We start from the raw sequence: 67,700 nt of genomic DNA on the forward strand, positions 1-67,700 counted from the left end.
AGCAGGAAGAAGCAGGAAGAAGCAGGAAGAAGCAGGAAGAAGCAGGAAGAAGCAGGAAGATATCAGAACCTAGAGGAAAAAGCATCTGGGGCCAGAATGAGTAAGCAAGTTCATCTCCGGGCCTTCATTTTTCTTTTCTATAAAAACAGGGGCAATCTTGTTCACCTTACCACAATGATGAAACAACGCATGGGCTCACGATAATAATATTTGTTCCGGAGGGGATCCAGGTTTTGCGGGGGCCGAGGCTTATTCAGTTAGGAGGAGCCTTTTAAAGAAGAATGGAAACTTACAAACACAAAATGAAATATGAAAGGGAATAGTTACTTAGGAGAAAGAAGTCACATTAAATTACAATTTTAAAAAATTGGACAAATACTATAAACAACACAAAAAACCAGAAAAGTAACGTATTTTTACTAATTAACTTACATGCTTTTATAATACTTTTTTCTACATTTTGGGGGGGGGCGCTGTGTATACTTTGACAGACTTTCCGTATGACAATGATTTTGTAATAGCATTTTCTGTAGAGAGAGTATAAAGCTGTTTCTGTCTCTTCCCCAGCATGGTTGATCAAAGCTTGTGTTTTATGACTGGTAGTTTGGAGTAGATGTCAAAAAGAAACAAATTCTCCATTTGCAATTTTACGTTGCAATATGGTGAAGAATTTTCAATGGACTTATTCTGACTTGCTTCTCCTCCACAACCCCATACTTCTGCAGCCGGAACACATTCATTTCACAACGTGGTTTTTAGTTCTACAATGTTCCGCCATGATGCCTGGGTTGCATTACAAGACACCTTTTACTGTTCTCATCACTTAAGAAATGCCAAGAAGCTCTGTGCCAGAAATGGGGGCAAAAACCAAATTATATATATATATATATATATATATATATAATATATATATATATATATATATATATATATATATTATTTATTTATTTATTTATTTGAAAGAGAGAGAGAGTGAGGGGTGGGGCAAAGGGAGAGGGACAGAGAGAATCTTAAGAAGACTTGCCGTAAGTGCAGAACCCTACACGGGGCTCGATCTTATGACTCTGAGATCATGACCTGAACTGACACCAAGAGTCGGCTGCTCAACTGACTGAGCCAACAAGGCGCCCCCCAAATAATATACTTTTAATTCTAGAGCCCAATATCACAGTAAGAGAAGTGGTTCAGAGAGTTCAGAGGAGTCTCAGGAACCAAGACCATCAGGGGCACCCGCCCACATGACCCCATCGCCTGCGTCAGGGCCTTAACAAACCCGCTGTGGCTGAGTACTCCATCATCAGTGATGCTTGGCAACTCCACCTTTTAGTTCTGAGTTTCATTTTTTGACTTTCCTCCTCTCCCTTTGCAGGAGACGTGGCCTTTTGGGAGCTACCAATGTCCTCCTGGCCTTCATGTTTAGATTTCTATTATTTTTAATTGCACTCGGTTTTTCATTCTCTCTCTGTAGAAGGTCAATGCAACCTAAGGCACCACTGGATCCCGTTGTCTTTATATACATAGGTTCTGTACCCCTCTACCTGCACGCCCCACTGCTGTTTCAAAGCCCAAAGCATTGCAGCTTGGGCTTCCCCAACATCAGAACATTCTCCCAAGTGAACGTCAGTGAAAAATTATAGCCATTGGGTTGCCCCCTTGCTGTAGGGACCCTCTGTGTTCTGTGTATGTACCGTCTGGGATGGAACACCACCCCCCCGCATCGATCACTGATCAGGTCCCCAGACCACATCTTCTTGCCTGCTTTCCTGGGCCATTCTCAGTACCACCATGTCAGGTTGGTCCTCGGGTAAGCAGCCGCTGGCGCGGAGTTGGGAGTACTGGAGGTTTATTGAGGGTAATTCCTGTAGAAACTACAAGGGGAGGAAGCAGGAATGGGCAGGGAAAGACTCCACCCCACAGTGCAAATCTGAAACCTGCAGAAGGACACAGGGAAGGGGAATAGGCAGATAGAGACACAGACTGAAATGCCTACCTGAAGTCTTATCTGACCCTATCGGAAGCTGTGGCATGAGGATGGCCCATTAGAAGACCCCACTGGGCGGCAGTGTCCAGCCGCTAAGACCCTGGCATGCTTCTTCATTAGCTGAAGGCTGCCCAGGAGGAGCATGGCCTTGGCTCAAACACGGACAGATTCTGAAGGCTCGATGGTGAGGGGAATCTCAGTAACTGGACTCCCCGCAGCAGACTGGCATGCTCTTCATGAAGGGACTTCTGAGAGGCGACCTCCATGGTTGCCACACCTGGAGTGGAGTCTAGAAGAGGCTGAAGCTCCGGGTGCACTTGTCTCTTTGGCCCTGTAGACTCCTTACCCTTAGGGTAGGAATGAAGCCAGTGGGACCCCCCAAAAGTGCCAGGTTACATTGCTCTTGCCCTGGACAAAGGATGTCACTGTGTGGACGCAGCACAACTTCTCCTTGGCTAAAGCTCCCAAACATCCACAGCCGGGAGAGCACCACCCAAAGTGGATAGAATGTGGTGGAAAGGAAGTCTGAGCAGAAGGGCACAGTGGTCTTAACTGACGGAAGTTTTAAAACATTTTAAAATTTGCATGTTTTATAAAAACACATGAATCCATGAAACCATGGCTTGAGTCCCTACCAAAGTCTTGGAAGGGGTCCTTGAAAGCAAGGGACCCTGAAGAGTAAACCTCATTAGCTTCATGGTAAATCCATCCCTGCCTTAACTACTATCATTTCCATTCTGGAAAGTCCTGGTAACTTGAGGTTCTTCTTTTTCAAGATGGCAGCCGAGGCTTCCTGCCCCAGGGACGAGATGCCACAGGCGAAGGCAGACAGCCAAGATGACAATTCTTGGTTTTGAGTTTTTAATTATGGCCATGGTAGAGATAAAAAAAAAATTTTTTTTTTAAGAGAAAAGGCTTTGGGGTGGCCAAAATCTTGGCTTTTGAGCTTCAAAGTCCTAATCCTTGAACGATTTAGAGGATAAAGTTTATGCCTGTATAGTTGGAAACAGAAACATACCTGGTTACACAGAGCCATTTTCCAGCACCTTGAAGTATTTGTTGCTTAAAAATCCCACAGCCTGGAGCCAGTGGTGGAGAAGGAGGACGTCAGCCGAAGGGAGGAGAGAAGGAGAAGCAAGAGGGTTGGGTGGATACTGCCATGTGATTCCAAGAAAAGGATCCTAGACCAGACCCCTAGGGGAAAGGGGCACAACAGAAACTCCAGATCCATTTGGGGATTTGGCTCCAAAGAGGACGGTAGCCTTGCTTCCAGAGATGAGCCCTGAGGTGGCGAGTCTCTGAGGGTTTCTCCACAGGTCCAGGTGACAGAGGTAGAATAGAGAAAGCTGCATGCTGGCAGGACGGAGACAGCCCCTAGGGACCCCACCACCACCAGCAGAACCACAGGACAACAGCCGAATGTTTCAGAGCTTTCCAGAAGCTCTTTCCAGAAGGGGTGAACGAGAATAGGACCTAGAGAGATCTCATAGCTGGGACAGGCCCTTGTGCAGCTGACCGAATTACAAGAGACCGGATGGGAACAAGGGTGCCTCGCGACAAGTCCGTGGGGAAGCAGGGAGGGCAGCAATTATTGGCTGGGCCCTCTGGGAGTCACGTGGATGGACACGGAGCCCCTGGGGAAGGTGTCTCAGGGGCTAGACTGTGCTGGGGTCCCGAACTGGCTGGAGACACCACGAACTCCTCGAAATAAGGTTTCTGCCACCCATCAGAAGAACAGAAGTTCCACATAGAAACTGGATTAGAGAAAGACAGAATTTTGACTTTACGCACATGAGTGGGCGACCGGAGGTTTCATATCCAGCACACAGGATCAGAGCAAGGATGACATGAGACTGTCATAGACGTCCCCTGGTACAGTTTCTGCCACATACTTAGGGCACAGCAGATCATGGCAGGACGTTTCCCACCCACCCCTACGCCCCCCAGATTTGCTCTGTACTCCTCCACTGGGTCTTGGCTGTGGGAAGCTGACCTCATGGGCTGGAACACAACACGGGGCGTATTTGCCCCCTGGCTTCCATTTGGGTTTGGCCCACAGGAGGCGCCAACAGAAAATGGGAGGAAAGAACATGGGGGTGTTCATTCCCCGGCTTTGGCAAGGGCTCCTGCCTGGTGGCCCTCTCCCAGGGGCATGGCTCTCACCAAAGTTCCAGTAAGTGCTCCTTCTCTTCGCCCCTGAAGGCCTGTGGGTGGAAAGGGCTTCCCCACTCTTGCTGGCCCTGGGACGCTTCGCTCTCCCCCTCTGCTTTCCCTCAACCCTGTGCACACCTTTGTAAATAGTCCCTTCCTTTTGCTCCTGTGAATCACCTCTTTGGAGAGTGCTGTTTCCTGCCGGGGCCCCGAATGTTGCAGCTCTTGTTAGAATCCCTTTCAGTTTGAGATTCAGGTCTGGTATTCCTGTGTGATCCAATGGAGTCAGCAATCCTTTCTGAGCCTCGGTTCCTTCATCTGTTAAATGAGAATATAATACCCCAGCCTTTCCTCCTTCCAAGGGATATTATGAGAAATGAGAATATAGGTGAAAATACTCAGGGAAAGGTAAATAGTAACTATTAACAGAATGATTAAAAGTGATAATAGGGGGGGTCGCCTGGGTGGCTCAGTTGGTGCAGTGTCCGACTCTTGGTTTCGGCTCAGGCCATGATCTCAGGGGCTGTGGGATCGACCCCCGAGTCAGGCTCTGCGCTCAGCGGGGAGTCTGCTTGAGATTCTCTCCCTCTGCCCCTCCCAACTCTCTCTCTCTCCAATAAATAAAATAAATCTTTAAAAGACTAATTTTAAAAAGCGATAGTAGTAGTAAGTTTCCTGCCCGTAGCTCTCCCCCGGCCCATCTCTTCTCTCCAGCACCAAAGCAGTGACTCCGTCTTGGGTGCCGGCAAAGCTGCTGTCCTTTGTTGTGAAGTCCTGTGCCTGTGGAAAGGTGACACTTTGTGACCAGATCCAGCCACCACTCTCAGAGCCACTGCCACCATGTTGATGAATGACCGCAGTGGGCCCAGGGCTCGGTGCCCCCTCTGAGCTCCGTCCCCCGCCCTCGCCTCCCCCGGCTGTGTTCGCTGGGAGCTAGTCCGGCCCCCACCCTCGCTGAAGCCCCATGGGCACCAGGGTCCCTCCCGTGGGAGCAGAGAGGGCCAGGCAGGATGCAGTGAGAGCCGGCGGGAATTCAGACTGCTCCGAGCTCCCTCCGTCAGAAAGAGAATTGCCGGCGGCGTCTTCACGGCCAGGTGGGCTGCGAGGGCCCCAGAGCTGAGTGCCAGGCCTGCTGGGGATGCTCTCCATGTCCTGTGCCCATTTCAAAACAAGAGCATGTTCCTTGGCTTCTCCCGCCCTTCCCTCCAAGCTCTTCTCCATCCGGTGTTTTCACTGTCCTTTTCTACAAAGCTCGTCCCCTTTACTCGGCCTGACCAGGCAGGGACACCAGGATCAACAAGGCCAATGGTGGCCTCCGTGTGATCAAGAGATCTCAGACCCAAGTTGTTTAGAATCAGAAGTCAATACCTCTGGAGCTATAGAGAGAACGATCACAAAGCAGTTTAGGACTGTGTTCTGCTGCATTAAGCAGAAACCTGCCGAGAGTGGATTGATTCAAAGAGGTTTATTATTTTCTTTCTCCTTTTTCTACTTGTAAAAAGATCTAGGGGCAGGTAGCCCTGGACTGTTACAGCTACTCAAAAGGTGTTCTTGGGGCGCCTAGGTGGCTCAGTCGGTTAAGCATCTGCCTTTGGCTCGGGTCATGATCCTGGAGTCCGGGAATAGAGCCAGGCCTCAGGCTTCCTGCTCACTGGGGAGTCTGCTTTTTCCTCTCCCTCTGCCCCTCCCCCTCTGCATGTGCACTGTCTCTCTCAAATAAAAAAAAAAATATATATATATGTATATATATATATATATTATTATTATTTGGTGTTCTGATGGCAGCTCACTTCCAGGTAGCCACCCCATTTGCATCTGAGACAGAAAGAAGAGGGCGGGGCCAAGGACAGAGAGCTGAATGAAGATCCCATCAGGTCTACTTCTCAAAATTTGACCCCAAACTCTCAGCCAGGACATCCCTAGCACATGTGGGTTACATGGGCGTCTAGGGTCTAGCCTGGGAATCGAAGCATCATTAATTACATGGTGCCCATGGGAAAGTCTGTTCTGATCTCCAACGCTGTGATCCAGTTGAACTGTTGGACATGGACCAAAGTTACACTGGGAAATGCCTGGGTCAACTGTAATCAGATGTGTCAAATCCGGCAATGAGGCTGGGCTTGGAAAGCTGGAGGGGGTGGGGTGGGAGAGGGACAGGAAGGGAGAGAAACGTAGGCGTCATAGCAGTATGACAAGACTGGGAAAAGGCGGGGGGCTGCAGCATGCGTGGCTACGTGCTGTCCCTCTCACCAGACAGCTCAGAGGGGAAGGCTTCCCGAGCTCATGTCTGTCAAGAGACTCCTCACTGAGCATCCCTTTCTCTGGCTCTATTTAGTGGAAAACAGTGTCTGTGGCCCACTCCCTGGGCCTTCTCCTCAGAAGCAGCTATGGGGGCAGGAGTGTGAGACTGAGGCCTTCCGGAGGCTTCCAGATTTAAACCAATCCCACAGGCATGCGACAGAATTGCCTATAGAGAATTGTATTATAGCCAACTGCCAGGGGATATATTTATCTGTGCCTGAGGTTCTCATCTCTTTTTAAAGAAAAAGCCACACATTTGGCTAAAAGACAAAGTGGAAAAAATGTACTCTTGAGCAAATATTCAGGATGGTTGCTCAGAATATTTGAAATGATGAACTATGTGGAAAAAAAAAAGTGCCTGTGACAAATTGTTAGCAGGCTATATTTGGGGGTCCAAATCCAGGGCCCCCGCCAACTGAGTTCACCCAGCCTGGGTGTTTTTCCATGTCTATTTATAACTATCCACACATTCACACACAAAAAATGCAGTGGACATTTGACTTCATTTCTAGATGACTAAAATGCTCTAAATGTATCAGATTACAGCACGTGAGAACCTGTGGCATGGCCTGCGATTAGCCTTACTTACTGGAGAAGGATTAATCAATGTGCAGAAAACAACGAAACAGGATCCTTTGGGAATTTGGAAGTATGAAAACAACTTCTGCTTTATTTCCTTTGTAAAAATATAATTGACTTCCACAAAACTTGATTGCGCTCCAACCGTGTGAATGGCTAACTTGAGACCTGCATATAAGGAAGGGCACAGTCTCTAGTCCCAAGGAATTTTCTGGGGAGGTACAGATACTGGAATAAAATACATTCAAGGGATGATCGGTGCCTTCACGGAACCGTGGGCAAAGATACTGGGCACAGAGAAGAGGGAGTGAATGTAATGAGCAGGGGACGTCTCCCAGCAACCATTCCTTCTGCTCCCTTTAGGAAGACACACGGTTCCCGGCAAGTATGGCTGATGTGGAACACATGACCTGGCTGGGCCAATCAGAGTTCTCCATCCCCCTAGGCACAGTGATTGGCTCGGGAGCGGCGGTGCTCTCTAAGCTGGACCAATCAGAGTGAAGATCAAGACTTGCGGGGAAAGCGACTAGAAAGACTCCCCTCTTTTTGTTGGATTTGAACGAAGAAGTTCCCAGGTGCTGCTGAAAGCTGTTTTGTGCCCGTGAGGTGAGTCAGCCTTCAGACGGGGTTGACTGCAGAAGGTGAAGGAAGAGACAAAAATAAACTAGTCCCTGAATCACCAGAATATTGTTTACCTAACACCATTTTTATTCTTGATTTTTCAGTCACAGGAGGCGATAAATTCCTCCCATTGTTAACGTCAGTTTGAGTTGGGTGGTTTTGAACTTCCAGTTAAAAGATCCTTAACTAATATAGGATGAATTAGGATGTACTTCGTGAGGGGGGCATATAATAACCTAAAACTTGGGAGATGAGTAGGACTGGGACCGGCGAGGTGGGAGAGGACAGGGATGTTTCCAGCGGCTGAAATGTTGCATGTGGCTGAAGGATGAGCCCTGTTCCAACTAAGCTGACCCTGGAAAACTGGGCTGGCTCAGGTCATGATGAGTAGTGAAGGACACACTAAGGAATTTCCTCTTAATGTGGTAGGCAGTGTTTGTGTGGGTGCGATAGGAGGTCTTTCCCTGTAACCCTTCCCAGGTACCGGAGTTCATTCATTATATTAGCATTTGCTGTTCGGAGGGCTGGGGGTCAAATTTTATAGCAAATGTAAGACAGAACGGAGAATGTTCCAGTGACAAATCAAAGACTGTATTAGTTTTCTAGGGCTGTCATAACAAATTATCACAAACTGGGAAGCTTAAAACAACAACAATTTAATTCTCTCGCAGTCTAGAAGCTGGAAGTCCAAAATCAAGATGTCGCCAGCGTCAGACTCCCTCAGAAGGCTCTAGGGGAGGATCCTTCCTTGCCTCCTCCAGCTTCCAGCGGCCCTGATAACACCTGTTGTGGTAGTTTTACTCCGGTCTCTGCTTCTGCCTTCACATGGCCTTCTTCCTGCCATCTTTCTGTCCTCTCCTCTTCTTCTAAGGGCACCAGTCATTGGATTTAGAGCCCGCCTGAAATCCAGGATAATTTCATCTTGAGATACTTAACTAATTACCTCTATAAAGACCCTCTTTCCAAATAAGGTCTCATTCTGAGGGTCCAACTGGCACGAATTGGGGGGGGACACCACTCAACCCACCACACTGACCAAAACCCGAAGCCAACTTATGCTCCATCATTCATGCCACTTAAACCACGGGTCCCCGTCCTGATGGCTGTGCTGGGGCCAATGATGCACATTGCTGGACCCTCAGGTCTCCTGTGAGCCCGCCCAGGTGTGCCCCCTTCATAATTAGAAGAATTTACTGAGAACTCATGATGTAAGATTACAACACTAAAAGCTTCCTCTTCGAGTGTAGGTACCCCTGTTGGCTTCTGACAGGGCAAGGTTGTACTTAAACAACAAGTACGAGTGAAGAAAATAACAGCAAAGGAGGGGCTTGGCAGGAAGGCCTTATAAGCCCGCTGTACAGATGCGGCTCAAATAAGCAAGGTGACTTGCTCAGAGGGGAAGGGACAGTGCCAAGCTGCAAGACACTCCTTCGAACTCCAAACTCGCGTCTGTAACCTCTTTTACTACTTTCTTGGCTCAGGACAAAAGTAAAAGACAGCGGGAAAGTTTAGTGAATTACCTTGACTCTTGCTATCCTGATGGTCAAGTCAAGGGAGAGAAAGGGAAAGCCACTGAGCAGTATATTTGAAAGCCTGAGCTCCCTCTCTGAATTGACAAATTTTTACTGTCAGGTATTTTAGTGACATTGTGCTGGGAGGCGCAAGGCCATAGGAGATGGATCTGATGCTGTCAGGACATTTTGTTTCTGGGTTGATCCATAGCCTAACAGTAGTGGGGGGCAGTGAACAGGAAAGACTTTTATGGGGGGCATCATTCAATTTCTAAATATAAAAAAAATTAGCGACTCAACTTTTGACAGGGACCCAGGAGAGGGACTTTGGATAGAGTCATTATAGACTGTTCTCTGAATCCAATAGGCTAAAGTGGTTTTATGGCTCAAAAGGCTAAGCCAATTGGGACATGATTTCTTAGGGTTTTGGAAGCAAACCCGAATATATTGTCCTTCTCCCTTGCATTTGCACCTGGCATTGTGCGCATTTCTGGTGGTCTGATGTCAAGAAAACTACTGTAATTCCTCATTTGTTTAACTGATAGGGGATACGACCTCCATATGAGTGAATTTTCCAGGTAATTGAAGATGAACCCGTTGAGAACGAAAACATTTGAATTGTCACCCTTTGGGGAGGACGTTTTCCAAATGGTAGCACACATCCTGGCACCTTCTCAGACAAGGCAATGAGAGGATGACTCGGGGTCACTAGTAGGAATGTCACTTCTCATTCTGCAACGTACAGCGATGCAGCAGGACAGCATAGCGGACAGTCTGGGCTCTTAATCGGGCTTGTCCCAGCTTTGAATCCCCGCTGTGCCACCCACCAGCTGTGCGATCTTATAGAAGTGACCTAAACTCTCAGCCATTTTCCTCTTACATAGGGTGGAAATAATAATTCTCCCCTCCTGGGAATGAGATTGTGTACGTACATAATATACAAAAAGCTTTTAGGAGCATATTGACAAATAGAACGCACTCCTATCATTAGCATTATCAGCGATGCACAAAAAAGGCAGCTATTCTTACTGCCCCTACGCTGACTAAGCCATCTGTCTGCTTTGTGTTTCTTTCGGTTTTCCTGCAGCAGCGAGGTGATCTGATTACTTCCTCACTGCCAGACCTCCCCCTGCTGAGGGTGCTTGTCCCCGGCCACCTTCCTCATACTTCCTCATTCCATTCATTCATTAACATCCACTGGTGACAAAATACAAAGTGGGAAATGAATGCCAAGCAAGATTCCAGATACAGGGTTTTGGGAACTGAAGGAGAGGGGATGAAGACACAAAGAACGGGTGAGTGTGAAGGAATTGCTACGAAGGGCAAAAGAGCAAGAGGAGGATGACAGAGTACATTCCATCAGCCTGAGAGACCCCTCCCCAAGCGCGCCCCTAGTTTTCCGTTGTCATCAAATAGCAGCATAGAACACCATAGAGTTCGCTTTTGGCACGAGCGAAAGGGCTGAAAGAATCCCAGAGGTCCTCCAGGGTCATGTCCTTCAGGATGCAGTTACGTAAACTTTGATGCCTCAAACTCAGCAGATCCCAAATGCTAACTGTATCACATTCACAGCCAAAACAGCCTGTCCTCCTTACACGCCCATGTTGTCTGTCGGCAGTACATGCAGTAACACTGCTGAAAATCTGCGGGATGCTGGGAATCTAGCCCCACGCTTGCCCCCCACCACCAGTTATGCCAGACCTTCTTCTCTCTGGTCACTCCTCTGTCCCTGTCCATCTCCATTCCTCACCTCTGGTCAGGGGTCCTTTGATCCTTTACCTACAACTTGGCTCGTTCCTGGGGTGCCTGGGTGCTCAGCTGGTGAAGAGTTGACTCTTGATTTTGGCTCAGGTCATGATCTCAGGGTGGTGGGATGAAGCCCTATGTTGGGCTCTGCGCTTAGCACAGAGTCTGCTTATTCCTCTCCTTCTGCTCCGCCTCCCTCCTCAAATAAATAAATAAAATCTTTAAAACAAAACAAAACAACCAACTTGGCTCATTCCTGCTAGTTAATACAATGTCCTAGATCCTTTCGGGAGGAGGGATCCAGAAGACGGGACCCTCTGTATCAAAGCTGCAGAGAAGAATGTCTGGGAAAGGTCGATATAATCGGCAATAAGAGGCCACTTTTTTTGGTTGCGATCTACTTTGGTAGTTCTAGTCTAAAGTGCAGTTGAATCAGCACTATACTGAAATATCCACATATGCAGCGACAGAGACTTGCCCTCAGCATGAGCGTCAGTTCAAAGGATGAGTGAGTCTCCAGCCCATACCCTTTATTTTGCAGAAATGGAAATTGGGCCCAAAGAACTAAGTGTCTTGCCCAGGAGAGTGACACAGCAGAGTCTAGAATCTCAGGGTCCCTGAGTCCACCTAATGTTTTTTTCCCACTAAATCAGTGGTTCTCAGCATGGATTCATATTAGAATCACCTGGAGGGCTTTTTAAAAAAATACCTGTGCCTGGCTTTCCCCCAGAGATTCTGATGTAAAAGGCCTCGGATAGAGCTCAAACCTCTTTTTTTTTTTTTTTTTCTTTATTTTTAACCTCAGTGGAGAACAACTGGACAAGAGCTAGGCTCACCCTTTTCCTGGTTGAGCCTTTTACCCTCTGATTCATCTCCTTGAAGGGAAGTAAAGGAAATAATGACATTTCAATTCAAATGAAAGCAGCATGGAGTTGGTGAAGCAGAAAACATTCGAAGCAAAATGACATTAGAGATAAAATAGTCCAGTGGTTTTTAAAAAACTTTAGCTGTGGATACCTTTCTCCAAGTGAATTCTTCAGAGCTGGCCCCCTCCTTCAGCAGTTGAGGCTGGAACTCATTGGCTTGCTATGGACATGCGGGCACCAGGATGGGCACTGGGGACAGTCAGTAGAGGCCAGGAAGTCCCCCGGTCGCAGGGACGAGTCAGGTACAGTTGGCAATGCTCTTCAGGGTCAGCACGCGAGTGTCCCTGCTCACCTGTCTGGGAAGCCAGAGATCCTCGGGAAGAAAGCAGGGCCTGGGAAGTATGGCTCTTCCATTCTTGTGTGTTGGAGGTGGTAAAATGCACTGTTGACTTTTTTTTTTTAAGATTTATTTATTTATTTGAAAGAGAGAGAGGGAGCGCATGCAAGAGAGCACAGGGGTGGGGAGGGGCAGAGGAGAGGGAGAGAGAGAGCATCTCACAGACTCCCCGTTGAGCCCGGAGCCCCATGACGCGGGGCTCAATCCCACGAACCCAAGATCATGACCTCAGCTGAAATCAAGAGTAGGATGCTCAGCTGACTGAGCCACCCAGGCTCCGTGCACTGTTGATTTCATCACAGCTTTGTGGGGCCCAAACCAGTATATGCTCATGTCCACAATTTAAGAAAACTTAATGGATAGTAGCAAACATTTCTCTGTACAGTTAATTACATGCTACTGCCCTTTTTATTGTAGAGTTAACATCTTATTTAAGCACATCTCAACTTTTTCTGTGTACAGTAGAAGTTTTTATTTAAGCACATCCCGACTCTGGAGATTTTTATGAACTGCTGTTGGCAGGGATTCACAGCACCCAGATAACATGTGACCTTCATAACCTAAACTTGATGACAACCTTCAGAACTGACCAGTGTATCGAGATTATATATCTGCATTTCCTCTTAGGTTAAACTAGTTTAATTTTTCCTCTCAATGGAATGACCTATTACTGGAATTAAAACAATTTTCTTGGAAATCAGTCAGAAGCTTATGATAGATGGTTGTTTTAGAATCTGAGAAAAAGTTATCTTCCTAAGCTAAGCAAGGTTAGCTAAAAACAAAAACAAAAACAAAAAACTTAGCTTAGAAAAATCTAATACATCCAGAGATTCAGTGATTTCGGTTGCATTTTACTGCTTTGGTATATGACAGGTAATCTTTGGCATATAAATAGTTTCTGTCTCCACACTGCAGGGCAGTGTAACATTCCAAAGACATTTTTTAAAATTTAAATTCAATTAATTAACATATAGTGTATTATTAGTTTCAGAGGTAGAGTTCAGTGATTCATCAGTCTTATATAACACCCAGTGCTCATCACATCACGTGCCCTCCTTAATGCCCGTCCCCCAGTGACCCCAGCCCCCCCAACCCCCCCAGCCCCCTCCCCTCCAGCAACCCTCAGTTTGTTTCCAGAGATTAAGAGTCTCTTATGGTTTGTTGCCCCAAAGACACTTTCGATGAGAGTTTGGGATCCACATTGAAGACTCTGCAATGTGGGATGGCATCAACACAGAGAACTCAGCTGCAGATGACGGGCTGTGGGAATATGTCCTGGGAAGGACTGAACGTGCACACAGGCAGGTGAAGGCCATCAGGCCACTAGTAGCCACCACCTGGGCCCGGATATTCCAACCATGTGCTTTCATTTTTGGCGTTACTTGCAAGGTGCATCCTCTCAGAGTTGTAAATTATGTAAGAAAATATTAGGGAAATACGGAACTTGAAGGAGTCAAGGGAAGGAGCTTGGGTTTTCTGCAATTTGGGCAGGTGGGGGTGCAGAGTCATTACCTTTGAGGTATGTCCTTAGTCTGTGGCCACAGCTTGCCTGGAACTGAGGACATGTCAGATCGAGTGACATTTTATGTGTTGTGGGGCTGAGGGATGAACAGTTTTTCAATGCAGTTTTCTACCGAGTGTGTTGTTGGTTTTTAAGATCCTGAGTAGGAAGTCTAGGAAATCACAAAATTGAAAAGGAAATGATGAAGCCCCACTGTACAGACTTGCTTTTGGAGGACTGCACAATCCCATCACCCTTGAGCAAAAATCTCCTCCTGCCCTTTGATGCAGGGGAGAGAGAGCACCATCTCCAAGACCCAACACGGGGAGAGCAAGATGAGCTGTTGCCCCTTTCTTTCTGACTAGAATGGGTTGGATGGGGAATATGACTTATTTCCACTTTCAGGGGTTGGCCCGAGGGACTGGAGTCTGAAAGTACGCAGAGTCTTTTTAATCGCAAGAAGGACCAGCTTAATGAAAGCAGGGTGGCCATTGTGAAATTAGACGCAAGATTTGAGAATTAGTTCTGACCTAGTGGTACAGTCATAAATAAACTATTAATAGTATGACTTCCATTTTGTTCAGTAACTTTATATCTCTGAACAGGAAGGTCACAGTGTTTTGCTCTCCAGTTGCATGGAGTAAAGTTCTGGGGTTCTCTCCATAAACCCAAAGGGGATACCATGTGATGATGAGAGCTAGCTTTTTGGGCTTTTCCAGGCAGAATTTTCAATAGTGTGTTTCTTGGGCATTCTTAACCATCACTTAGAGCCACCACCTTGGCCATTTTGTGGGGACATCCAAATCTATACATGAAAAGGAAGTGGTCCCAGGGTTGAGATAAAATCCTGCATTATATGAGCTGCATCAACCCAATCTGACCACTTGACATTTTGAGTCTAAAGACTCTTTCAATTTCTCAGGCTCTGGCAGGAACAAGAGAACATCTTGGGTGTTTCTAAAATTCAATGACCTCTTTAATTCATTCCACTTGAAGGAATAGTTAAATTTCTGGACCTCAGTTTTTCAAGGCTTTCCAGAATGGACATGGGCCATCAGCTCCCCCTACAGGTCTGAGTCTTTCTTGCCAGGAAATTCTTGGAGGTCCACCATGAAATTGGATTCTGGAGAGAATCTAAATCGGGTCTCACAGATGGTCTCACGCTTCAGCTGCTGATAATTGACCCACCTCTCTGCTGGGAGATGCACGTTCTGGGAAAGCACCTAGGTCTGATCTTACAAGTACATAAAATGCCGCAGGAAAACACAGAGCCAAACAGGAATTCCAGGGCCCTGTTAGTGGGTTCCCTGCACAACACGAATTTCTTAATACTCTATTCTCTCTCTCCTTTGTAAGCACCATGGCCTTTTGGTAGATTTATTACAGATAAAATTCCCTCTATAAGAACCACGTGTTGGGCGCCTGGGTGGCTTAGTCGTTAAGCGTCTGCCTTCGGCTTAGGTCATGATCCCAGGGTCCTGGGATCGAGCCCCACATCGGGCTCCCTGCTCTGTGGGAAGCCTGCTTCTCCCTCTCCCACTCCCCCTGCTTGTGTTCCTGCTCTCGCTATGTCTCTCTCTGTCAAATAAATAAATAAAATCTTTAATAAAAAAAAAAAACCACGTGCTAAGAAGTGACATGCATGCTCGTGGTGTGTGAATTCTACACATTGTTTCTCAAAAAGTTTTGGATTGTCCCAAATTTTATATGCTAGTTTTTTATTCATTCATTCATTCATTCATTCATTCAACAAATATTGTGGTAGGCACTGTGATATGTGACTGATACATGATAGATCTTGTTTTAGGCACCCTGGATAAAGAAAAGACCAAGAGAGACTAAGGTCCTATGTTCAGGGGGCTTAAGTACCAGGGAGTAAGACACATAATAAGCAAGCACATGAACAAATGTATAATATGATTTCATGGGGAGGTGGTGCAATAAAGGAAAATAAAGCAGGCTAAAAGATTGGAAAGACTGGTAGGGTATACTCTTTTTGAGAGAGTTGGTCAAGGTCGGTTCAATCAGAAAGTTGGGTGGTGGGACAACAATCCATGCCAACATGTGGGTGAAGAGGGTGTCAGGAGAGCAAAAGCATGTGCAAGTGTCCTGGGGCAGAAATGAGCTTGTGTGTTCCAGGAACAGCAGGAAGGCCCTTGTGCCTAGAACAGAGAGAGTTTAAGGAGACAGTGATAGCAGATGAGATCCAAGAAGTAGGCAAGGTCCTTTATGGAGAATCTTCTAGAGTATGGCAGGGAGTTTGGCTTTTATTATGAGATGAGCAGCCATTGGAGCTCTTTGAGGAGGGGAATGATGTGATCTGCTTTGTGGCTTTAAAGCTTCACTGTGTGGAGAAAAGATTCAAGGAGCATGCATGTGGAATCTAGTCAGGTGGCCATTGCAGAACCCCAAGTGAGAGGTGATGGTGGCTTGGTGGAGTCATCGAAGGGGTAAGAAGTAGACAAATTCTGCATGTATTTTGAGGGTCGAGCCATGGGACTCGCCGGTAAACTGGATGGAGGAAACAAGAAAAAGAAAGAAATCAGTAGGACTCCCGGGTGTTTGGCCCCGGGGACCTGGGCAATTAACTGGGACTGGGTAGACTGGGGGAGGAACGAGTCTGAGTGGGTGGGTAGAATCGGGAGTTCTGGTTGGACAAGTGAAGTTGCAGAAACTTCACCATCTGGAGCCGGGGAGCAGGCAGCTGGATCTGTGAGTCTGGAGCACGCGTGTGACGCAGGAATAACCCAGGGAAAGTATTTATGGAAAGAGGAGGTCCACTCCGTGAGATGTTGTGACATTGCCTTGTGGGTCTGCTCCTTTCCTGGGTCTCGGTTTCCTCATTTGTCAAATGATGGGTTGGGGGCCTCTCAGGGTCTTTTCCACTCAACAAGTACAAAATAGAACATTACCATTTAAATTCACGGGGCAGCAGGAGAAGGCTGAGCCTGCTGTCATTGGGACTTAAGACCAAAGTGAGGTGTGAGAGCCAAAGAAGACTGGCAGCTTATCTTAAGAATTGGAACTGGAAACGTATCTTTGCGAAGGAACCGTAGCTGCTGCCTGTTTCGAAAATAGGGGTGTTGGGGAAGGAAACACTTCAACAGCAGAGGATGAACTTGCTCAAGGCAAAACGGCATGACACGGCATTGGGGGTAAACCGGATCTTGGGGGAAGGGCACTGGTCAGTACCGTCCCTCTTATCACCATGACCCATAGATAGCACTGGTGTCGGCTGGGAGCATTGCAAATCGAGAAAGAACATGTCCATAGAGGACTTTGTTTTGTCTTTTGCTTTACTCTTTTTGATACTGTTCTAAATTGCCCGGAGAATTTTTCAGTTTATTTTGTTTTGTCTCTCATTTTTTTCGGAAGTAGCCCTTAATGGAAAAAGACAAGAAGCATTTGTATCTTGCCTTCCGGAGTTATCAAGCACTCCCACACCTCTTGCCACCTCATGGGATCAGCAGAACAGCCCTAGGGGCTGGGAAGGTCATTACCTAATCCTGTTTCAGAGATGGAGGAAGCGAGCGGCCGAGGGGGGCCAAGAGGTAAAGCAGCAGACAAGATAGGGGATGAACTCATTCTCAAATCCAGGTTTTCCGAATCCTCAACTCTTTCCTCTTTCCATCACTCCATCCAACGTTCCAAACCAAGAGGCCTGGACAGATTACTTGGCCAAATTCTCCGACACTGCTGTGACACAGTAGATTCTTTAGGTGCTTTAGTTTTTGATTGGAATGTAATTTTAAATGACCTTGGTTTAGTTTTTCATGTTGCTTTGTTAAGCTTCCCTTGTATTGCTAAAGAGCGAGGCCCGTGACCCATCAGAGAGCATGTTTCCAAAGCACTTCAAACAGAACCATTAGGCTGTGTGCCACCTTCAGAAGTACTGGCTTTCTCTTTCATGGTGATCCTCGGCAAGAGGGAAGACGATCGCGGTAGTCATCACTAGTAGAGGGATGACTAAAGTCTAAGTTCATGCAGTTCAGTGTGGAGGAGGCGTGGAATGAGGCGGCCAGGGGACTCGGGTCCAGAAGAGCCTTGCAATTGGTTGCAGTTAGTATTGCCACCTAAAAAAATTATCCATCCCCCCTCCCCCCAACAAACAAAGATGAAAATGACTATTCCACTACTCTCACAGATTCTGTGGCCCAGTGCTTAGACAAGGCAGAGGGACAGTGGCCTGGTGAAGTCTGAGCAGATTTCAGGGCTGGAGGTGACTCAGCAGCTGGGGCTAGAAGCCCTAGAGACATTTTACTCATGGGTTTAGTGGTTGATTGGCCATTGGTGGAACCTCAGCTGGAGCAATCGATTGGAAGATCATCGCGTGGTCTTTCCAAGTACTTGGGCTTCCTCACAGTGTGGAGACTTCTTACACGGAGACTCATGGCTCCAAAAGCGAGTGTCCCAGAAAGCAAGGAAGATACCGCAGTGCCTTTTTAAATTAACCTCAGAAGTCATGCATCGTCACTTTTGCACATTCTGTTGGTTACAGGCAAGTCACAAGCCTTCTTAGAGTCGAGGGTAGGGGGCATCGACCCTGCCTCCTGATGGAAGGATGGTAAGGTCACATTGTAGGAAAACACGTACAATGGAAGGGATTGTTGCAGCCATCTTTGGAAAACCTCATCTGCCATGCTAGTGGGGATACATTACCTTTGGGTTTTCCCAACAATAGTGAAGGGACGTGCTCATCAACCAAACACCATTAAAGTATGGCTGGGGATATGGCTTATGGCCAGTTATAACTGGTTGGGTTTGAATCTTCTCTCCCAACCAACCAACCAACCAACCCAGGAACCAATCCAGGAACAACCTAGATAAAGCAACACCTGGTAAGTGGCAGATACTGGGCTGAGAGACAAGGATACAACAGTGAATCAAACAGGTCTCTATCCTCAAGGATCCTCCTGGATCTTAAGCTAGTGTACATAAAGCTAGCTGGGGTAGAAGTTAAACTACAGATTCCTAGCCTCTTTCCCCCATTCTAATTCAGTTAGTTCCAGTTGGCACCTAGGACTCTGCATTGTAACAAGCCTTTGGGTGGTTCTGGTGTAACAGGTCTGAGGAGGGCACTTTGAGACATAGACTTCTGTGGCTTTTGTGCTACCCAGCTAGCCACAGCTGGCCTGGGCTCTCCAAAAGGATGTGAAGCTCAGCCCTGGAAGTAGTTGGGGCCTCTACCTTGAACTCTCTATCTCAGTCCTAGGTGTAATTGCTGCTCCTTTCATCTGCTCTGCCTATGTTCTTTAGAGTTTTCTTTACTTCTTTTTAGCTAATCCTTTGTAACTTCAATCTCCTGTTATAGTTAATAACTCTTTCTATTAAACTTTGCCTGTTCAAATTACTATGTGATTCCTCTACAACTGTCCAACAAATATTCACACCATTTTCCTCGATCTTTATGGGAAAAATATACTTTCCTGCCCCACTGATGTTGGTCTTGGCCATGTGACTTGCTTTGGCCAATAGGATATGAGCAGAAGGGACAGTGTACCAGTTCCCAGCCTAAGACTTAAGAGGCATCATCTGTTTCTACTTGCCCAAGGATCAATCACCATTCCTCCAGCCTCGTCCCCCACACGAGACTGTCCAACCAATCCAGAGACCTGTGAGCTTGAAGATAAGTTATTAACATTTTAAACCACCAAACTTGAGGGGGAGGCATTATTAGTTACATGGCATTATTGTGACAATATTTGATCAATATACTCTCTCAGGGGTAGCTGCTGCAAACATGAGATCGGAGAAGTGGGTCGGGGGAAGAGCAGGTGGGCCTTCAGGAGATTGGTCGCTGTCCTAGGAGTGGCCAACAATGTGGTCACATTCCAGTACTAGAATCGTTTTTTTCTTCCTGACATCATAAAACGTTCAGCAAACTTTTCAACAAATAGAACCAGAACAGCTGGCCTCCCACATGTAAAAAAATGAATATAGACACAGACCTTAACCTTTCATAAAAATTAACTCAAAACAGATCATAGACTTGAATATAAAATGCAAAACTATAAGCCTTCTAGAAAATAACATAGGAGACAATCTAGATAACCTTGGGTATGTGATGACTCTTTAGATATGACACCAAAAGCATGATCCATGAAAGAGAAAATTGATAAATTGGACTTCACTGAAATTTAAAATTTCTGCTCTGCAAAAGGCTCTGTTAAGGGAGAAGAAAAGATAGGGGGCGCCTGGCTGACTCAGGCGGAAGAGCATGCAACTCTTGTCTTGGGGTCGTGGGTTCAAGCCCCACGTTGGGTGTAGAGATTACTTAAAAGAATATTTAAGAGAGAGAGAGAGAGAGAGAAGACGAGCCACAGACTGGGAGACTGTGACACGTGCCAATGACACCAAATGCTGGTGAGGACGTGGAGCAGTGGGAACTTTCACTCATCACTGGTGGGAATGCAAAATGGTGCAGCCACCTTGGAAGACAGTTTGGCCGTTTCTTACAAAGCTAAATATAGGCTTACTGTGAGATCTAGCAATCGCGCTCCTTGGTATTTACCTAAAGGAATCAAAACTTAGGTCCACATGAAAACCTGTACATGAGTATTTATAGCAGCTTTATTCATAATTAACAAAACTTGGGAGCAACCAAGATGTCCTTCCGTAGGTGAATGGATACACAAACTAATACGTCCATACAATGGAATATTATTCAGCAAGAAAAAGAAGTAAGCTATCAAGCCACAAAAAGTTACGGAAGAACCTTAACCACAATATAAGCTTAATGCTTATATTGCTAAGCTATAGAGGCCATGAAAAGGCTACATACGATGTGGTTCGAACTATAAGCCACTCTGGAAAAGACAGACAAAACTATAGAGACACTAAACGGATCCGTGCTTGCTGGAGGAGGGGGAGGATGGAGGAGGAGGGACAGATAGGTGGAGCACAGAGGGTTTTCAGGGCAATGAAGCTATTTCGTATGATACTGTAACGGTGGATACAAGACAGGAGGCATTTGTCCAACTCACAGAACACAACAACACAGAGTAAATCCTAGTGTAGACTTAGGGCTTCAGTTCCTAACAACGTATCACTGCTGGTTCATCAGCTGTAACACAATACCGCACTAACCTAAGATGCTGCTAAAAGGGGTGACTCTGTGCAGAAGAAGGAAGGGCCGGGTATGGGACTTTGTACTTTCAGTGTAATTTTTACTGTAAATCACGAACTGTTCTAAAATAGGAAGTCTGGGGGCGCCTGGGTGGCTCGGTTGGTTAAGCGTCTGCCTTCGGCTCAAATCATGAGCCCGGGGTCCTGGGATCGAGCCCTCATCGGGCTCCCTGCTCAGCAGAGAGTCTGCTTCTCCCTCTCCCTCCACTGCACCCCCTGCCTATGCTCTCCCTCTCTCTCTACCAAATAAACAAATAAAATCTTTTTAAAAAAACTTAAAATAGGAAGTCTGGTTTTTTTTTTTAATCATTGAAAGGAAAAATAAACACTCAGTGTCATCGATTTTAGAATTTTAGGTCCCTCTCCCCCCACAATTCTTCCCAGTGTATTGGATGATTTCTTTTCATTTTTACAGTGGCACAAAACGAAAACAATGCACACTGCATGTGTGTGTGTGTTTTTTAAAGATTTGTTTATTTTTAGAGAGAGAAAGAGAGCACAAGAGGAGGTGGGGGGAGGCTCAAAGGCAGAGGGAAAACCAACTCCCCACTGAGCAGGGCTCCATCCTGAGATTGACCCTGAGATCATGACCTGAGCCAAAATCAAGAGTCGGCCGCTCAACCGACTGAGCCAGCCAGGCGCCCCACACTTTGAGTTTTATTTAAAACATTTCGTAGTTATAGATAGAGGTATCTACGTATTTCACTTTATCATGCTCAACTCATCCATTGAAAATACTGATGTCAAGAACGCTATCCATGTTTTCACTCTGTAAGTCATAATTTTATGTAGGGCATTCTGCATAATCTTCACGGCAAAGGACGAGTTGGTGGGAAAATTAAATTTCCCCTTTCAGATCTGTCTCCCATGTGTGGTGGTTAATAGCAGTTTCTGGAAGAAAGGTCCTGGTACCACTGCCAAATTGTAGCTCCACAAACCCATGCCAAGTAAGCTGTTTTCCACGGGGACGACTCATCCAGCTGGCGTCACCCTACACTATGAGCTCCTAAAGATACCGCGGCTCTCAGCGCTGACGTCAAGGGGGATGAGAAAGCTACACGGCTGATTGCTTGCTCCGAGTCCCAGATTGGAAACATGAGCTTGCCCACATCAGAAGTTCCAGCTAACCTGACAAATGAATCCTCAAATGCTCCTTGTGATCACTTGTTTTAAAAAGTTCCAGTGATTTTTCATTGTCCCAGGCTGTTGGGGACGGTTGCCTATTAGGAAGAAAAAAAAAAAAAAGGACAATAATCAAGTGGAAAATTTCCCCAGGCAGCGTAGAAAGAACAAAGTATAAAAAAGGATAGGAAGTTCCACTGCTGAAAAGAATAGATGGAGATTCCTGATCAAGAAGCCACGTTTTTAGGAAAGTAGGCTGTGCGGTTTTACTTTTAAATTGAGATGCTGTAAATGAAACACACTTCACAGCGTGCACTCTGTGTACTAACCTCTCTCCCCTGGTTTCGTTTTATTCTTTTCTACCCTCATTTGCCCTTTGCCCCAATTTCCTTAACTCTTTTACAAAACTACTGTATTGCATGTTTTCATAAAATATTGGACGTGCTGTTTGATACAAAGTGAAGTGCGAATAAGTAAAAATTGCAAAGCATTAATAATTTCTGAATTTGCTGTGACAGGTTGTTTTAGGTGAGTCTGCTTAAAATACCTCAAATCAAGTTCCATGGGGTGCCCAGGTGGCTCAGTTGGTTAAGCGGCCTCTTGGTTTCCACTGGGGTCATGATCTTGGGGTGCTGGCATCGAGCCCCGCGGCAGGCTCGGCAGTAAGTCTGCTTCAGATTCTCTCTCTCCGTCTGCCCCCTAAATAAATAAATCTTTAAAAAATTTTCGTTAGGGGCACCTGGGTGGCTCAGTCGTTAAGCGTCTGCCTTCGGCTCAGGTCATGATCCCAGGGTCCTGGGATCGAGCCCCACATCGGGCTCCTTGCTCAGCGGGAAGCCTGCTTCTCCCTCTCCCACTCCCCCTGCTTGTGTTCCCTCTCTCGCTGTCTCTCTCTCTGTCAAAAAATAAATAAAATCTTTAAAAAAAAAAAAAAAAAAAAAAAATTTTCGTTAATTGAATATAAAAATAAATATTCCAGATTTTTGAAATCAAGATTGAAATAGTTATACCTGTTTTATTTATCTCCCAGTGTGTGTGTGTGTGTATTTAATATAAAATATCTATGTATCTATCTAGTGAGACATATAATACAAACTTTTAACTAGAGTTTCAGGGGCTCACTGCTCAGCTAAAATAGCCTTATTTGTGGGGCGCCTGAGTGGCTCAGTCGGTTAAGCGGCTGCCTTTGGCTCAGGTCATGATCTCAGTGTCCTGGGATCGAGCCCCACATACGGCTCTCCGCTCAGCGGGGAGTCTGCTTCTCCCTCTAACTCTCTCCCTCTGTGCTTTCCCTCTCTTTCTCTCTCAAATAAATAAATGAAATCTTTTTTAAAAATAGCCCTATTTGTGAATTAGAAAGCCAAACCCAGAAACCAGCCCTAGTGATTTAGCCCAGTTGCTTCTTTTCACCTAGGGTCCTGATGCTGCGTGGGTTCATACCCACGAGGACTGGTCATGGGAAGAACTGTCAGTGGTAGAAGAAAGGAACTTGGATGGTATGGCTGTCCCAATCTGCTAATATTTGCCCCAACTTCTGAAGAGTCAGCCAAAAGTTAACACATGTTCTGGTAGCTACGGCATGAGCCCAAGGAAATCTAGAACCTCAAATCATGTAGCCTGAGAAGGGGGGTCACCTTTGTTTCTTTTTTTTTTTTTTAAGATTTTATTTATTTATTTGACAGAGAGAGAGAGACAGCTAGAGAGAACAGAAGCAGGGGGAGGGTCAGAGGGAGAAGCAGGCTTCCCATTGAGCAGGGAGCCCGATGCGGGGCTCGATCCCAGGACCCTGGGATCATGACCTGAGCCGAAGGCAGACGCTTAATGACTGAGCCCCCCAGGCGCCCCTCACCTTTGTTTCTAAAGGGAGTTTGGGACTGAATCCTGCTGTCTTGGGTCCAAATCCTGGCTGACAGGTGCTGACTAGCTGTGTAGCCCGGGGCAGGCATGTCACTTGCCTGCTGGAGCCTTGGCTTTCTCATTTCTAAAATGAGGAAATGATGCCCACCTGACAAGATAATGTGGGAACTAAACTATTTATATCTCATGCCCTAGTGACTGGCACGTGATAAGGGCTCAATAAAAGTAATTATTAGGAGTAGATAATAGTTATAAGTCATGAAATCTAATACGATTCCTAAAAGCATGCAAGATCTGGGTGTAGCTTGAAATTGCTGCAATTCATTGTCCAAATATAACATTTACCTACAGCCCAATTTTCCTTTTGTACCGACTTAAATGCAGCAGTGCAAGTGAGCAGGATGATTCTTTGAAAGGACTGTAAATATATTTTCGAAGTTAAATATAACACGAGAGCCTGCCTACAGACAGCCAAGTTGGCTTGGTTGACATTTTCTACTGAAGTTATCATGAGAGGATCCCAAAGAATTTTGCAAAGTACTGGACATGATGTTCAGCTTCTCCAGAAAGCTGACAAGTACTCAGCAATATAAATAGCAAGTCAGTGCTATGACCTTATCTCTCATTCACCAGCTTATATGATTTGATTAAGTGACCATATGTTAGATGAAACTTTTTTTCAAAGGCTATTAACTAAGCAACATTTCCATGTTTCTTTCAAGTCTGATTTTTTTCCACCACTAACACATTTTTGTCAACCAGAGGCTAAGAAATCGCCAACCTGGGGGCGCCTGGGTGGCTCAGTTGGTTAAGCGACTGCCTTCGGCTCAGGTCATGATCCTGGAGTCCCGGGATCGAGTCCCACATCGGGCTCTCTGCTCAGAGGGGGGTCTGCTTCCCCCTCTGCCCTCTTCCCTCTCGTGCTCTCTGTCTCTCATTCTCTCTCTCTCAAATAAATAAATAAAATCTTAAAAAAAAAAAAAGAAATCGCCAATGTGAAAATATTTTCCCAAATGGGAAATCAGTTCAAAGTATGGATTCTTTATACAGGCTATGGCACAATCGTAGAAAAAATAAAAGATACTATGGATATACAAAATTATTAACCATGTTTGTTTTACTCACAGGAAGAGGCAAAGTTCTGTTTCTTCGAAGTTTTAATTTATACTCTCTCATCTCATAACATATAAGGATTATGTAATTTCTTTTTCCTTCCCCACCCCTTTTTTGGGGAAAAATGAGTAAAGATTAAAAAAAAATACCAGTTTAGTGAGATGGTCATCACACTTGTTCTATGAGAGACTCACCCAGTCGTGAGCACCCAAGACTCTGGCTCAGTGCTGCTAATCAATCACGCTTCGGTTAAGCAGCCAGCTGGTTTCTGAGTTTGTATTTCATTTAGATGTGTTCCATATTTGCCAGTAGTGCAAAATTCATGGCTAAAATGCTTTATTGATAAGCATGCTGCTAGATAAACCAGCTTAACTACTTTAATAGCTTAACTTCTTTTTTTTTAAGATTTTTTAAGCAATCTCTACACCCAGTGTGGGGCTCGAGCTCATAACCCCGAGATTGAGAGTCGCACATTCCACCAACTGAGCCAGGCACCCCTAATAACTTAACTTCTGATTAGAATCCCTGTGATTAATCTTTGACAATGGAACATCTCTTGATTAAATATTTTACATAATGAAATGTAACTGGTGAAGTTATAATGTATTAACATTATATTACATATTACATATAATATAATGTGTTAACATTATATTATATATTATAACATATGAGATAATGTATAACATTATATTATATGTTGGGGGGTTGCTATAATATAAGTTTATAGAATTTTGTTCCATAAAACTTTTCTTTTTTTTTTTTTTAAAGATTTTATTTATTTATTTGACAGAGAGAGACACAGCGAGAGAGGGAACACAAGCAGGGGGAGTGGGAGAGGGAGAAGCAGGCTTCCCGCAGAGCAGGGAGCCCGATGCGGGGCTCGATCCCAGGACCCTGGGACCATGACCTGAGCCGAAGGCAGACGCTTAACGACTGAGCCACCCAGGCGCCCCTCCATAAAACTTTTCTTGAGACAAACCGTTCTCTGTGCCGTCCAGCATGGGAGTATCTGCCACATGTGGCCATTAAGCACTTGAAATGTTGCGAGTGGGACTTAGGAATTGAATTTTGCATTTTATTTAATTTTAAATTAATTACAATTTAGGAGTGCCTGAGTGGCTCAGTCTGTTAAGTGTCTGACTCTTGATCTCAGTTCAGGTCTTGATCGCAGAGTCGTGAGTTCAAGCCCTGCATTGGGCTCCACGTTGGGCATGGAGCCTACTTAAAAATTAATTAATTGATTAATTACTATTTAGACTTAAATAGTCACATACAGCTAGTGGCTCCTGTATTGGATGGTGAAGGTTTACAGGGTAAGGTTTAAAACTGAAATAAAAGTCCTATCATATAAAAAGCATTCGATCCTCTATGAATTGGAAATTCAGTCTCTCTCACTGAAATTCATAACTTTGTGAGAAATAAGAGGCCTGCTGAGACCAAAGTACCAAAATGATGCTTACCTTGTTTTTATCTTAATGTGATTTCTGGACATACTAGGCTAACCAAGAATGTCTTCCTTTTCTGCTACGGAAGGAAGAGATCACCTAAGTGTAGCTCATTTTGCTTTAACTCCCATGTCATTAGTGAACTTATTAATCCTAGACAGCCTGAACATGATAACCAAGATAAGTATGTATGTGTTTTGTGTTTGTCAGATGTTCGTTTCTTTGTAATTATTTTATTTTATTTTATTTTTATTTAAGTGAGCTCCATGCTGGGCATGGAGCCCAATGTAGGGCTTGAACTCAAGACCCTGAGATCAGGACCTGAGCCAAGATCAAGAGTCAGATGCTTAACTGACTGAGCCACCCAGGTGCCCCTGTAATTATTTTACAAATGCGAAGTCTGACTTTTTATATTACTGAAAGAGGGATATTTTCTTTTTGAGAATCACACCAAGCCATAAGTTGCACCATCCATTCTTCATTTAAAGTCTACTTTCATCCTTTTCTTTCTGAAATTGAACCACTCTTTCCCACATTTTCTGTCTTACTCTCCATTCCAGGTCTGGAAACAGCCTTTTGGGAAGGTCTGCCTGGGGGTCACTATCAAGATGACAAATGTTATAAGCCCCAAGCAAGAGTTTGGCATTTGGGAGTGAACAGCCTCTAACCCCAGCCCCTGTGGCTTTGTGTCCAGGCCGTTAGACCTCCCCACACCCTTGGGGACCACTGTCATGCCCGCCCCACACCTCTGCCATTTCTCAACACAGTGACTTGAAGTCAGCTATGAGATGGAGTGACAGCCTCAGATCCTCATTTGTCATCCACATCTGGGCTCTCTATTCAGATGTAAGAATATCTGTGTTCAGCTTGCCTTCCTGATGATGGGTCTAGGTTTGCTTTGCCTGGTTCTCCTTCCCTAGAAGGTGCACACTTTTCCCTGGAGATTTCTGCAGGCCGTCAACGGGAGCTTTAGCATCCAAGAAGGTCCTCCTGGGTCTTGTGGATCAGGACAACGGAAGCGGTGCACTTGCCCCGAATGTTTGCCCTGCTCCTGGCACACACGGCTGGCACACACTCTGAATGGGACTGAGAAAGGTTTGGGCATGTTCCGAAGCCTCAACCCAGAGGAGTCGCTGCCTCTCCCTGGCGGGACTGTGGGTACAGCCGCAGGAGGCTCAGTGCACAGAGCAAGGATATGCCCTTGGGGACAGAACGATCACAGCAATGCATACAAACGATCCACAAAACCGTCTCCAACCTATGGACCTCTTGGGCATAACGTTAGTTATAAAATGGGCTTAACAGAACTGACTCGCAGGGAAGGACAGCTCGTCAGGCTCTTCTGACACTCAGTCCCGAAGACAGAAGCACCCCGCTACAGGCTACAGTCGGAAATTAACAGCAGATGTACTGCAGTTCTTTTCTTCGGGGGAACATAAAGCCTGTGAATCACCACCCACCACTTTGGGAGGTGAAACTCACTTGGCTTTTGGCCAGAGCTTTCACGGCAGCAACAGTGTGCATGGAAGGCTGTAGATGGCCCCAAATGTCACCTGCCTCAGCACACAGGTCAGCCCAGCACCTTGAATAAAGCACCAGGCCCCTACCAGGGAAGGAGACCCTCTGATGGACCGATCAAGATCCAAGTATAAACATCCATTCAATTACAGCCTCAGTCAACTAAAACAGAATTCAGATCAGCCTCATTTCAATTGGAATTTTTTTAACTAATCGAATACCTCTATAGTAATGTGCTATGTGCCAGGCCTGTACATCAAAAATACTTTACGTACTTAAAAATATTAACAGGCCCCATGCAAGTCTGGGTCAATCTGAAAATAATTTTTCTCCATCAATTTTATTTACGTTCTTAATTTTTCCATTACAGCAGCTGCGTTTGCGAACACCTAGAATAAATTCTAGACCAAGTGTGCAGGGGAACTCGGTTGCCAACCTGATGTAGAACGAATGGTTTTCTTTTCTCTCCACCTACACAGTACCTCCGCTTCGTGACCAAAATGCTACAGAATCGCCGGGGAGCGCTTCCCAGCCGCAACCACACACCCACTCCGTTCAAGAGCCTGGGGGATCCGTGTTGGACCGTGGACAGCTTAAGGACCAGCGGGCTACACCCTCGGCCCCAAATTTGAGGGCAGGGTGGATGGCTGGAGTGGCCACCTTTGTGGACACTGCTCCCAGGTTGCAAAGAGGCTGCAGGGCTCCCTCCCCTCCCCACAGTTTCAGGCTATCTGGAGGCGAGAGCTAGGGAAGGGCCCTCTCTCTTCAGCCTGGACCCTGACAAGAGGCACAAAGAGAATGTAAGGAAGCCTTGGAGGTGAAGGAGCCATACATCAAATTCTTGTCCTGATCACAGTGAAGAACGGTGCCAATGAGTGAGATGACAGCCCCCTGAGAGCCTGGCTTGTTACGAAACACACCCTCAGAATGCAAATCTAAGAAACAACTCCTGTCCCGGGCATGCACGTGGACTTAGGGTCGTCTTGGAGTCAGGAGCCAACCTAGCATCACAGACTCTGTGAACCACAAAAGCCGTTGACAATGAAACTACGGAGGAGCAAACGGGGCGACTTGCCCAACGTTAGAGTTGGCAGAGGGCAGAGCCGGGGCGGCTCCGGGTTCCGCTGGGTGTTTACTGTCTCCGATGCGGGCCTGCCCTCCCATTCTGTGCTGGGGCCGGGCTCTGCATACTCCATTTCCCGAATCCCCGGCCGGCTGGTTGGGCTCGGAGAAGAAGCAATGGTAAGAGAAGGAGGGCAGGAGGAGGAGGGGGCTTTCTTCCTTGTTCTGGCGCCGGTCAGATATTTGCTACAATAGTAGCAATGTCCCCTTTTTGCTACTTCGGCCTTCTTGTAGTAACTCACCTGTTGTAATAGTTGACAACAAAACCTACCCAGGTTTTCTTACCGGACCCTGACTGAGACAGTACTTGGTATCGAGAGCTGGTGTGTCTACCACTTTGGCACAGTATGTCCTACACCTGAGCTACGTGCTGCTTCCTGGTCAACAGGTCCAATGTCATGGACCAGTGTGATGAGCAGCAAGACAAGCAAGATCTCTGCAGACGAGATTATAAACAAGGACAGAAAAATGGACGTAGCCCGGGTATTATGCTGATTTCTTAAGTTAGCAGCTGTACATTTCTCCTTTCCAAGTTATTCTATTTAAATGTTAATACATAAAAATCAGTATCAAGGGCGCCTGGGTGGCTCAGTCGTTAAGCGTCTGCCTTCGGCTTAGGTCATGATCCCAGGGTCCTGGGATGGAGCCCCACATCGGGCTCCCGGCTCGGCAGGAAGCCTGCTTCTCCCTCTCCTATTCCCCCTGCTTGTGTTCCTGCTCTCGCTGTCTCTGTCTCTGTCAAATAAATAAATAAAATCTTGAAAAAAATCAGTATCAAATTCACTTTATTAACCAGAATGGGACCTGAAAAATTCTTTTTAAAGTCAAAGCCATTCTCTAGCAGCACCTGCTTAGTTGGAAGCAAGTGAAGAAATCCGAACAACTATGGATTCTCCACTAGATGGCAATCATCCCATAAATTTGAATTAGACTCCCATTACACTAGTAGCCAACAGATGGAATCAGAGTCAGTTGTGTTGATTATAAGCAACAGTCTTATGTTTACAGTGCTTGATGGCAGTGGTTACATGTATTTACATTTGGCCCATTCCTAAAAGATACAAATTGGCATTTTCCAGGACCCTGCTATCCTTTTAAAGCCCAGATATCTCAAGACTCATCATTCTGGATAGTTTTTTATCACCACCAATCACTCTCAAACCGATATAGAACTTTAACTTAACAAACTAACCAACAGGTTAAATAATGGGAATAAACTAGCAGTTTATCTACTTTCTTAAATTTCCTATGTTCCGTGCATGCTAGTTTGGGAACTTTTCAGAAAGATGAACTTTATTTTTTTCTTAATTTTAAAAATTATTTTAAGATTTATTTGAGAGAGAGAGAGTGTGTGCACAAGTGGGGGGCGGGACAGAAGGAGAGGGAGACAACCCCAAGCAGACTCCTCACGGAGCACAGAGCCCGACACAGGGCTCCATCCCACAACCGTTGAGATCATGACCTGAGCCGAAATCAAGAGTCAGACATTCCAATGACTGAACCACCCACGTGCCCCAAAATAAACTTTATGGGCCAAAAAAAGCATTCCCAGACACTGCCAAATGTCCCCCGGGGAATGTTCCCTCTCGAGAACCGCTGGTCTAGCCACTGCAGGCTCCACTGGGGGGAGTCAAGGCGCCCACTTCCATAGGCAGAAGAGAGGAAACACAGGAGGGACTGAGCCTTTCGCGTCCACTTCCGTTTCCCAAACTCACTATCAAGAGAAGCCACCCCTGTTCCTCTGAAGAGGTGAGTGATGCGACAGCAGAGGCCAAGCGTCATCCTCCAATTTAAAGTCCCCCTGACTCCAGGGCCGGTCTCCTGAAGAGACTTCCTTCTCTCCTTCATTTTTCACTCCATTCTCTACCTTCTCTCTGCATACCCCCCCCCTCTACTGCATCCCCCCTCCTGTCCTCCAAGGCCACCCAAACAGCCCCGTCCACCCGGGAGGAAAATGGGGCCTACGGAGAACAGGCTGCCAGTGGTCAGAGCAAGTGACAGCCAGGACGCGCTGCCTCATCCTCAGCCATGCGGCCCGCGGCAGCACGTAAGCCAACGGTGGTGGCCTTCAAAAGCCAACTCACAGTGTGACAGGGGGGCTCGCCTTTAATGACATATGTGGCTTTATTCTGGTTTCCGTTTTTAATTTGGGGAGATAATCAAGTAGCAGATTTCTGAGATTTTGAGACGTGACTTACCATTCATGCTCCCAAGAGAAATGCTGGTTCTGTCTCCAGGTCCTCAAGCCTTTAGCAGCACGAACGCTCACTTGTGTAACGTCCAGCACCGAACTTGACACCAGCCCACACGTGCACCCCTGGGACCAAAGCCCAGGCCAAAAGGGCTCACAACTGTCTCACGTTTAAAGCCCCCCTCTCTTGAAAAGAGTGCGCTCACACCATGAGAATGTTGGGCAGGTGTGCTGTAACCTTGAACAAAAGGCAAAACTGGTACTTTTCCTTCCAGTGAAAATTCAGTTTGTTGGTCTGTGTTCTTGCAAAATCAGGGTTTTTAAATTCTTGTGAATTGGGTGGAATGAAATCAGGTCACTTTTCTTACCAACCAGCAAAAACGTATGGAACTGTACAGAAACGTGAGGAACACAAACACATTAGATAGGGTCCCTCCACTCCGAGAGCACGCAATGCCAGGCAGGAAAACCTAACAGCAGTTGAGGATGGCAGCCACCCAACATGGGTACTGACTGCGGGCACGAGGGCAGGGAAGTGGAAGGAGGGCTTTATGCCAGGTCCGGAACGAAGACGGAATTCTGAAAACAGACAAGAGGATGACAATTCCAGGCCGAAGGGTAAGAGCAAAGGTACGGAGATGACAAAGTGCGCTGTGCGTTTCAGGTTTGGTTTGGGTTGGGGGCTTGTCAGGCAAGTTAACAAGCTTGGAAGCCAGATCGGGGCCGGCCCGGAGGCTTTCTACATCAAGAGTTTGGACTTTGGCTGGAAGGACATAGGGGACACTCGGGCTTCTGGCCAGTGCTAGACGGCTGGAAGGTGAGCAGCGGTGTGCACAAAGGGAGACGGGCAGCCGAGCTGGGCGTGGGGGTGGGAGGGAGAGCCGCCAAGCCAGGCCGGAGCACGCTTACTTTAGCAGTTGTAACAATGAGAGACCAAACACCCCAAGATAGATAGAGTTCATTGATAGACCATGTCTCCAACTGACGAAGGACCTTCGCTTCCATTATCTCATTTCACCCTCAGAACAAATTGTAAACAGTTGTCACATTTCACAGGTAAGGAGCCTCCTGCTGCTCAGGAACGAGAGTCACTTCTGGCAATGCTGCCTTCGTTGGTTTGGGGGCACCACCTTCTTCTTTCCTCCCCGGCCCGTTATTCCTGCTCAGGAAAGGCTTGTTATTCTGTATTTCCCCGTAAGTAGAATGGTCGCGGGCCTCTCGTCTTCTCCGGCTTACCCTCCCATTAGCTGGGCTCACCTCCTCCTACGGTTTCAGCCATCACTTATGAACGGACATCTGCCCAATTTCCCCCGCAGAACGTGGAGGTAAATGAATCCTAGACGCTCAGTATTTTTCAGTATTTTGTTTTGATTCCTTTTTAAAATCTTTTTTAACATGGCCTTAATTTCAAGTTGCTTCAAATCTCTCTCGGAAAGCAAGAGAAGCTCAAAATCTGATTCTGAATGATGCGGACGAGAATCCTATGCAGCAGGCAAGCCAAGTATTGTTAGTCCAGTTTTACAATTCACTCACTCACTCGCTGATTTGTTCAAACATTTATTGAACACTTTTGATGTGCCAGGCCTGGTGCAAGGCCCTGGGTATAACAATGAGTAAGACAAAGTCCCTCCAGGAGCTCACAGTCTAATGGTAAACTACTGAGTAAACTGAGGCACAGAGTGGTAAATGACTTACCCAGTGAGGTAGAGAGAGCTAGGTGCTTGGAAATGTGGGACCAGAGCTGGAGAGAGGGCAGGGTACCACTAACTCATCAAAAGCAAACCCCTTTGATTGAAAAGCAAGGCTGCATACAGAAACGTATTACAAAATCTGCTTGCAAAAAGGTTAAAATAGTTTCCAATTTTCATCATGATTAAATTCATGTCTTGCAATGAATTAAGCCATTACCTGACAGTATTTCTATACTTGTCCCTAAAGCTTTAGGGCACGCCACCAGTCGGCTCAGACACAATAACCCTGTAGGGAGCTTGAAATCAAGAAGTATCAGATTTCAATTTCAGCACTGGGAACCATATTGAAATCCTTTAATTAAATCCATGAACTTTAAATGTATAGTATATTTATGATACTTCTACATGTAGAAGTTTGGAAAAAACTTTCCTCTAACCCCCATTCAGAGGATTCTAATAAGTTATAGATACCACAGAAATTAGAGAATTTGTCTGTTACTTTCCATATATACATTATTTTGGCTGTACAAGGGTGAAAAGTCTGACTTAGACATATTACATAAGTAGCCTAAACATGATACAGATATATACAAAGACATCACATTCAGACGCCCGTGTACACCCATCGAACGTTTAACAGCTAACTGCAGACGTGAACCTGTGTAAGGCAATTTCTTTTGTGGTAATGACACATGATCCTTGAAGGAAAGGGCACAGTCCGCGAAGCACTGTCCACTTCAGGCCTGACCTCTGTCTCCGCAATTCTCTTCGTGATGAAGTGAGTTCGGTAGGCAAGATGTCTATCTCACTGACAAAAAGCAGTGAGTAATTATAAAAAGAGTTGTTTTCAAATGCAGAAACCATAATTATCCAGTAATCGAAGTAGTGAACTTCTCGAAGCCACTACCGGCCTTGACGCTGTGACAGAACCAGAGTTTCACGGATGATTTATTGCTCTGAGAATCAAAGGTGATGCATAATTCATCCACACGGGATGTTCCCCAGGAACTCAGTACGCGAATTCTCAAACGCCATCAGTTGCTCACTTCAAGCAATTCTTCACTTTGTTGCGGAGGATTTTCTTCTGAAAAATAACAACCATGCATGAGATTCTCCTGAGTGAGTGTCTGAGAGGTAGACAGGTAACAGAACGTGTAATTCGAGTGCTTAAGGAAAAGGCTGAAGACCCCTGGTCACGAACCACATTGTTATGCTAACGGCCTAAGGCTACCGTAGAGTCTCACAAGAATGAACTGGAACTCAAACGCGCACTGACAGCACCCGCCAGAGGATGGCGACGGCCTTCTCTGCCCGGACACCACACCAGGGGGCACCACCACGGCATCAAAACTATATGGAATTTAACTCTCAAGTTGTTAGAAATAGTCTAAACTGTAGTTACGAATTACCTAGTCATTCTTTAACTCACTTTTTTGTGGCTAGACAGGGTAAAAATATCCGTAAGAGCACAAAAAGGCTACATGTATATATATACACACACATATATCAAAAACCATTAGAGTCTTACATCTTCCCAATCTCAGACTCGGTATAGTTACCTTTAGCGGGGTGTTCCGGATGTTCGCTTTTAGATGAAGAGGTGCCTGCACCTTCAGACACTTTACTACCTGAGTGGCCCTGCTCCACTTCACATAAATACACATCAATGGGGCCTCGGGTGCTCCTTATATGTACTGTGATGGAGTTCTGGCAAAAGACACATAAAATACCATAAAAAAGACACATCAGGATGAATGCGAGAATTCACTAATGATATTGTTTCACTTGCTAGAACTGCCAAAGTTTCATCTCAAGGGATACTGCTGGAATGTTAAGTTCCTTAAGGTGCCTTTCCTTCTACCACACGTGGGAGAGAATCCCGTACTTGGCCTCCGTCACTCCTGCACCAGCCACTGGGCCACCGGCCGCCTCACGGCGCTGCCACAGGTCCTCAACCGTCCGGCAGGACTCCGGTGTCGTGACGCGAACACCTCCCAACTCGAGAGCCCCCCTTTCTCTACTCCAGGAGCGGACCCCTTCGAGGAGTCTGTACTTGAGAGTCCAAAACCAGTGTCCAGATGCCAGAGAAATCTCAAACACCCTGAAGTCTCCAACAGTAAGAGTGTGTTTAGACCTTCCGACCGCCGAAGAGATACCGCGTTGAACGGGCCGCTCTCTGTCCGCGGGAAAGAGACAGGGGATGGGATCCAGACAAAACACACCCCAGAAATGTAAAAAATATTCAGAAGAATTGCACGTAAAGGACTATTAATTATGATTATTCACACCTTTTGGCTTTGGAGCTTTAAATTTACTCAGGATTAAAATACTTTTTTTCTGCAAGATAGCAGGAAGTAGGGTGCTTCTACTGAGAATTATGCTAAATTCTTTGTGTTTGGGGGGGCGTGTGTGTGTGTGTGTGTGTGCGCGCGCGCATGTGCACGCCGAAACCTGGGAATGAACCAATTTACGCTAAATTCTTAAGGAACAGTTCAGTTATAAAGGATTCCTTTGTTATTCTGACTGGAAGTGGGTTCAAGTGTCACATGAAGTCTGTTCCCGGCCCTCCCACGCCATGAGGCCTGGGCTAGGTACGGACGCGCTCCCTCCGGCCCCACACATCTCACCAGGATCTCACAACAGCACTCGGGGAGATGCAGCTTATCAGAAGGTCTCAAATCCCTGTGTCACCTTCTCTGCGGCTTCCTGGGACCAGACACATAGGTGGGAGAAAGACCATCCACGCTCAGGTCCTAGACCGCCCAGCCTGGTCTGGCTTGAATGATATAGCTTATAGAACCCAAGACATGTTTCTACACAAGTTACGTTGCTCAGAATTGGCAGCCAGCTGAGGACTTCCTATTCCGCCAAATGAGAGCTGAGCAGCGTTTTCCGTAAAGGGTGAGACAGCGGACAGTTTTGGCTTCGCCGGCCATACCATCCCTTCACCACTATATAATTCTGCCATTACAGAGCGGAAACAGCCAGACACAATGTCTAAACATACGCGCATGTGGCTGTGTCCCAGCGAGACTATGTATAAAACCCTAGCCAGCCAGACTGGACCTGAGGCCAGTGCGGCCAGGGTCACCCTGGCTCTAGCTTCCCAGATCTCACCCTGCATCTTTGTGGGGGTTGCACACCACTGAATGCAGTGTGCCCGTTTATGACTCCCTTACTTACTGCTGAGAATGGCTGCCCACAGGGCCCACGTTCATCAGCCTTTAAACTGGACTCTGAGTCTTGAGCATGATCCAAAAGCTCAGCAAAATTCAGCAATTATAGCCTGAAGCGGCTCACGGCACAGGGGAAAAAACCCAAAACCCCATCAGTCACCGCAGCATGGACCATCATGTCCCAAAGTAAGGATGTGTTGAAAGATTAGTGGTTAATTATTAAAAAAAAGTTTAAACATCTCTCAAACGACTCCTATTAAATACAAAAGTTACTTAGGAGACTTGGAATAGATCCAAATCTAAATAGAGTAACGAGGAAACATCACCCATAAGTCACAACTTCAGTGTGACTAGATTAGAAGCTGTCCCTTAACTGATTTATAATACACTGTCAAGTAACATGTGTGCCCACTTGGGACAGTGGTCTGCTGGGGACAGGAGGATAGATGAGTGGGGAATATTCTTCACTATGAGGGAGGTGAGTCCCTACGGCAATGCAGAGGACATCAGTATGAGCACTGATGGGTCTACCAGGCTGTGAGAACTTGATGATCTGTCTCAAGGGCCACACTCCTTGGTTCTGATTCCATCCCTACCAAGCAGCCTTCTGATAACAGTGACTTTTCAATACAAACTTCCCTGCGTGGGGGCGTGGGCTAAGCAACTGGCAGCTGGTAAGAATATTCGCGCCCACACAGCAATTTCACTTTTCATTTTGAATGTACCACTTAGTGTTCTAGTTTATTCATGAGTCTTTGATGAGTCTGGGTAGAGTTAATTCCCCAGAGCCTTCGCTGACACCAGATGTACTGCTGGAACTTCAAACAACGAGGCCAATTCTTGGCGATTCCTCGAAGAGGCATTACGGTCTACCGTCGTCGACTACTGTCTAACAGAGGCACTGTGGGACCCGAGAGTACAGTACACTCCCAGTACAATGATTACCAACAGACTCTGAGGCCAAACCATCTGGGCTTGAATTCTGGTTCTGTCACTTACTGTGTGATCATGAGAAAGTTCATCTCTCTGTGCTTCAGACTCCTCCCTTCAAGAGGATAATAATCATGACTATTTGCTGTGTTACTCGAAACAAGTTGAAGTGTGTAAAGTGCCTCAAGCAATATCAGGCAGGCAGCTAACATGCACGTGATGGTTACTAAGTCATTACGACTGTGACAGCCTAAGCAACTGACCTGCCTCCCTCTTTAAAAAAATCCTTAGAAATGCAGGGATACCTACTTCTCTGGGAGCTGGAACATCCAATCTGGTTTCTGCCGGAGCTTTCACTGCAATAACAATCTGCTCGTGGAAGGCTTGAATGCTATGAATGTCCTGATACGTCACATACGCTAGTGTAAACATCAGTCAAGGGTCTCTAAGCAGAATGCTACGTACTGAGGAGATAATTCCTCTCTTATAATACATGCATACAAGTGTAATGTTATAATCTCTGTAGTTTTTATGGGATACGAACTCACAATTAAGGAAAGCAATTGGTAAAAAATTATTTCATATATGATTATTATTTCATCAACAATTCTTAAGATTTTACAAAGTGTTTTACAATATTTATAACTCGAAGCATTCCTTTAAACTCTAGCGTCGTGATTATGACGACAATTTCTGGAGAAAAATATTAATAACACACACAAAACAACTCAGGTGAAGGTGTTTAACTACTCCCTGCCCCCCATTTCCTACTCATTGCTAGATCTTACTATGAGAACCTTTGGGGACAAAATATTCAGTTTTGATAACAACCTCCTACAATACAAGGAGGAAAACATCTGTAAAAGAGTGGAAACAACTTGGAGAATCAGTGTTTCAGGGCCATTGTGTACCCATGGGGTTTCTCGCATCCCAAATTCTTCTCCATCTCACTATGTGAATTTTTTCATCTTGTTTTACTATGTCGCCTGAAATTTTACCAATTATGTGATTTACTGGGTTTCCCCAACATTTTTTGTTTACTTTACAGATTTTTGGGTGGAGGAACAGCATTTACTTTCCTTCCAGTAACTGGACTATGGAAATAGAGGAGTCTGATGCAGAGTGTAAGTCAGTCTGAAGCACGAACCGCTGAGGATCAGTGACTCCTCACAGAGGGGCGACAAGAACGGAGCAGATGGGCCCGGGGGACCTGGGAGACCCAGGAGAAGATCGCCACAAAAGACCAGTCTCCCCTGCTGGTCCCAGAGGCGCAGCCAGCTCCACCAGGCTCTGTGGGCCGGAGCAGCAGTGCAAGTGCCGAATCAATGACAATTTCATTCTGTTTTCAGAAATAAACTCCAGTTAACAAATTAGGGAAAACCTGCATTTCACAAACGCCAACAGATGTTACTATCTTTACAGCATTCTGACTAAAAAAACAAACAAGAATGGGCCACTGTTTTTATTTTAAATGCAAACATGGATGTTGGTACATGGTCACGAGGCAGCATTTAACCTGAACAAACAGCATACAAACGAGCAAAAGGCATTTATTTGTGTACGTCTGAGGCTACACAATTAAACCTTTACTTGCTTTTAAAACTTCTAAAGGTCTGATTTTGTATTTTGAATATATTAATTAAATCCCCAAGCTGACCCTACTATTTAAAATAACCTGCCTTGGAAGGAGAAATTTTTTTAAAAAAGGACAGAGTTAACAAACAGGGTTGCTGGAGAGGAGGTGGGTGGGGGGAATGGGGAAATTGGGGGATGGGCATTAAGGAGGCACTTGATATAATGAGCACTGGGTACTGAATGCAACTGATGAATCACTAAATTCTACCTCTGAAACCAATGATACAGTATAAGTTAATTAAATTGAATTTAAATAAAACATTAAAAAACAAAGGACAGAGTTAAAGGATATCTTTCATTTTCTTTGTCATCTGTTAACTCAAACAACTGCTGAGCACAATCCTTAATTAACTCATCCAAAGCATCTTCCATTGCTGATAAGTCAGAAAGTTCCTCCTGCAGCTTCTTCTGTTGGGGCACTGCTCCAAAATTGCTAAGATCAGATCCTCTTTACAAGAAAGGTATTTGGGAAAAAAACAAAAAAACTCACCATCAGTAACATCTAGAAGATTATAGAGAATACAAGTTAGATTACTGGAACTTCTCCAAATGTTAACACCAGGTATTTCACAAACTGACAGACAAAACTAGGTACTTGAACGTCACCCGTGACCTCCTTTTATTCTAGACAACCATTATTCTTCCTATACATAAACTGGTTTTTGTCCCCATTTCTAGTCTCTTACAGAGAGATTAAAAAAATCCAACAAACCATTATAAATCTACAGAAAGTAATAGTAATAAGGAAAGCTGATGGAGGTCATTGAGCACAGACCAAGAGTCAATAATACCGTTTAAGTCTCAGCTCTACTACTTATAGCAGAACTTTTAATAAGTTATAATCTTTTAGTCCCCTATGAAAAACAAGGAGTACAGACTAAAATGGTAGTTCTTCTGCTAAAATTCTGAGTATTTTTCCCCTCATGTGCATATAATACTTGGTTCTATCTGAATGTAATGATTATATTCAATATTCTTAAAAGATATACTTTCTCTAGTTACTACTACCTACCATATCATATTGGTATGATATGACCCAAGCCACTGATATTTCTTCTTCTTCTTTATGGAAATGAAGATGAAAAAGGCTGTGGCCCCTTTACCTTTGGTTTACTAGTTTTCAAATCTGATTCCAATTAGTGATTCAGAATGCAATCTGATATTAACCCTGAAAGTGTTATTTAATGTTATTTAGCAAACATGTCCAGATTAGAATTCAATCTGCATTTCTGTACTATTGAAAAAAATAACTTCCTTTAAGAACCACTTTGCCCTAACAGCAAAGTTCATTATTCAGAGCCATTTCATGATCTTTGTTGGTAGATTTTTCATTTGCCTGAAATGTATTTATATGTACTTACACGATGGAATTGTTTCTTACTGATCCACAGTATTTGCTTATTGTAATTATTAATAACTTTCTTCTTATGCACATGTGCATACACACATCTATATGTATAACTACATCTATATCATAAGGTCTTTCTTCCATGATTCTCCCTAATCAAATATGAAGTCTTTAGCAATTGACTTTTTTTTTTGAGAGAGAGTGAGTGAGTGAGAGCATATGCACAAGTGGGCAGGTGGGGAGAGGGGGAGAGAGAATCTTAAGCAGGCTTCCACGCTCAGTGCAGAGCTTGATTTCAGAACCCTGAGATCATGACCTGAGCCAAAATCAAGAGTTGGACACTTAAGTGATGAGCCACCCAGGCGCCCCTAGCCAACTGCCTTTTAGACATTGTCTACTAATTGTTTTTTACATTCAGGACAGTGTGTGATCCATAGCCTATCTGACTCATAACCACCTGGGGTAGTTAAGAATGTAGATTAGATTCCTGCCTTTGCCCCAGAACAAATGAATTACAATCCCTGGGGCGGGACGCTTCTAAGTGTTTATTACATTACACTGTTTTACAACCTCAACTAATTTCCTCCTGATATCAACAATCATTTGGAAAAAAAAAAAAAATCTCCTAAGTAATCAGACGTCCCCTTCTTATGATCTTGAAAAACAAAACTCTTAAAACTAATCATTATTCCATTCAACTTTTCCGTAATATCAGAATGATACTCTAGGTCTATGGCTTTTATTTAGTCCTAAGTAGGAAAAAAATATGTACCTTGTGGGACAATGTGAGAAATTTTTATAGAATCCTTTCCTAACAAGAAGCCATCTCTTACTTTGTTTTGTCCTATCAAAACACTGCTAATATCTAGCGTTTCAAGCATGGTATTGTCACCTAATGAGAAGGGGGAAGAAAAAAAAGAGAAAAGCCAGGAAAAGTTCGAAACCAACTCACATCCATCGGATATGGTTCTTAGACTTTTTTTCAACCAGATCGATTCCATCTAAAACATTGGTGATGTCATACACTCTTCGTTTCCGCACTCCCAGTTTTGTGGCGACCTTGTTTAAGTCGAGAATACCCCCAGGAGCAGATCTGACAAGATCCATAAATTTTCGAGTTAAATAAACCAGAGATACATCAAAACGAGGTCTCTTCACTTTTAGAGCTTCTGGGAAACAAAACAAACAAATTCATAAAATTCTCAATAGCACTTCTTTCTCAGCTCACTAAAAAAAGTAATTTATTTCCTCAGTAAGCACAGACCCCTACAGAAATTCTACACACTGAACACATCATAGCTAATTTTTATGAAATACATTTCTCACACTGGATAAAAAGGTATCAGCCTAACTCAGGTAAACAAAGGTTTTAGTCTCAAAGGAGGATTTGAAATATGCAGCCAAGTCCCCTGGACATGGGAATTTGGAGGAGTCTGTGGCATCTTATCAAACATAGAGAGTTTGCATTTCTACCCCCACCACTCTCAGGAATAGGATTAGAAACAGTTTTTAAAATTAAATTTCTTATTTGGTCTTCAAGTTAAGGAATTCTTTATAAAGCAAAGGCAGAGACTTGGCTTTTTCTTTTTAACACTTAAACTGTTCCTATACATGTCATAGTGTAACCCTGATGGAAGTTTCTCAAAGAGCTCAAATTAGTCTTCTATTAAAATATTAGGACATATCTTGAGGAAAAGTGGCATCTCTATTTTTTTAAATATTCACTATCCTATATTAAGAGATAAGCAAATGAAGGGGGAAGATCTCTTTAATTCCCTCCCTCCTTCCCCCGCTCTGATGATTTTAGTTTTTCATACACATCCTGCCCCCACAGCACACAGACACACCCAAGTGTCAATATGTAAACTTAACTTTTAAAAACAAAAATAACAGACTATTTTTAATAAGCTGCTTTAACTCAACATTGTGAACATCCTCACTTGGCAACAAATGTATTTCAATGTTACTCTTTTTTTTTTTTTTCAAGTTTTTTTTTATTCATTTATTTGACAGAGAGAGACACAGCAAGAGAGGGAACACAAGCAGGGAGAGTGGGAGAGGGAGAAGCAGGCTTCCTGCTGAGCAGGGAGCCCGTTGTGGGGCCCGATCCCAGGACCCTGGGATCATGACCTGAGCCGAAGGCAGACGCTTAACGACTGAGCCACTCAGGTGCCCCCAACATTATTCTTAATGGCTGCATAATATTTAACTGCATGGAATATTTGCTAAACTTACCCCAATACTGGAAATTCTGACTGTCTCCAACTTTGCTGTTTTGCCCGATACTTCAGTAAATCTCCCTATAGCTAAATTTTTGTGTGCATCTTTGTTTCCTTTAGTTAAGTTCCCCGATTTGGAATTGACGGGTAAAAGGGTATTTTAGGGAATGTCTGTCCCGCTAAACCTGCTATCCAGGTGGGGGGTTCTATCAACTTTACACAGTGTTATGTGTGAGGGGCTCGGCTCACGCACTTGCCTGAACCGAGTATTAGCGTTCCTTTCATCTTTCCCAACTTGATATTAAAAAACAAGTTCTTATGGTTTGTTGTGCAGATTTTTGGTTTGTTGTGCAAATATTTTACAAATAACCCAGGTGTCCTTTTGGTGTGGAGTATCTGATCTCTCTTTTTTTTTTCTACTTTCACAGCATATGACAGTGAGTATGCTTCAAAAGAAATATTCGTCCTGTCTTCGATCAGGAAATCCCCGTATCCAGAACCTCTAAAACGTCATTCAGTTTAAAGCCCAGTGGTGGCTACTCCAAGAACACAAGTATGTATTTTATAATACACATGTCTTCTCTGTGGAGACCACTCCTACACTTACGATTAAACAGGAATAAATAGGAATTAAAATGGGGTTTAATTAGAAGAAAGTCACCATTCTACAAAAAGCCTTGGCAGACTACAACAGAGAAATCCTAAAGTGAAAAAGCATACATCTAATCACCCTAATTGCTAACACGACAGGGTCTTATAAGCTCAGGGTTAAGTATATTCCCACCACGTCAGTCACTTTAGAAAGTGACTTTAGAAAGATATTAACTGAAAACCTGTAACCTGAGAGTTGTTGATGGAATACAAACATGATTCAAAAGGTTTTCAAACTAAAGATGTTCCTTAGCCTAGTAAGGAACTCTATCACAATGTCCTGAGGTCAGTGCCAAGCGAGGCATCCAAGGTCCCCGAGAAGAGGAGCTGAAATCTGACTGGAGAGGGAGTAAGGAAATCTTCCTGAAGGGGGTGAGTGGGCAGAGGACAGAAAGGTAGAGAGGAAGCTCTTCTCCCCTCTGACGGAGGGCAAGGGGCTTAATGAGACAGAGCTGTGGTTGAGAACGGGTAGATTCAAGGAACCCACCGATGGTAGGGATGGTGAGGGCAGCAGATGAAGACCAGGCTGCCCAGTGGAGCTGGAATGACCTAGAAGGGCCCTGTCTTTCTGCCCAGCTGTTCTCTACTGCCTTGTTTCTTTTAAGGAAATGAGGTGGCTTATAAATTTAATACAAATAAGTAAAACCAAATAAATGAGGAGTCAGGGTTTTCTCTATTTGTAATAGAACACTGTGGAAGAATTCCAGGTTGCATGAGATCCCAATCCCAGTTCTGTGTTAGGAAAATCCCCCTGGCGGCACAGTGGAAGAGCCTAAAAGCAGACAACCTATCGAGGAGGCCGTCCCGCCGTGTCAGCTAGGGAGGGAGGGAGGACCCACACTGCAAGCAGCAGTCTAACCCAGTGGTTAAGACGAGGGGCTTGAGTCCAAGGTGTGGGGGGTAAATCCTGACTGAGGCCTCAGTTTACTCAGCTATAAAAAATGAGTAATAATCCACACTTGTATTTTAAAGGGTTGTTGCGATAATGCATGCAAAGAGCCTGACGCAGCTCGCACTGTACAAGCTCAGTGTGTGTTAGACGATACTGTAAGGTGGTGGGGACGGTCAGACGAGGGACACACTTCCAACGTAAAACTGACCAAACCTGGGCACCAGCTATGGGTGAGGCTGTGGCAGGGGCTGAGGAGAAATTAAGGGCTGATATTAAGATCTACATGTGGGACCTATGCACAGTCTATTCCTTGTGGTTAGGACCTAATTAAGGGGAAGTCAGGGGTGGGGCTATCTATGGTAACAATTTCCAGAAGGATGGGAACCAGAGCAACTGGTACTCCCATCTCCTTTCGATGACTCTGCATGCTGGTCCATGGCAGGAATGCGACAGAGCAAAGGGAATCAAACGAAAACTTGAGGCCAAAGACAGTTCTCCTGCCTGTTGTCGAGGGCCTTCAATTCTGCTGACAGCGACAATACTGCTCTCACAGAATTTCGAGAAAATATCCTTAAACACAGACCATCCCATTTTAAAAATGATTTCTAAAAGCAACAAAGAATAAACTGGCATTTGTGCACATTATTCAGCCCACAATCTCAGGAGTTTTTGCTGGAAGTCAGTGTACGAATAATATATTTTACTTAAGTTTCTCATCAACTTATGTACATTCAAAATAAATCGTTTAAATCATATGAAGTTCAAACTACAAAACCTAAAACATATTTCAGGATCAACTTACTTCTCATGGACACATACTGTACATTATCTTCTAAATTAATCCTTATTTTTGATGGCTAGAAAAGAGAAAATACAAAAATTTAAATTAGTAATTTAAAGACAACAATGCAAAATGAGCAAAAGCAAATGAACATCATCTCCTGGATAATAGAAGGGCTTTTTTTTCACCGTGGGGTAATAATGAGTTGTGAGAAAAGCAGCCCTTCCTCCATACTGGATCCACCCTAACTGTGCTCACAACCGGCAGCGCTCATAGAGCTTTGTTTCTAACGGTGCACAGGCCTCCATGAGTATGGATGGAGTAGTTACAGAAAGGGATGGGGGAGAAATACAAATGAGAAGTTACTACTGAATAGACACTAACCATCCCTATCAGATACTGAGGATAAAAAGGAATACAAAGATGATTGGGAAACAATCTCTGACTCTGGAAAGCTCAGCAGAGGTAGAAGATAGGTCTAAACTGGCAAATGCTCATCGCTTCTATTTAAGTGTAACTGGCTCCTAAAAATTTGCTCATCAGTTTTCACAGGTGGCCATGCATTCCCATTATAATTAATGGGAAAACAGCAGCATTTCTGATAATGGAAAATAATGCATACTACCTAACTAGAAACTTTTGTATTAGATTAATAAAAAAACTTCTTTTAAATTCTTCAAATAACCAGGAAATGAGTAGCAGCTCCACTCCCAATGTTCACCATCTTATCAGGTATTTAGATGCTATGAAAGTTTACATAAACTGGTAGTAAAACATCTGTAATACATTTAAAAATCTTTTTTGCAAAAAATAAATAAAACCTTTAGATAAAGCCAGGTAAACAGAACCTTATATTAGCCGCATGCTTACACAGCAAAGCACAACGATGACAGGTGCCTCCAGACACGCTGTGATCAGGTTCAGCTCTTGCCTCAGTGAAAAAACTGGCCCCGAAACTGGCTGTAGCATTGGGACAGGTGAATTCCATAAAGTGCTCTAAGAGAATGGGCAGGAATACTATGGATACACCCAGAAAGGGATATCACAGAAGGATTCACAGGGAAGGGGATCCCCAGCTGAGCCTTGAAGGACAAGCCAGATTTTGCCCGAACCCGTGGGAGCTTCAAGAGGGAAAAGAGAGGATTTCTAGTGCAGAAAATGCAACAAACAAAGGTATGAAAATTTAAATGGCATGGTACCTTTTGAAGACCCACCTGTGTGGTCAGTGCAAGACTAACATGACATTGAAGTTGGAAAGGCATGCTGAACCATACTCAACATAGATCATGGAAGTCATGCTAAGGAGTTTGGACTTCATGTCCTAACCAGTGGAGAATCACCACAGATTTCTGAACAAGAATATGACATACCCAAGCTCATGGTTTAGGAATATAATTATGGTAGCCGTACAGCAAAAGGACTGGGGGATGGGGAAGTCTAAAGGCAAGGTGAGCAGTTCAGAAGCTCTTTGTTTATCTTGGTGTCAGCAAATCCTTGGCACAATGATTTCCGTATCACCTATGAAAAAATTATAGCATCTATTAGCAAGTTAACTAACCTGATATGGAATAATTCTACTGAAACAGAATTCTGCTATAGAATTAGCAACTTAGTTGTTAGAATGTAAAGGACAACGCAGACCTGCTGGGGTGTGCAAAACCTGAGTCGGGAAGGCCTGTCTTGGGGGCAGGGACTACGCCCGATGAGCTCTCCGAACAACAGCGCTGACAAGAGCAACCTGCCAATACAGGACCCGCCAGTGAACCACTAAAGCGCAGTCCTCTTAAAGTCAGACACAGATGAATGTGACCACCGGTCATTGCTATTTCTATATTTACCCCTTCTGCTAAAATTGTAGGAGACAGAGTTTACTGTAGAAAGATTCTTAAATGAGAAAGAATCCATCCTCGGCACACTGATTTGAAACACAGACAGACAAATATCCTAAATTGTTATATGTTCCTTAAAAAAGTACACAGGAAGGGTTAATACAGCAGGGCTCATAGGTGCCTTGCCGCAAAAAGACTTCCGGTTCTTAATTTAGAGTAGCAGGGCCAAGTCCTACATACAGGCCCTTAATGGTATCCTAATAGGCTGCCTCACTATCTCCTCGCCGCACGTTCCAGAAGGGTAGCTTTTCCGCTCTGTACTCCCCTTTCTTGTCGTCTTATCCAGACTGCTGCCATTTGCAGGTTGGCACAGGGATGATACCTCAATCAGGCATGACAACAGGAGCAAGGACAACTTGCTTTTCCACACACTCTGCCATAAATGTGGCTGCACTGCCTGCTGTCTACACCGAGAGCTGTGGGAAAGCAGAGTCCAATGGCATCCCCCCCTTTTTTTTTTTAAACCTTTTGACTATGAAAACACAATCTCTTTATCTTGGAAGAATCACAACAGTATTGTGGCCTCTCCGGGGCAGACATCCCAGTACGTATAAATCCTACAGGTGAACAATACTGGAGATTTCCAAAGTGTCCACAGTAATGACACATTCATCTCCTTTACATTCAAAATAGTTCTTGGCTTAAGACTGGGGTTCAGGACTACCAGCTACCTGACTTCTTAGACACTGAGAGATCTGGGCCTTTATCTGTAACAGAATGTGTTGATATAATTTTATTGCCCATTTTCCAAGCTACTATGAAGATTAAAAAAGGAATTGTGTTAATTGTAAAATTCTATGCAACCGTAAGAGACTATTATCATTTTGCGTTTTGAACCAGAACAGCGTCTGGCACATTCAAGCACTTGGTAAATATTTGTTAACATGTGAAGCTGAAATAGTACCTTGTCACAGATAACTTCAACTGGTAAGTAACTCAGAACTCTGAAACAATGAGTAGTTAAGACACAAGGACACAGGGTGAAGACCCCCTCTTGTGTACACCATGAATCAGATCCCTGAGAGATTATCAAGCATCATTTTCTGTGTTCTAATACAACATTCATCATCTGGCTAGATCAGCCTGACACCTGGCAAGCCTTTCCAGCTACTCTAACTTTGGTAAGGCATTCAACAAGTAGGCCAGGAGCCTTTCTGGAAGTAGAAAGGACTAGATAGGATTCCTTTCGAAGTGGCTTTAAAATCAGAATAAATGGGGGCACCTGGGTGGTTCGGTGGGTTAAGCATCTGCCTTCCGCTCAGGTTATGATCTCAGGGTCCTGGGATGGAGCCCCACATCGGGCTCCCTGCTCAGCGGGAGTCTGCTTCTCCCTCTGCCTGCCGCCCCACCCACTGTGCGTGCTCTCTCAAATGAATAAAATCTTAAAAGAAAAAATCAGAATAAATGTTTCCTCACAGAAAAGTTAGTAAGCTATTAAAAAAAAAAAAAAAAAGCAAATGAAATGCCATGCCACCCCTGCACTTGGACGCAAATTATTTAGGTCCCTCAGATCAGAGCAGTGCACCTCACCCCTGGAGGGAAGCCAATGAGGCTCTTCACTCTTGTATGGACATCCTCCCCGCCCCGGGTATGAACCCAGAAGCAGACACAGGAGCTGGAATAGAGAGAGCTCCCACTCAAGTGGAGGGGCCTTGCCCCTCTCAAAAGGAGACGATTGTGTAAGCTCCTCTCAGGGATACCCATTTTCTTTTTATTTTGAAATAATCTCAGCCTTCATCGAAGGTACAGAAGTAGCACTAAAAATTGCTATATACCCTTCATCCAAATCCCCCATATGTTAATGTTTTACTACATTTGCTTTATCATTTTTTTTTTAAAGATTTTATCTATTTATTTGACAGAGAGAGACACAGTGAGAGAAGGAACACAAGCAGGGGAAGTGAGAGAGGAAGAAGCAGGCTTCCCACGGAGCAGGGAGCCCGATGCGGGGCTCGATCCCAGGACCCCAGGATTACGATCTGAGTCGAAGGCAGACGCTTAACGACTGAGCCACCCAGGTGCCCCTCATTTTTTTCTCTATACACACACAACTTTTTTCCTTGAATCACTTGAGGGTAAACTGCTGACCCTAAGTAACTCACTGTGTACCTCAAGGACATTCTCCTGTACAACCACTGGATAATTACCAAAACGTCTGTTTAAACTTAGCAGTTTTGAAAGAAACTATCAGCAGAAACCTGGACTTTGAGGGCACTCCAGTGAAGGTTCAAAAGGAAGACAGGATCATGCTACTACAAAGCAGAAGAAGGGAGACGTCTGTTATGCTAGGACAGAATGCTCAGCAACACCATCAACTGCAGTTATGTGGGAAGCTGACAGTAATGGCCCAGGTAACCTGAGATTTCCACACAAAGTGTTGACTGTGGCACCTGGTTTCTCCCTGCAGCCTACAGTAAAATGTGTGAGAGAGAAATCGAGAAAAGGATTGTTAAACAAAAAGGAGCCAGGACTTAAAGGCTTTAAAAATTCCCAGCCTTGGGGCGCCTGGGTGGCTCAGTCAGTTAAGCGTCTGCCTTCGGCTCAGGTCATGATCCCAGAGTCCCAGGATCGATCCCTGAATTGGGCTCCCCACTCAGCGGGGAGTCTGCTTCTCCCTCTGCCCCTCTGCTCTCTCTCAAATAAATTAAAATCTTAAAAAAAAAAAAATTCCCAGCCTCTCCAGAAGCTCAAATTAAGAAATGACACCTAAGAAAGACCAAATCCAAGGCATAATCTAAAGATGAAGGTGAAGGGCACTTGGGTGACTCAGTTAAGCGTCCGGCTAAGCGTCCGGCTAAGCGTCCGGCTCTTGATTTCAGCTCAGGTCATGATCGCAGGGCCATGAGATAGAACCCTAAGTCGGGCTCTGTGCTGAGTGTGGAGCCTGCTTGAGATTCTCTCTCCCTCTGCCCCTCCCCCACCTTTTCCAAAAATAACATAAAAATTGAAAAAAAATAAAGATGATGGTGACGGTGTGACTGTACAACTTTTGGGTAAGACCTCAGGTGGACCAAAGATGGTGCCTCAGAGTGCTATGCAGTCATGCAAAAGGCCTTGAGAGATGAAGGACGAGCCCCACAGATCCTCTAAATCGAGGCCAGGGCCTCTACGAAGCTCCGGGGCACTGTCCATCAGCCTTTCCAGCAGGAGCCCAAGGTGCAGAAGGGTTCATCCAGAAGAAAGGTGGGATGTTTGTCTGCTGAGTGAACCACAACAGGATCCACAGAAGGTCCACACAGTTTCTGAGAGAATCGTATCAGCAAAAACACTGTCAGCTTGGATGAAAAGGGACACTGTTTAAATTGAAAAGACGTTACTCAACACCCAAAATTCTATTGCCAGTAAGCAGGCTGATAAAATTTCTCAGCCTCAAATAGGGACTACCTCTCATGAGGAAGAAAGGAAGACAGACAGTGGAACCAACAGCCCGGAGGGTAGAGCTGGGAGCACAGAGAATTGTTCCCTGAGACCTAACCAAGAAATTTCTAACACATAGCAAGCTGATTTTCAGAACTGCTCTGGACCGGTTACTCCCGTGACTCCCATCTCCTCCTTTAGAAACAGGAATGCCTACAGCAGGTACCCTGTCTGTCCCACTAGTGTGTGCTGGCTGAGCTGGGGCGGCGGGGGGGGGGGGGTCTTCTAATGGTCTTTTAAGTTTCATGGCCTAAAGATCTGTAGGGGCTGGACTGGGCTGTATCTGAGGAGCCTGGATTCTTATTTTATTCTCTAAGTATAAAATCTGTTAGTTTGAGGCTCAGATTGTCCCAGATTAGGCCAATGGGAGCCTTTTCAAAGTGGTGCCTGTGCAGGACACTTATTTTTGACCTTTTCAGCATCTTGAGGATGGCAGTCCTCCAACTTCTACGGGACTAAGCTGCCGGGGCGCCAGTGCGGACGCCACTGCTTCTAGAGCTGACGACCCACCACTGGGGGGAGCTGTCACCGTCTCCGTTCCTCTGGAGGAGTCTCACTGAGAGGTTACTCTGGTAATTTCCCTGAGGGATGCCAAGGGAGAGCTCAGTAGTAGTCAAACCTCAAGAATGGACTACCTAAGAACTTTCCCTTTCAACCCTCCAACTGGTTCTGTGCCCCCACTGGTTCAGGCTTGATACTAGCCTGTTTGTATCTCAGCTGGGGAATGAATGGAGAAGGCAGAGGCCGCCAAGCTGAATATCAGCAGGACCCATCTCGATGCACACAAGCTCTCAGGAGCCAGCAGCTCCTGACAGGCAAGTCAGCACAATGGAAGCTATTTTACTACTGCTCCGTTTCCCACATCTGAAGACTGCAGAGTAATTTATAATTTGAGATCTCAAAGGACGAAAGGAGAGAACACGAGGTCAGTTTCAGGGACTAAAATCTTAAGCACTGCCTCTATGTTGGTTAAACACTCTTCTATACAGATGTCTCTTTGTACTGCTTGCCTATTTTGGGGAGTCATATTCCTTTAAGAGCCCTTTGAAAATATACCTTTGTCCAAGGTGTTTGCATTCTCCTCACTCATTCAGATTTTCCTCATTTTTCAATGTGCAGATTGAGTTCCACCTCCAACTAACACCACTCTCTCCCTTCTCTAAATTCCACAGTTTTCAATCCATTTACCTGCGGAACATCAAACACTCAGCCAGATACATGACTAAGCTTTGCACAGCAACACACTTTGCTAAATATCCAGTCACTAGCCAATAAAAACACCGAGAGAGCTGTTTAAATCACCATTTTACAAGCAGGAAAATAAACACATATTCGAACATGTAAGAGTACGTACTTCAGTCATCGAATAACTATGTACCAAATGTTTTTGTGAGAGGCACCAAACCACTGCAGATATAACAACGAAATGGACAGAGTCACTGCACTCAGGGACCTAAGAGACACACTGCAGACAGGGTAAGCACAGGGTGCTTTAGGAGCACAAAAGGAGTGCCTAACCTAGTCTTGATATGTCAGATGTCAGAGAAGGCTTCAGACAAGGGACCTATACATCCAGACCTGAAAACCAGGGGAGGTAACAAGGAAATGTGTGCTTTTTAAAAAAAAGGCTTTCTGGGCACCTGGGTGGCTCAGACGGTTAAGCGTCTGCCTTCGGCTCAGGTCATGATCCCAGGGTCCTGGGATTGAGTCCTGCATCGGGCTCCCTGCTCCTTGGGAGCCTGCTTCTCCCTCTGCTTCTCTCTCTCTCTCTCTCTGTCTCTCATGAATAAATAAATAAAATCTTTAAAAAAAAAAAAGTTTAAAAAAAGGCTTTCTGGGAAGGTGGAGTATGAATATGTAGGGTCCAAAAGAATATGGAAATGTGGAAATCTAGCAACTATAAGCAGGTCAAAAAAGATAAATCCAGGAACCTGACTATATTAAGAAGTTTCTACTCTATTCTGAAAGCACTAGGGAACTGCAATAGATTCTTTAAGCCAAATGACATGGTCAGAAATACGCTTTAAAAAGACCACGATAGTTACTACATGAAGAATATCTAGAAGTCTGGGGGCAAGACCAGAAGCAGGAAAACATTGCAACAATCTGAGAGTTAGATGGTTAGAAGTGCCAAGTATTGGTGATTACTTTTAATTAGATTGGGAGGATAGAGGGCGTCAGTTTGGAAAAGGGAAAAGGCAAGGATGATGCCTAAGAGACCAGCTTGGGCAATATGGTGGGTGGGTGCCACTTATAAAGATAAGAGATAGCAAAGCTGTTGCCTGCTTCGGCAAGAAGATAATGAATTCAATTATGCATAGGAGTTTGAAATCTAAGTAGCGACATCAGTAGACAGTTGGAAGGCTCTGAGCTGGATTTATAGATCGAGGAGTTATTATGACATGGCAACTGAAACTGCCAAAATAGGTAAGAATATCTAAGACTTCAAGGGATGTGTGTATCTTCTGATATTAAATGCAAAATTAAGTGGTTTTTCCACAGTTGAGAGTTCAGGGCTTTTATCAAATCCTCAAAGATGAAGACTACCAATATAGATGGTTACCAATGAAGATGGTATCAGAAGTCCTAGGAGTGGTGAATGACGTCCCACATGAAGAATGTGTAGAAAGAGTAGAAGAAAACCCCAAAAAACACCAACATGTAAGGAATGCAAAGAGAGCAGTTTGCAAAGGAGCACAAGGAGAGACCAAATGGAGCACTAAGAGTATGTATGGCCAAAGAAGCCATTCAAAGGTGAGTTTCCAACAAAATAAAGTGGTCAGTCCTGTGGAAACCAGAGACAAGGGGTGAAACATCTGATGGAACTAACAAGGTTGTTGGCGGAACTTGGTTAGAAGAGTCTTAGGGCTGTGCTGAGGGCAGAGGTCCCCCCCCACACCCCGCCAATGGTAATGACAATGGACACAGTGAATGCAAACAATTTTCTGGAAAAGTTTGGAGGAAGAAATACAAATGACAGGGTTATCTAGAAGTAAGGGAAGGCTCTTTTAAGATGGGGAAATATTTAGGATGCAGTTTAAGTAGTCAAGAATTTATCATCAGGGGTCAGACATTGTGAGGTTAAATCCAGGCTTTTCCAGGTAGTACCTAAGCACTGGCAAGCCACTTAACATTTCCAAGTCTATTTTGACAAATGGAGAACAAGAATAATAAGCTCGCAGGACTGCTACGAGGAATTAAAGGAGATTATGCTCATAAATTATTTTTGAGCACTGAAACACCATGATGATTGGGCATATTAACTTCAGCAAATGTTTCGTTATTATGGGAAGAAACCAGGAGAAAAGTTGAAAATACGGGGAGAAATGCAAAAATGTGCATTCATCAATGCCTCTGAGAACCAAGGTTCTATTGCACCTAGTCTAAAACAAGAATAGAGGAAATTAACCTTACGCAGAGGGAGCGCGATCTTAATGTGCTGAACTGGCAGCTGTGGGGTGGGAAAAGTAGTGTAGGGTTTCAAATGGCTACAGTCAAGAGAATGGGAAAGGAGGATGAAGACAAACACAAATAACTCGCAGAGATAGAGCGAGGGTCCAGCGGAGGTAGAAAAAAGAGAAGTTGGGCGATTTTCTCCAACAGTGCTCCCTAGCCCTAGATAAAAGCCAGTAAGACTGACAACACGTTTGGGAGCAAGTGTTGAAAGAGGAAGGCGAGAGAGTTTTAAGTGAAAGACCGACCGGCTTGGTTCAGAGCACAGGATGGGCAGCTGTAGAGCCAGGGAGACGGGGTGCTCCCACCACGAACCCGGCCCAAGGGGAACTCACGACCCAGAGAGCGGTGGGTCCGGCTCCCCAGCGAACGAGAAGAGGCGGCTGGGCCTGAGACCCGCCCCCGCGCCACCCCGCGCAGCGCCAGGGCCCCAGGCGCTCCCGGCACAGGCCATCCCCGGGGCTTACCAGCAGGCCCTCCACATTGATGGGGTCGCGGCACCGGCGGCGCACCGTCTCCTCCGCCGGGTCCACCAGTAGGCTGGGCAGTTTCCGCGCCGGCCGCTGCTGACTCATGCTGCCCAGCCGGCCGTCCCTCGCCTCGCACCCCGCGAGCTCTCCCGCCTTCTCCAGCTCCGGCCGTGTGCCGCCCCCAATGCGCCGGGTCCCGGGGGCCGAGCACGAACCGGGCCCGCGGCCTGCTCGGAGGCGCCGCTGCCTAGGCAGGCCCGCGAACGAACGCGCCACTGCCCCACGATCTCGGGAGCTACAACGCCGACGGGAGAACAGGGTGACCCAAGGCTCTCAGGACTCCAAGCCCGCCATCTTCCCGCATGCGCAGTGCGCCGCCCCCAGTGCGCATGCCCGCCGCTGCCGGAGCGCTCCCACGCACTAACCCTCTCCCGGCGGCCGGAGCCCGGGAAAGCCCGGACGCGAAATCCACGGAGAGGATGGCAGAGGGGAGGAAGAGGTGGAGCAGGAATTTCAGAAGAAAGGAACGGGGCCAGAGAAAAAGAGGCAGTGGTTGGGGGCGGGGGGGGGGGGGTGAGAGGGGGAATGCAATTGTCAACACTGATTATTGAAACTTCTGAGCGCGCGGATGTTAATTAACTTGGAGCTCCCTCCACACACCGCAGGCGTTTGCCCGGTGTTGATGCTTAGTAAATGTTGGTAATCAAACCGTTGTGCAATTGTTTACTTATAGGCTTCTTTCTTTCTGTTTCTTTCTTCTTTCTTTCATCTGATGAATAAATTATTGATTATCTGCTGTGCCAGGTATCGTGGTGGGTACAGGAGATACTCATTAGAATTTGGCACAGACTCAATCTCAAAATTCCAATAGAGGAAACAGAAAAATAAACTGAACGTTTAAAGCTGGAGCCAGAAAGTGTGTTTTCAAATCCTGGCTTCTCTCTCTCCTTATTAAGTTTACAGGACCTTAAGCAAGTTACTTAATCACTGTGTAGCTCAGTTTCCTCATTTGTTAAATGGGAATAATGACAGTACTTATTTCATAAGGTTGTTGTGAGAATTAAATTAATTAAATTACTTAGAACAGGGACAAGCGAATGCTTGAAATAGAAAGGCATGGGCGCCTGGGTGGCTCAATTTGGTTGAGCGACTGCCTTCGGCTCATGTCATGATCCTGGAGTTCCGGGATGGAGTCCCGGGATCGAGTCTCACATTGGGCTCCCTGCTCAGCAGGGAGTCTCTTCTCCCCCTGACCCTCCTCCCTCTCATGCTCTCTGTCTCTCATCCTCTCTCTCGCAAATAAATAAAATCTTAAAAAAAAAAAAAAATTAAAAAAAAAAGAAATAGAAAGGCAATGCAATGTGGTAAATCCAGGGTGGAGGAGAGCAACTGAGCCCTGTGGTAGTTAGACCAGGGGTTTCTACCCAGCCTGAGGTGGGGCAGGGCAGGCTTCCTTTGGAAGTTGGCTCCCCACTATATTATAAAGTCCTCCAGAGAGAGGCATTCTCTAATCTTTGTAGCTCCAGTATCTAGCACAGTGCCTGGCAAATAGTAAGAGCTCAGTAAATGTTTGCTAAATTAATGACTTGAAATAGAGAATAACATAAGGACTAAGTCTCGAGAAGATTGGATTTTGTTGCAGAATGGAGAATTGCCCAGAGTGGTTAAAATATGCCTTCACCAATGAGAGTCCCTGGGAAGGCAAGCTCTGGAGACCAGAAATGAATGTTTTTAATAAAAAGACATAATCCACTGTTTGCTATATGTTTGGCATTCTACTAAGTGTTCTGCATAGATTTTTTTACATGTAAATCTTATATCAAAACTGAAAGGTGTTTTCCTGCCCAATTTATAGATGAGGAAAATGAAGATTAGCAAGATCGCAAAAATTACCCAGGGTCCTGGGTAGGCAGTGGTAGAGATAGGATTTGACTCCACAGTTGATTAGTTAATTTGGTTAGTTAGTTAGGTAATAAGCCACTTCTTGAGAAGATTAGTGGAGAGTGACTAGATTTTCTCCAGCCAGAGATGGGATTGGGTGAGCAAAGGTGGGGTGTAGGTGAGGATGGGGGTGGCAGGCATTCCAGACTGAAGACAGCATGAACACAGTTGTGGAGAGCCGAGCAATGATACAGCCTTCCAGACACAATGCCTGTGGCTCAGCTTCAGCCTGAGACTTAATCATCCACACATTTGAGCACGAGCCTTACCTTGGGCTCCAGCAGCCTCCAGCCTGGGGAGACACATAACTAGAACACAGAAGCACTACTAGAATGTGTATTACATGCTATGGGAGCACAAAGGAGGAAGAAAAAAAAGAACTGAATTTGGTGTAAGTTACAGGTGCTTTTTTACACATCTCCCTGTGAGGTAGATATTTCTAGAATATTTTGCAGATTGGATACAGAAGCTGAGAGATATGCCTTGCCCAAGGTCGAGTGGGGATTAACAGGGCTTCAGCCACCATATCCTTTGCTTTATCCACCGCGTCCCACAGTGGAGCCCAGACAGTTCCCCGCACAGAAATTCTGTATTTCCCATCTCCAGTCCTGTTGCTGTGTGTGCTTCCTGGGGCAAAATGGTGGACCTTCGGACTTTAAAATTAGGGCTGAAATATAGGCCAAGTGCAAATGTGTGCATTAGGAATGCTGCAAGACCTTACCTGTCAAAGGATGCTTTACTTTCCTTCTACGGTAAAATTTCCTCCCCATAAGTCTGAGAGAATGGCCGTGTCCAAGAGGACTTTCTGTGATAATGGAAATGTTCTGTGCTGTCCGATATGGTAGCCGTTAACCACATGTGGCTGTTGAGCCCTTCAAATAGAGCTAGTATGATCAAAAACTAATGATGTAATGTATGGTGACTAACATAACATAATAAAAAAAAAACAGAGCTGGTATGATCAAAAACAAAAACTAACGACGTAATGTATGGTGACTAACATAACATAATAAAAAAAATAGAGCTAGTATGTCTGAGGAATTGAATTTCACATTAATGTTTAATTGAATTCAAATATTAATTTAAATAGCCGCGTAACCAGTGGCTACCATATTGGACGGCACAGGTGAAGAAACTAAAATGTATGGATATCATCTAGTGCAGTGATATTTTTAAATTTTTCTTTCTTTCTTTCTTTCTTTCTTTCTTTCTTTCTTTCTTTCTTTCTTTCTTTCTTTCTTTCTTTCTTTCTTTCTTTCTTATTTTTAGAGAGAGAGAGAAAGAGACTGTGCGCAGGGGAGGGGCAGAGGGAGAGGGAGAGGGAGGATCTTAAGCTGGCTCCATGCTCAGCACGGAGCTGACCTGGGGCTCAATACGGGGTTGGATCTCACGGCCCTGAGACCATGACCTGAGCCGAAGTCAAGAGTTGGCTGCTTAACCAACTGAACCACCCAGACGTCCCAAGGGCAGTACTATTCTAAGTGTGGTCTGTGCACCTCAGCATCGCCATCACATGGGGAGCTTATTAGGAATGCACATTTTTTGGCCCTACCCCAGACCTACAGAATCAGACTCTGAGGATTTGGGCATACTCTGCAAGGCACTGGTCTAGCCCAGTCCTTATTTTTCAGATGAAGAAACTGATCCCCAGCCCCTTTTCAAGTGCCTGATAACCCAGCTAAATTGAAGCCAACTTAACTTTTCTAATGCAGTGCTTTAGGATTGAGGATTTAGAACAAATCCAAAAGTCACCATTGTAACCGAATTATTTGCTAGATGTTACAACTTCCTACATATACCTCTCACTCCAACAGAGAATTTTTAGATCTTAAGCAATAGAAGGAGTCAAACTGGGGGGAAGGAGAATGGACCGGAGGCCGCCACAATCTAGGGCAGCTGATGATGGCCCAAACTGTGCCAGTGGTAGTAAAAATGGAGGAAAGGACAGATTCAAGAGGTAGATGGGACAGAGAGGTGGGGGGTTGATTGGGTTTAAGGGAAGGATTGGACTGAAGGTGGCAGTCTGGGTACTTGAAGTCCAGGAATAGAGGAGATTGGTTCAGGGAGCACAGGAAGAAGAGTGGAGGTGGGGGGGGGGGCAGGGCCCAAGGACAGAACCAGAGAACAGTAAGGGGAAAACTGGCAAATACTATCACAACTGTTTATTTTACGCTTGTGTTGCTTTTGTTTTAAACTAAACAACAACAACACTAATTAAGAGAGTAGTCAGGGAGGGGTGCCTGAGTGGTTTGGTCAGTTAAAGGTCTGCCTTCGCCTCAGGTCAGGACCCCAGGATCCTGGGATCCTGCTCAGCGGGGAGTCTCCTCCCTCTCCTTCTGCCCCTCCCTCCTGCCCATTCTCTCTCTCAAAGAAATAAATAAAATCTTAAAAAGAGAGAGAGAGAGAGAGTAGCCAGGGAGATTGGTGAATCTGGACTATGAATGATTTAGAGATTAAAAGAAGGGATGAGTTTTTTTTTCTCTTCCTTCCTTTGTTTCTTCTTTCTTTCTTTTATTTTTTTCCCCCTTGTTTCTTTCCTTCCTTTCTTTTTTCTTTTTTTAAAGTGGGAGAGACTCAAGTTTCTCAATGTCAATGAGGAGGAGCTAGGAGGAAGGGAAGAGTTGAAGACTCAGCAGGTGATGGGGACAAGCCTGAGGGCGCTGGGCAGGGGGATGCAGTACAGAGCACGAATGGAGGGGGAAAGTGAGGGCAAAAGGAGGGACCCCACCCCAACAGAGACAGGAGGACTGTGTAAGGACAGAGGCAGACAAGCTTAGAAGGTATTTTTGACAGGAAGTGGAGGAAGTCCATGGTCTGTGAAGCCAAGGTCATGCGCTGGGAATAAGGGGAGATGGCAGAATTGCAGATTTGGGAGACGTGTGGGTGCTGAGCCATACTATAGACAGATGGATGGGTGGGTGAGATGCGGCAGAGGAGAGTGACTTGGGAAACACAGCGAGGCTGCGGGTCACACCGGAGACCTCTGCAGCGGTCCACGGCCATCTCGCAGGTTCTCTCCGGACATACCCTCCTATGAGAGGCAGAGGAAGAATGGGCCTGTGCACAAGATGACAGAGGAGAAATGGTGCAAGCGAGGACTGTTCTCCCTTAGTTGTCTGTGTGCAATAATCACAGAACCTTAGAGCAGGAAGCGGTCCTGGGGATCCTTTAGTAAAACCCTTTCATTTCACCGCGGAGCAAACTGAGAATTAAGAGGTTAAGTGACTTGCCTAAGCTCAAACAGATGCAGAGCTGCAACTCCAACTCTGGCCTTTTCCTTTCCAGATCGGTACACTCTTAGGACGGTGACATGACGTGCCAGGAGACACACTTGGCAGGAGAGGAGCATAGATGAGATGGCCGGACGCTGAGGAAGGTGGCCTGGAAGAAGGAACAGACAGACTTCGGTCCATGTGGGTCCTGCAACCACCTCGACTAGCCCTCATCAGTGAGCGACTTGATTTTCAGGACCCTCAGTCTCTGTCTTTGGAAGCTGGGGGTGAACATTCCTGGAGGTCTGTTGTATTCGGGGTGGTGGACAGCAGGTCTCATCTTGGACAAGACTTACACAAACTTCACAATTCCACAGAGGCTCTTCCAATCCAGTCTCAAAGCTCCCTCTCCAGGGACTAAAAGTGGTTCTAAAATAACACCAAATGGAACAGAGAGAGGTGCAGTTAACTCTTTGCTCCGAGGTTTTGTTCAGAATTTGACAAGCCCTACAGAGAGCTCCCAAGAGGTTGCTAGTCCATGAGAGCCCTCATTGGCCCAGCCTCAGAGACTCGGTCCCTCCACTTAGCAACAGAATTTGCCTGCCACTTCAGAAAGGAAACAAAAAGTAAGCCTGCAGTCAAATCCACCCACAAGGGCAAATCCCCATGAAAGCTTGTCAAAAAGGAGCTGTGGGAAAGATGATCTACTGCCTTGCGCCTCAGTGAGCTCCAATGAGGAGCAACAAAGGACAGGGATTTCAGCTTTTCCCTCCTCCTGATTCCCCCTACCTCACTGCCCCCCTCATCGTCATTGTTCCCGGGCCATTCTAACTGCTTCCTAATTCATTTCCCCACCTTTCGTCCCCCCACCTACAAAGGACTCTACACCATCACTGTCGATCGAAATCTTTCTAAGGCACAGATCTGATCTCATCCCTCCTCCGCTTGAATCTGTCAGTGTACTTGCTTGTACACACTCAGGGTTAGTATTTCCTCCTGTACGCTGGTCACTTGCCTGCCTGGCTGTGTCCCCCATCACACCTGTGGAGGGCAGGACCTGCGCCCCCGCCCCCATCAGGGGCCACGCGTGGAACTGCTTTCTCTGGCCACAGCCGCTGGGATCTTCGCTCTGTTCCAGGACTCACTGTGGAGTCCTCTCATGCATTGTTTTCTTTGCCTAGAACGTTATCCCTTTGAGGAACGTTATCCCTTTGAGGCTTCCTCTAGCAAACTCCTCATCCTCATTGTAAACATTATTCCCTCAAAGCCTTCCTGGAGCCCCCAGATGAGGCTAGCACCCCAGCCTCCTCCCCCGATGTTGTCTGATGAGCCCCGAAACCTGTTCTGATGCCCTATACGAGTTCTCCATCAATAGGTATGTTACATTATAAACATCCAAATAGTACTTGGAAAGAATAACATCTTTACTAGGCTCACTTTAAATGTAAAGTCTAGGGTCGCCTGGGTGGCTCAATCTGTTAAGCATCTGCCTTCAGCATGGGTCATAATCCCAAGGTCCTTGGACCAAATCCCACATCAGGCTCCCTGCTCAGCGGCGAGCCTGCTTCTCCCTCTGCCTGCCACTCCCCCTGCTTGTGCTCTCTCTCTCTCCCTCTCTCAGACAAATAAATAAATAAAATCTTTAAAAAAAATCTTATAATAGCAAAATTTCATTGGTAATAATTCAAATGAATTATTTGAATTTTCCTCTTGCATTTTCTGTATGTGGGGATATGTATTATAAATATCCATTTGAATTAATTATATGGAAAAAAGAAATACAATTAACTAACTTGGAATCTTTTGTTAGGTAGTTACATACCAGTTACATAATGAAAAAGATAAACTATACCTTCCCTAAAAGAAAGGGAAGTTACTAAATGTTAGAGACTAATCACATTGGTTTCAGACTTATGATACCAACAATTGAAAAATATTTTTAAATTTTTGAGAAATTTTGGCCGGGGAAATTAAATTTAAAAAAATTAGTTTTTTGGGGGGGGCGCTGGGTCCCACAGTCCAACTCTTGGTTTCAGCTCAGGTTGTGATCTCAGGGTCATGAGAATTGAACCCCAGGTCAGGCTCTGCATTCAGAGAGGAGTCTGCTTGAGATTCTCTCTCCCCCCTCCCTCTGCCCCTCCTGCTCGTGTTCTCTCTCTCTCTAAAATAAATAAATAAATCTTTTAAAAAATTAGTTTTTTGAAGAATTACATTGATATGACTCAAAAGGTACAAAAGAGTAAACAGTGAAAAATCTCCCTCCCACTCTGTCCTTCAGCAGCAAAGTCCTGTCTTTGGAGGCTACCATTGTATCAGTTTTTATGTATTCTTGCAGGGATGTTTTAGGCACACCCATTCATTTGTGCTATTTCCCCTGCCCGTTGTTTGCCCTCTAATAATCATACTATTGATTTTTTTCAACCTAGAAAAATATCTTACAGACTGTTCCATAACAATGCAATAAAAGTTTTTCTCACTCTTTCTTAAAATCCATATGGTATTCCTCTGGGTTTATGTACCATAAATCACCTGTGCTGGTCCCCAGGGCTGGGCACTTAGGTTATTTCTAACACTTTGTTACCACGAACAACACGCAATATGGACTAATCTTGTGCAGACTTCCTTTCACACAGGTGTGAGTATACCTAAAAGATACGTGGCTAGGAGTGATTTACTGGGTCAGAGATGTACTGACGATTTTGATAGAAATTGTCAAATTGTTTTTCAAAGAAGTTGAATCAACTTACTTTCCCTCTAGCAAGAGCTAAGGGTGTGAAAAATATGATAAAGCCAATACATTTTCAGTTGGCCTTTAAGAAATAGCATTGTTCACTCTGGATTAATACATTTCTCAACAAAGGCATCCTTGTTCTTCTGAATAGAAAGAAACTACCCATCAAGAAGCTACCAGCTTGCAGAGTAGTTTTTTCTTTGCTGATGCTATCAAAGGTTTTCCAAACGTTTGGGCTAAATAAAGTCTGACACGTCAGTGAGATGCACATATGAATTTAGAGATACATTACAACAATCCAGGTCTGTTATACATGTTTGTAATGTACATACTGTACATTATCCCATTACATTCCTGCAGGAATCAACTCCCAAGAGGTACTCTTTGGAGAAAAAGAGAATGAAGAAGTTAAGTGTGATGGGTACCAATAGCTACAGTGATGTTGTTTACATCCTTTGCATTGTCTTCCTTTCTACGCAGTTTCATTTTGTAAATGCCATTAGAGATTATGAAGGTTTTTAAATCTTGCTGCACACCTGGCAGGTGCGATTTATTTCTATACAAGCATAATTGACTGTGTTTACGAATGTCTTATCATTAAATGTTTTCTACTTATATGTTCACCTTCCATGCACTACCCCCATGAAATATATCGGTTGCGCCAACTTTGTTTTGCTCCTGGGACTCTTTCCTTTGTTCATCTATCTATCTATCGCGTATTTGATACCAACCAGGGAGAGTTCACAGTGGCGTTTCAAGCAGGTCTTTCATTTGCTGAAGTGAATCGCCTTGACTCTCCACCAGGTGGAGCAGTTTCACCTTAGGGAGTCCATTGAATACGGCTTCTGAATTTTGGGTGGTCAATATCCCCCCTAAAATGAAGGCGGAGAGGAGTAGAATTGGTGCAGTCGGATCCCAGTTTAAGGTTCAAGTGAGCAACTGCCACATCTAGGTTTCAGATGTACTACTGATCAAGGAAGAATTTGGTATCTCTGGTCTGAACCACCTGTAGAAACAAGTCAAATCCTGCTATTATGGGTTGGATTGTGTTCCTTATCCCTGCCCCCTTCCAGATTCCTAAATTGAGGGGCACCTGGGAGGCTCAGTGGATTAAGTGTCTGACTTTGGCTCAGGTCATGATCTCAGGGTCCTGGGATCAAACCTGCGTCAGACTCCTGCTCAGTGGGGAGTCTTCTTCTCCCTCTCCCTCTGCCGCTCGCCCTGCTTGTGCTTTCTCTGTCTCTCTCTCAAATAAATAAAATCACACATAAAAAAACCCCAACAAATTTGTAAGTTTAAGTCCTAACCCCCAGTACCTCAGAATGTGACCTTATTTGGAGACAGAGTCTTTATAGAGGTAATCAAACTAAAATAAGCTCATTAAAATGGGTCCTAATTCAGTGACTGGTGTCCTTAGGAGAAAGTAGATTTGGGCACAGATACACATAGAGGGAAGACAGCCGTCTACAGATCAAAGTCAGTGGACTGGAAGAGATTCCCTCACAGTCTTCAGAAGGAACAGACTCTCCTGACACCTCGTCTGTGGACTTCTACCCTCTAGAACTGTGAGCTGATAGGTTTCTGTGGTTTAAGCCACCCAGTCGGTGGTATTTTGTTATGGCAACCCGAACAAACCAATGCACCTGCCCATTCACGTTTTGGGAGAATTGAAGCAAGCTGGGTTTAAGCATTTACTATGCTAGAGAAACATTTTCTGCACAGAAAGTGATAGTTAACACAAACCAGGTTATAGAAATATTATTGGAAGAGAATAGACTTTAAGTACCCTTAAGCCATTTAGAAGCCCCCATTATAAGTGGCATGCTGAAAGCAAACGATTCTAAACTGCTTGACATACACAGATGGGGGCTTCTAGAAGCTTCGTCCAATTCCACTCTGTGGCATTTTCCTTGGGTGGTTGTGATGACTGTGATTAAAAGTGGAAGCTGTTTGTACCAAGGCAGGAAAGGAAGGGGACTGTGTGTATGTCTGTATGTGTGGTGAGATAAGCAAAGATACATATATAGGAAAGCGTGTGAGAGAATGAACGTATATCTGGGCGAAGTTGTGTGAAACTGTGTGTATGTTAGAAAGAACGAGGTATGAGAAGAGTTGGCTGTGCAAGAAACGCTCTGCAAGGGGAGAAATGTTTGTGTGACAAGGCATGTGCGTGTGTGTGTGAAATCAGGAGAAATATTTGGTATCTGCGGGAAGAAACACGTGTATGAGAGATACGTATGTATGTGAAAAAGGGCCATACATGGGGAGCACGTGTGCTGTATGCATTTAGGAAAACAGATACGGGTAAGGAACACTTGTGTTAGTACACGTATAGACTTGTAAGAGGGAAGTGTGTGTGAAGGACGGAAGAATGCATGTGCGTGTGTAGGTGTGCGAGAAGTGTATGCATGTGATTCTTTTTTTTTTTTTTTAAGATTTATTTATTTATTTATTTGACAGAGTGAGAGAGCACAAGTAGGGGGAACAGTAGAGGGAGAGGGAGAGGCAGGCTCCCGCCAAGCAGGGAGCCCGATGTGGGGCTCGATCCCAGGACCCTGAGATCATGACCCAAGCTGAAGGCAGACGCTTAACCATCTGAGCCACCCAGGCGCCCCGTATGCATGTGATTCTTAAGGATAATGCTGGTCAGAGAAACGAATGTGCCCAGAAGCCATGTCTAATTGCCTTCCTGACCTCAAGGCCTCCTCCAGAACCCTGCTTACTCAATGTGCTTAGAGATTAACAGCTCCTTTGTAAGTTTCAGATTAGCCACCCAAGATTTTTAGTTTGGTCCATTCTTGTTAACATTTCAAACGAGGTTGATTCTCCTTATTTAAGAAAATATCTTGAAATTAATTTTTCAAGTTTTGGTTCAAGTTCAATGAAGACATATAAAATAACCGGGTCAGGTTCAGTTCAGGAAAAACAGATCTCATCATTTGTATTTGTGTGCTAGTGTTTAGATCAATAAACCAGGAACAGAGAGATGATTCATTAAGCACAGAGCTTTTTCACTGGATCTCATTTCTGGTCTAATTAATTCTTCGTTGGTAGGAGCCTATGCATTTCTAAAATTTATTATCGATTTTAAAAATAGGATTAAATGGCTTCTCCAAAGTCATTGTATTAATTAGCTAAGGCATGGGACATCTTTCTAAGAATTTTTCCCTAGCAGTAATATCAAATTCACTTTGCTTCTTCTGGCGAGCCAAATTATATTTTTGTCTTTATTGAAAGTGACTTCCTTTTTAATGTTGGTTTTCAAAGAAAGGAATTAATTTTTGGAATGACTTTATTATAACAAGAGGTAGGCAAACTAACTTTGGCTCATGGGCCAAATCCACTCACTGTTTTGTTTGTTTGGGTCCTAAAAATTTTTTTATGGTCCATGAGGTAAATTTTTTTTTTTTACATTTTTTAAAAGCTTATAATTTAAAGTACTTATATAAAAGAATAGCTTAAATTTTGTGTCTCAGCTGGTAAAGCCCAAAATATTTACTTCTGGCCCTTTAAGAAAAATGTTTGCGGACCTCTGCTCTGTAGGATTTTATTTGCTTGATAAAATGTAAGCTGTCAAAATGTAAGTGGAAAAAAAAGTATGGGCATTTCTTACAGTGATTACTGCTTTAGCAATTGCAGTGACTACCCTAAACCATAGAGCAAACATATTGGTTAATGTTAATGCAACATAGCTATTCTGTACATGTTTTTACTGGACTGGTTGAAAATGGCCTGTACTCTAGAAATATGAATGTAATTTCAAGAATGTCCACTACCGTCTTGTTTATGATCACGAAAAAATGGATCAGCTCTAATATCTAGCAACAGAAAAATGTGTATATAAATTGTGCCAGTCATACAGTAGACTTAAAGATTTTATCTATTTGAGAGAGACAGAGGGCGAGCACGAGCTGCCAGAAGGAGAAGCAGACTCACTGCTGTGCAGGGAGCCCGATGCGGGGCCGATCCCAGGACCCTGAGATCATGACCTGAGTCATGGCAGACACTTAACGGAATGAGCCACCCAGGTGCCCCTGGAATACCACTTGGCAGTTAATAGGCATAAAGTAGTGCGTGGAGGGATGGGGTAATGGGGTGATGGGCATTAAGGAGGGCACTTGATGTAATGAGCCCTGGGTATTACATGCAAATGATGAATCGCTAAATTCTACCCCTGAAACTAGTAAAACAATGAAAAAAAGAATAAAGTAGGGCTTTGTGTATGACTAGATGGCTCTTACAAACAATATAAAGCCAACCCACCTGGTTACAGAACAAAACAGACTATAACACACAGAAAGTTGTAGAACTAGGAAAAATGCTATGTAGAGTTCATGAACGCATGCACAGCAGTAATGGTACAAAAACATGGTTGGGATGTTTTCGAAGAGTACTGGGGGGTTGGGGAGGGAAGAATTGGGATCACGGAGGGCCGTCCAGGGGCTTTAATGCATTGTGATGTTTCTTCTTTACAGGAACATTTGAAGTAAGTATGGCAAGATGTTAGGATTGGCTGGTTCTTGGGCACACAGGGAGGGCTCATCATCTTATCTCTCTAGTGTGTGTTGAAATCTTTCATAATAAGAAGGAAAATGTTGGTGCTGCCATTCGCAGCGCAGATCTGCCAGGATTGTTTCACGCAACATTCTTACTGAGGACCCGCTGTGTGCCGGCATCGGGAGCTCTTCCCTCATTCTCCTTTACTCGGTTAAACCCCCCCCTCCACCCCTCCACCGCCCCCGGCTCCGTGAACTGCGACTCTTCAGTCACTGACTCCGAGGCCCAAGACCTCACTGGCGGGGCGAGGAGGTGAGCGGCAGCGAGGGTACAGGGCAGGTCCTGACTCGTTCTGCATCTCGCAGGTTCCTGAAATCAGAGGGGCAAGGGCTTTTGCTTAAAAGAAGAACGACATCTTGAGTTCTACTTCCCCTGCCCTGTGCTCATTGCTCTGGCTGTCTCTGCACCACGCGCCAGCGAGGTCTGCAAAGTCTTGTTTGAGGTTCCTTCTTTTTAGTCCTTCCTTCATTCACTCCTCCTTCTGACCGGACACGGGGGCCAGGGCAAAGGTGACCGGGTTCCACCCGCCGGAGCCTGGAGTTCCAGAATCTTCCTTCTCCTCTGCGGGCCTTAGGCAGGCCCCCTCGTGGGCCGCTCGCCGACTAGGGCTCTTGGGGACCAGGGTCCTCCAGTCCCCGCTGTATGAGTCGCTCGGCTGCGCTGCGGGAGACCGGCGCGCGGGGCGCGGGTCCTGCTGGGCGCCCGGACGACAAGGACCCTCTGCAGGGCTCAGCCCCCGCGGCCAGGCGCGGGTCTGGGCTCCTCTCTCGCTGCCTCACAGACTTGCCTTGTCTCCTCTGGGCGCCTGGGTCCCAGGTGACAAAATGACCTGTGTTCTCCGAAGGTTCTTCCCACTTCTGTCCAGACCCCCTGCCCCGCGGAGTCCGCTGTGGCTGGAGGGGCTCCAGGTCTCGGTCCCGCGGAAGTGCGGGGGGGGGGAGGGGTATGTCAGGGTGGAGGGCTCGCGGGCCGCTCCGGGGCGGGGGACTCCTTCGGGGAGAACCGAGAAGAAAGCGACATTTCCTGGGCGCAGGCGGCGCACCTAGGCCGGTGCTGGGAGCTTCGGGAGGGTGTTGGAAATTTCCTCGAGGTGGGCGCCGGCGCAGGGCTGGGGCTGGCGTCTGACCCGCCCACCCGCCTGGCCTGGGTGCGGGGACCCGGGCAGCGGGTCGGGGAGACGAGGGGGCCGGGATGCCACGGGGGCGCGAACCCCGGCGGGAGGGCGCCGGAGCTCGCTCCCGCCGCCTCGCCCCCTCCCCTCGCCAGACACCGCCCTCGCCGCGACCCTTCCTCATTCGGGTCCCGGGGCGGCCGAGCCCACCGCGCGGTCGGCCCGAAGACCCGGAGAAGTGGACTGCAGGGGGGGCGGCCGGGGTCAGGGGTCGCGTCCCCGGCCCCGGCCGCGCTCCGCCGATCCGGGCTTTGCCGAGCGCCCCCTTCCCGGCCGGAGCCCGGGAGCTGTGGGTGGGACGGCGGCCGGGAGGCTGGGCTGGCCCTCCGACGGCGGCGGTCGCACCCGAGCGGGGCTGCGTCGGCGGGAGGACAAAGGCCGAGGTG

The 67,700-nt window shown here is 45.4% G+C and overlaps 1 protein-coding gene across 3 annotated transcripts; it reads right to left on the reverse strand.

Moving 5' to 3' along the window:
• Positions 1 to 32,707: 32,707 nt before the first annotated feature.
• E2F6 (E2F transcription factor 6) lies at positions 32,708 to 54,065 on the reverse strand. Of its 3 annotated transcripts, none has more exons than XM_021697453.1 (7): positions 53,700 to 54,065; positions 44,495 to 44,549; positions 40,883 to 41,099; positions 38,875 to 39,030; positions 37,257 to 37,371; positions 34,401 to 34,548; positions 32,708 to 33,925 (listed from the first exon to the last, which is right to left on the reverse strand). In XM_021697453.1, the coding sequence occupies exons 1-7, from the start codon at positions 53,805 to 53,807 to the stop codon at positions 33,876 to 33,878; spliced, it is 849 nt and encodes a 282-aa protein (XP_021553128.1). In that variant the 5' UTR covers positions 53,808 to 54,065; the 3' UTR covers positions 32,708 to 33,875. The 3 variants fall into 3 exon arrangements, with proteins under 3 accessions (XP_021553128.1, XP_021553130.1, XP_021553129.1); XM_021697455.1 differs by lacking the exon at positions 53,700 to 54,065 and adding an exon at positions 45,844 to 45,907; XM_021697454.1 differs by having other exon boundaries at positions 33,683 to 33,922.
• Between the last annotated feature and the right edge of the window lie 13,635 nt (positions 54,066 to 67,700).

This window comes from Neomonachus schauinslandi, chromosome 10 (genome assembly GCF_002201575.2).
Source record: "Neomonachus schauinslandi chromosome 10, ASM220157v2, whole genome shotgun sequence".
Lineage (NCBI taxonomy): Eukaryota > Metazoa > Chordata > Mammalia > Carnivora > Phocidae > Neomonachus > Neomonachus schauinslandi.

Coding starts and splice junctions, on each gene's coding strand:
- E2F6 (XM_021697453.1), bottom strand. CDS start 53,807: ATGAGTCAGCAGCGGCCGGCGCGGAAACTGCCCAGCCTACTGGTGGAC. Junction 44,550..53,699: donor TCAATGTGGAGGGCCTGCTG/GTAAGCCCCGGG, acceptor TCTCTTTTCTAG/CCATCAAAAATAAGGATTAA. Junction 33,926..34,400: donor TCCGGAACACCCCGCTAAAG/GTAACTATACCG, acceptor GTTATTTTTCAG/AAGAAAATCCTCCGCAACAA.